This window comes from Engystomops pustulosus, chromosome 7, assembly GCF_040894005.1.
Source record: "Engystomops pustulosus chromosome 7, aEngPut4.maternal, whole genome shotgun sequence".
NCBI classification, from domain to species: Eukaryota; Metazoa; Chordata; class Amphibia; order Anura; family Leptodactylidae; genus Engystomops; species Engystomops pustulosus.
This window is the reverse complement of record NC_092417.1, coordinates 76,380,358-76,451,859: the sequence shown is the minus strand read 5'-3', so window position 1 is coordinate 76,451,859 and position 71,502 is coordinate 76,380,358. Positions and strand designations below refer to the sequence as shown.

Sequence of the window (71,502 nt, the reverse complement as noted above, 5' to 3'; positions counted from 1 at the left end):
AACAGGATATGAAGCTACTAATGCATGGGTGGAATGGATGAAGTATAGTGCAGCCAGTCAGAACATGAGCAATTGTTTGGTCTGTGGCATGGCTAGATCTTCTCTCCTTGCTGTCCCTTTTCCAGCTGCCCCTGACAGCGCTCCCACTTCTCTTTTTGGTTGTCTTATGACTCTTTTTCAAAACAAAACTTCCGCAGATAACAAGTGTGAACCAGTGACTAAGGAGTACCATGCTGTAAAACCATACAAGCCTCCCTCTGGTGCCCTGGTGAATGCTAACACGGATCTCCTCTGCATCTACAGAGCCGACCAAAATGCTCCTAAAGTTGGTAACTTCACTTACGGTTGGTGCAACAAGACCTATTCTGGTATAACCAACACAGGATCCCATAAAGTGGCAGTGTCAGATGTGTATTGGTTTTGTGGGGATAAGAAGGTTAGGGCTTACCTTCCCCAGGGGTGGGAGGGCGAGTGTGCAGTGATCAAGTTCATACAACCTTTCCTAGTGGTCCCCTGGGAAACCTCCCCCGGGTGCATGAAGAAAAAGTAGAGAACTATGAGGGGTTCTGGAAACCTACAAGAGCAAAAAGAGAAGCACCCAAGGGGTCCTTAGATAACCGGGTGTACTTAGATGCAACAGGAGTCCCAAGGGGGGTCCCAGATGAGTTTAAAGCTAGAAACCAGATATGGGCAGGCCTAGAGTCCATAATTCCCCAGATAACTGTTAATAAAAATGTTGATTGGATTAATTATATCTATTGTAACCAACAGAGATTTGTGAACTATACCCGGGATGCTTTCAAAGGTGTTGCTGAGCAGTTGGACGCCTCATCCATCATGGCGTTCCAGAACAGGATGGCCCTGGATATGATTCTTGCTGAGAAGGGAGGAGTTTGCAAGATGGTGGGGGCTGCCTGCTGCACGTACATACCTAACAACACTTCTCCGGGGGGGTCAATAACACGCGCCCTTCACAAAATTGAGGCCTTATCTGCAGAGTTAAAGGAGAATTCTGGAGTGGACACCTCATTCTTTACTTGGTTGGGGGACTGGAAGAGGATTGTGATTTTGCTCTTGTCACTTATTGCGTGCTGTGTGGTCCCCCTCATCAAATCCACCATGTCCCAGATGGCTGTCCGGGCAGTAAGAACCACCAGAGGAGAAGTGCTCGGAATGGAGAATGATTCCCATTTGAAGAACCAGCCTGATAATGAACCTGTGAACTATGAGAACTCAGTGATGTGATTTGAGTGTGCAGACCTTTAACCCTTTTAGTGACTGGCCTCTGGGGGATCTGGTGAAGAGTTAACAAGTCCAGCAGGTAAGGGCTTAGCCTACCTGTGGGTACCTAGAGCTTGAGGAGGTCGCTTTAAGAGGTTGTAGGTCTGCAGTCTCAAACAAGGGGGGAATTGTTAAGGAGGTCGCACTGGTTTCAGACGCCATCTTGACTACTGTCCGCCATCTTAGATACAGCGGCCACCTTGGGGGGGGGGGGGTATGCTTCCCTTTTAGAAGCTATAGAGTTAAATGTTTTAATTCAGCTATTTTTCTCATTTAAACTGTTGTTTGCCTTTTCACAATATCCTTGGCATTTCTTAGCGTCCTTCGGGCCTCTGTATTCTTGTTAGTTATTTTGGTTATGAAGAAGCTTCTAGGAGCCATTGTGTAGATAAGCATGGCTGTAAACAAGGCCTAGTCATTTTTCCCAGAATGTGCTGGTACAAAAACATAATGGCCAATAGAATCTAAGTGTCTTATCAACACCCCAAATGCTGATCTCTATGGGGCACATTTACTAAGTTCGAATTTGAATGCATAAAAAGTGCGTCCCTCCGACTAGAACGGGATATGCGCCCATTCACTAATTGTGTCGCACGCGTGATAAATGTGGCGCATGAGTTGCGCCACAAAATTTAAGCATAAATAGTGCACAGCGAGGCTAATAGCACAGCTGGTATCTATCATGGCTGGGCGTCCAGAACAGTCCACAGCAGCACCAGATGCTCCCAGTGCCATTTTTATGGAGCTACTCCGGCAGCAGTGTCCCCAGGTGTACGAGTATGCCATCCGCGGAGCACGGGAGATGGAGGCGGAGAATCGTCAAGCCCCCCCAACATCTGTGGCCCCAGCATCCGCTGCTCCGGCTGCTGGTCCGTCCGCTGCTCCGTCCTCTGCTCCGTCCGCTGCTCCTGGGGATCACAGACCACCAGCTGCCGGGGATATGGATACTGGGGGCTCTGGTGCTGAAGATGAGGAGGAGCCTGGCCGGGCAAAGAAGGCACGTTTCACGGAACGTGAAACGGAAATATTGGTTGAGGAGGTATTGTTACATTTTTTTAACTTATTTATACTGTTGGTGTCCTGTTCGACTCTTTACCCACCGTTGCAGAGGGCGCGTTCACACGTTGCGTTTTGACCTGCGTTTTCATTGCATTTGAAACGCATATACAACAGCTGAGGAGAGGTGATTTGCCTAATTTCATCACTGTTAACGCATGCGTTAACAAAACGCATCGTAAACGCGATGTTAACGCATGCATTAACAAAGCGTTAACGCATGCGTTTTGTTAACGCATGCGTTAACATTGCGTTTACAAACGTAAACGGTAATGTAATTAGGCAAATTACCTCACATCAGCTGTTGTATATGCGTTCCAAACGCAATGAAAACGCAACCAAAATGCAACGTGTGAACGCGCCCAGAGTGTTTTTAATGAATGTTTTTTTTTTTTGGTGGCTTTTGTCTTTTCCAGGTGACACAAAATTATGATCATCTTTTTGGCCGGCTGGCCGACTCAATTCCCCTGTCAGCCAAACACCACATTTGGCAGGGGATCACAGTGCGGATCAATGGCCTAGGTAAAAATTGCACTTTGAATAGTATTTGAAATGTTTTATGCTCACTTGGATTTTAAATCTTGAAGGTGAGTGGCCTTTGTATAATGTTTTTTTTTTTTTTTCGTTTGTTTTCAACTTTGCAGGAGTGGAATATCGTTCCGTTCCTGAGGTCCGCAAGAAGTGGTATGACTGCAGGAGGAGGCTGAAGGCCAAGCTGGCGAAGCACAAACAGTCAGCTCGGAGGACGGGTGGTGGCCCTAGTGTGGCCATGCGGATGTCGTGGGTGGAGCAGAAGATTAGCAAAACTATACACCCCGATCAAACTGAAGGGATCGGGGATTTTGACACCGATAATCTTGATTTTGGTATGTACGTTTTTATTTTATGTCTCTAATACTAATGTTTTGTTTCACTTTCAATAAATATTTTGCAATCCTTTTTGTAAGCGGCTACTGGGGCGTGGAGTAGCCAGACATGAGGCTACACATTGCGGCTACTCCACGCCCCAGTAGCCTCTTGACTCCTCCTAACCTGACATCATTGGCACGTAGCTCCTCGTAGCTGCGCGCTCTTGTCCGAGAAGCCGGAGTACTCCGCATGCGCAGTAGCTTTGGCTTTGTTCCCAAGATTGCACAGCCACGTGCCTGCGCTCTGCATAGTCTACCTATGCAGATTGCATTCATTCTCATATCTGAAGGTTCGTGGCACGGGACAGGTGTGTCTGCTCTGCTCACCAACTAATACCAACAACGATGCCACTGCCACCAATGTATTTTATGGGATTAGGCATATATGTTTGCCTGCTGGGCCCCCCCCCCTGGGCAACGAGCAGGGCCCCCCTGCCCCCCCCCTTTCTTTCCCCCCCCCCCCTTCTCTGTGTCTTACAGGACCGGGCCTGCTGTGGACTACTTTGGATTTGGTGGACTCCAGCGAGGACCTGTAAATAAATATTGATTTAAATGGCTGACGAGGGTGTGTCTGGTTTTCTTTCTATAAAATATATTTTTACAATGATGTGTTTGTGTCATTCTGTATAATTAGCCATAGTAGTGGTGCTGTTTAGTTGACAGTGCTCATTACTAAGGCCTGAACTTATTGTAAAATGTTCATTTTTGTTTGGGCCAAATTTACAGTAACGCAGATTAAATTACCCCGGTACCCACCGCCACCAGGGGTGCTGGGAAGAGCCAGGTACAAACCAGCACCTGACCATCTAAAGATGGTCAGGTGCTGGGGCGGCTGCAGGCGGTTATTGTTGCACTGGAATAGCCCCCTAACAGTGTGCTTTCCAAGCTCATTAATGGCAGCCTGCTGCCGCTGCTTTTTGTATCTTGCTGGTTTTAAAAATTGGGGGGAATCCACGTCATTTTTTTTGTCATGAAAATTTACACAAAATTTAATATATTGATGTGGGGCTCACCTGATTTTTAACATCAGCCAGATAAAAAAAAGCAGCAGCAGCCTGCCATTACTGATCTGGGATATCCCTCTGTTAGGGGGCTATTCCAGCGCAACAATAACAGCCTGCAGCAGCACCAGAACCTGACCAACTTTAGATGGCCAGGTGCTGGTTTGTACCCGGCTCTTCCCGGCACCCCTGGTGGCGGTGGGTACCGGGGTAATTTAATCTGTGTTACTGTAAATTTGGCCAAAACAAAAATGGCCATTTTAAAGTAAGGACAGTGCTCATGACTAAGGCATGAAAACTAAACAGCACCACTACTATGGCTAATTATACAGAATGACACAAACACATCATTGTATAAATATATTTTATTAAAAGAAAGCCAGACACACCCTCGTCAGCCATTTTAATCAATATTTATTTACAGGTCCTCGTCGGAGTCCACTGAATCCAAAGTAGTCCACAGCAGGCCCGGTCCTTGAAGACAACAAAAAACACAAAAAAAAAAAAGGGGGTAGGGGGCCATGCTTGTGCACTAGGGGGCTGTTGGCCATGCTCGTTGCCTAAAGGGTTGTGGAACATATGTCTAATCATATAAAATAAATTGCCATCAGTGTAATTGTTCATAGTATAAGTTGGTGAGCATAGCTAGGTTGAAATTATAATTACTGTGCCTATAGGATACATTGTTGGCAGTGGGAATCGTGTTTGGTATTAGTTGAGCATAGCATACTCCCCTGTCCCGTGCCCCAAACCTTCACATAAGACAAGCTATGAGGAGCTGCGCACCGATGATGTCAGGTTAGGAGGAGCAGTGAGGCTACTGGGGCGTGGAGTATGCATGACATCTTGCCTCATGTCCGGCTACTCCACGCCCCAGTAGCCGCTTATCAAAAAATACAGAATAGGGCCATAAAGATTTTAATTTAAAAATGGTGGATGGGAGGATTAGCTCGAAAAAGTGCTTTCAACATGTACTATACATTCACCTCCCACCTGTTCTACCTTTCTCGGTAGATTCGTTGAGGTAGCTTCCATTTAAGTGTGGCTATCATTTTTAATTTAAGGTTACAGCACTCTATAGTTTTTGATTTGTAATTTACTTTGTTTTATCAACAGGGAGGGCTGCTCCACCCACGGCACCGCAGGCTGCACCACCACCAGCAAATGAGGCTGCACCCGGACCTCCATGTGCTTCGCCAGCCACTCCTCCTGCAGTCGTATCACTTGGTGGGTCCAGTGGGGATGAGGCTCCTGAAGCGGTTCCTGCTGAAGATAGGCCCATCCCACTTGGCATATTTTCCACCTATATGGATAAAAGCCTGGAAGCGATGGGCCTAATTCAGCAGGAACTCCGAAGGCATGGCCGGATGGTGGAGGAGGGGTTCCAGCTTATTAGTCGAGATTTCAGAGCTCTCATCAATATTCTGGAACTCCTCATCCACCAAGGAACTGCGGCTCAGGGGGGGAGTGTGAGTGTCCCTCCATTCTCCCCACCCCAGGTCCCCACTGGTGGGGATCCAGTGACACAGGCCAGCCCTGCCCCCGAATCCCCGATTCAGCTTCCAACTGATCAGGATTCGGGGTGCAGTTACGCACCATCGCTGGCAGGTGCACTGGATCCCTCTCCAGTGGTCCTGGGCCCTTCCCCTGAAGCCACGTTCCTACTTTCGGTCAAGGAGGAACTTAGCTCCTCGGCTTCAAATCCACCGGGCACATCTGGGAGTTCTGTGGTGACGCGGCGGCAGGCAAAAAGGGGGAAGGGGCCTGTCCGTCGTTCATCACGTTCTTCCAAACCGTAATTTTCTTTTTTTTTTTTGTTACTTTATTTATTTTTGTTTTCTTTATTTTGATCAAAAATGACAAATAAATTTTTGATCTACTTTGTCTTCCTCTGAGCTGAAATTATTGTACTAAAGAATGAAAAGCATGGATACAATTTGACATTGCATTTACTTTAATGCAATTCTAAATTTACAGACATTAAGGCATAACAAAAAAAAATGGTAACTGGCAGATCACTTTAAAAGTAAATCTCAGTGACTTGCATGCGCCTTAGTTGTCCCGCTCTATTGGTGGGTTGAGCAGACACATCCCCCTGATGCTCTATATGCTCAGTTAAATCTGTTGCAAGGTCAATTTCTAGCCTGTTGGCTGTCGCAATGTTGTGGAACATGCAACAGACTATAATGACCTTGCACACAATGGGGGGTTTGTAGAGCATAGCCCCCCCTGAAAAATCCAGGCAGCGGAACCGACTCTTGAGAATTCCAAAGGTCCTCTCAATGGCACTTCTGGTTCTTCGATGTGCTCGGTTGAATCTCCTCTCCTTAGGGGTACTTGGCCGCAAATATGGTGTCATCAACCATGGCAATAATTTGTAGCCATTATCACCTAAAAACAGGACAAAGTAAAGCTAATTAGCTTAATTTCAAAAATGAGGCAGCATTCACACAAACATCTGCCTGCCGGGCGTCCGTGTGCTCCGTGTAATGGAGAGGAGGAGGGGTGACCGCTCTCCATAGCAATGCATGGGGGCTGCCCGTAACACAGGGAAACATAGGACATGTGTTAGCTTCCCCCCCCCCCCCCATGTACGGTGTTGCATGTGTGCTGCACCATATTGCTCTGTGCGGCCATTGCCATCTATGGGGACATATGTATGGCCGTAAGTTTGCAGCTGTACATATGTCCCCCATACAGTAGTGTGAGTGGAGCCTTAGTCTGAGCTTAGACTGACATTTTTGGATTATCCTCACAATATCCGTTTTTTGCTTGGAATCTGCTTGGTTTATCAGTGACAATAATGCAAGTTATTTGCATTTGGGGATGTCTTCTTTTTCAACAATATTTTTCACAAAACATGATGGTAGTTAAAGGGGTTTTCCAACAAACGAAAGTTAAGCCGTATCCATGAGATATTGCCTAACTTCATGATCAGTGCTGAGACCCCCACAGACTGCAAAAATGACTAATGGAGCAGATGGCCGTGCATGCCCATTCAGCTCCATTAATCTCTATGGAGCTGACAGAGATTGGTGAGCGCTGTGCTCGGCAAGATCACTCACCTCCATAGAGATTAATTGAGCAAAACAGTCATGTTCAGCCATCTGCTCCATTAGTCTGACTGAGCGGCGAGGGCTACATTGTTTATGCAATATGTGGGGGTCTCAGCACTGATCATGGAGTTAGGTCCTATCCAGTGGATAGGGCTAAACTTTATTTTGTGGGAAAACCCCTTTAGATTGTGAGGTTTAGCAGTTCAGTCACATGTCCATGGACAAAGTAGGTGTTTGTAACTGATACCCCTCAGTATGTATTTGTAAATTAGGCTTAACCCCGCACTTTTTTTTCCTTTGTTCACTCTCTCTTAACGCCAGTTTCGTCCAATTAATTTCATATGCAGAGAATGTGTTTTGTTTAAATTTTTCTTGCCTTTTTTTTGTTGTTTTTTTCATTTGTGTGTGTTAACATTTTTGTTTACATTATGTAAAATTTTGATGAAAAAATGCAATACTGTAAACAAAACTCTTCACAGTTTATGAAAAGCATAATTAAAGACACACCTTATGGAGCATGACCACATTTTAAGTGTTTAGTAATTGAAAGAGCATTCACATTCACTTACCAAGCAGAAAGGCGTCCCTGTACAATTCACTCTGGAGCCGGCAATTGAGGGCACAGTTATCAAAGATAAAGGAATCGTGTGTCGAGCCAGGGTACTTTGCGACAACATTAGTGATGATGTTATTGGGGTCCACGGTGACCTGCACATTAATAGATCTAAACATTTTTCTATTGCGGTACTGATATTCATCGGCCGCAGGAGGCACCAACGCCACATGTGTGCAGTCGATTAGCCCGATCACTTTGGGCATCCCCGCTACTTGCTCAAACTCCGCTTGCGTCCTCCGGATGGCATCAGCAGTTTTGGGGAAGGAGATGTACTGGGTACAGAGCTTAAACAGCTCATCCACTACCTCGTGGAAAAAACGGCTGAAGGTTGGTTGCGAAAAACCAAAACGCTCAGCAATGCAGTGCTGGAAGGACGCGTTAGCCATATAATAGATGGCCGAGACCATCTTGGTGAGTCCAGGCACTGCATGTGACCGTCCGGTTTTTGCCCCGATGGCTACTTCAAGCTTCTCATAGAGGCTTAGGATTGAAGCTCTATCCAGCCGAAACTGCTGATACACCTCCGCGTCCGTAAAATCTGAAAAGGACACACGAGGACGGAACACTCGAGGACGCCTCCTCTGCCTCCGTCTGCGCTGTCTAGCCATGATGCGGTCATTTTGAATGGCCACGTAGACGATCGGAAGCATATCCATTGTCCTAGAAGAAAGAATATGGAATATTTATTTTTTTATGCTCATATTGTCAGATTGGTCAGATAAGGTCTGTTACTTTGTGAGTAATTTTAACTTACACTACAAATTTGTTTTATCCCAATTTGTGGTAAATACTAAACACATTTTTAGTTTTTCCTGGGCCTCTCTTCAAATTTGTTTAAATTATTTTCAAATTTGCATTTTAAAGTGTGACTTACCTTTGCAAAAGCTTTTTTGACGAGTGTTTGTCTTCTTATTACCACCAATCTCCACTCCTGTTTTACAAATTGGATTGTTATTTTTTCAAAAATCAAGCCTTTTTTGAAATTTAGAATTGAACATGTACTTACCTTTTAGCAAAATTTCAATGGATTTATTGTGCACGATCACCAGTCAAATTTTCCACTCTCCTTCAAAACCCTTGACTCCTAACTCTCTCCATTTTTTTTTTTTTTTTGGAAACCATTTTATATTTTTTCCCTAAATTGTGTCGCACACACCTTTACCTTGTTCCAACAAGCATAATAGCAATCAGTTTACTCATGCGACACTTTTTGTGTCGCGGTTTGAATAGTGTCGCACGGGGTTCCCCCCCCGTGTTTGCGCGCTTAATTATGCGCGTCCCCTTTGTGTCGCGCGCTATTCAAATTTAGGCGCACGGCACGTCAGATTGTGTCGCGCGCTTTCGCCATTTCCCTGGTTCTATCCTTGTATTTGTGGCGCATGCACGGCGGATTGTGGCGCGAATATATTGAAAATCTGACGCCAGCAGCAGCGTCATAAATAGAAGCCACACCTGCAACTACAGCAGATACCGTGCACAGCAGCCAGGGAACAATACTCAGAATTGTAAGTACCCACAACAACACAAAATACACCCAAAACAAGGCAAAAAGAGTGGAAAAAGGCCAAAAAGAGAGATAAGAAGGGTGGATATACAGGGCAATGTAAAGGACAGTGAAGAAACACAAGCTAATGGCACAGCACATGTTGCAGGGGGATCGCATCGTCAGAATTACATGAGTTTAACATCATAACTTCTAATCCCTTCACATAGATCTATATTGTCGTGAACGAGGAGGGAACAACCTTTCGAAAAGCAAGATGGCCACATCCTCAGGTAAAGCGCTCAATACATTTTATATAACTCCCAAATAAACCTAGAAATGCAATGTTCACACAGAGTTTTCAATTAGGGTGTTTTCTATTCCAAATCACAGTATTACATAAAAGAAAATGAAAAAATGATTTTTACAGCAAAAAAGGTTTTTATGTGTCATCACCAAAATATAAACATTTACATCAAAGTATAAGGTCATGGGCGCATGCGTCACTAGCTACGCTTTGAAGTGCAGTGCTAGGGCAATGGGGGCGCACCCTGGGCTGGACACATTTTCATATGCATTGAAAGGCATCTACTGGTTAAGCAATCACATGCGTTACACTGGACACACTAATGTTTTTTTTTTGTGAGGCCCAAAACCATGCACTTTTAAACGCAGGACTAGCGCTGTCCAACTGCACCGTGTGATTCCGTTTTTGGCTAATACACATGCATTTAGTTGAAGGCCTTAGCGCTCTGCACGGTAGCTGTACTGCACTGAGATGATGCCGGGTCAGCTCTGCACAGGAGCCAAACCGCCATCGGGGGTTGCGGGATGTCAGCGTTAATCTACCGCTGACATCCACAGCTAACACCCGCGGTCGGAGTGGGCTCCAATCGTGGTTGTTTATGCCGTTAAATGACGCGACCGCACCATTTAACATGCCTTCCGGGGTTCTTTACCCCACTATCGGCGCCCCAGCGATGTTTTGGGGTGCGCCAATCGCTGCTATGGCACCTCTGGGGTCCGATCGGGACCCCAGAGAAGCCTGAAGGCAGGGCCTTTAAGATGGCGTCTGTGACGTCATCTTAAAGGCAAAGTGTCAGCCTATGCATCTGCATAGGCAGACACTGCTAATACTCTGCAATACATGAGTATTGCAGGGTATTATCATGACCAAGCAATCAGATGATTGCTTGGTCATGTCCCGTGGTGGATCAAGAAAAAAAAAAGGAAAAGAAAATGTTTTTCATGAAAAAAAAAATTAACAAATCAATAAAAATGGCCATAAGGCCCAAAAAATATAAAGATACAAATTACGCACAAAAAAGTCAAAATCATAACACAAACCCCACATATATAGTATCACCGCGTCCGTAACAATCCATAGAATAAAACAAAATAACTATTGGACCCATATGATGAACGCCATAAATTAAAACATTACAAACCCAACAAATATTCAGATTTTACCGATTATATCCCACTAAAAATGCAATAAAAAGTGAACAACAAAACATATGTACTCCAGAATGATATTGTTGCAAAGTACAACATGTCCGGCAAAAAACAACCCATCAACCAGATGTGTATGCCACTTGGAAGACGGCGATACAAAAATGAGAGATTTTACAACACATTAGCATTTTTTTTACCAATTTTATTAAAACATAAGAAAAAATAGTCATGTCTGGTATCCCCGTAATCGTATCGACCCATAGAATAAAGATAACAGGATTATTAGGATATACGGTGAACACAAACAATTTTTTGTTAACTAATCCAGTACAGAATTGATTCTTTTCTACTCATGACCTCAAAACAAGTTTACAATTTACTACAATAGGAGATACCAACCCCAAAATGGTGACACTGGAAAAAGCATCTCATCTCGCCCAAAAAATGCCGTCACATGGCCCAAATAACGTAAAAGCAAAAATTTTATAGCCTTCAAAAGGGGGCAACGAGAAAACTAAAATCCTGGCAGCTGCAGGGTGGTCCTTCCCTTCTGCGCCTCGCTGTGCCCCCATAACACAAGTAATGTCCACATGTGGGGGGTCTCTGAACACATTTTACGGTGGGTTTTTTTTTTTTTTCTTTTTTAAATGTGTAAATTTTAGGCCTAAATGAACATATAAGCAACAAAAATTGACCATTCTAAATTTCACACCCATTTGGATTCAATTACTATGAAGATCTCAAGGGGTTCACAATCTTCGTAAATGCTGCTTCTGATATCATGAGGGGTGCAGATTTTAAAATGGGTTTGTTATATATGGGGTTTAGATGATAAAAATCTTACAATTCAGTGAAAACACTATTTATCCACAAAATTGCCAATTTAACCAAAAATATATATATTTGTAAGCTGCGCAACATCAAAAATAATTATCGAGTGTCAAAAGGTATAACCATATAAAGCAAACCATATCACAATCCAAAAAATCGGGCTGAGCCTTAGGCTAGATTCACACTGCTGTTGCCCGCCCGTACCGCACCGTAGCGGGCAACGGCAGTGCACGGGGAGAGGAGGAGGAGGTGAGCGTAGCTCCCCCCCGCCCCTCTATATAGGAAGTAATGGTGCACGGCGCCGGATTACGGAGAAAGATAGGACAGGTCCTATCTTTTTCTGTGGTACGAAGCGGTACGGTGCCGCACGTGTGCTGCACCGTACCGCTCCCGTAGTGCGCCATGCGCCCATTGCCGTCTATGGGGGACGGATATCGGCCGTATATACGTCCCCCATACAGTCGTGTGAATGTAGCCTTAAGCTGTAAAATGGCTTCGTCCTTAAGGGGTTAATACACAATGCAAAGACTATGAAAACACACCATGAGAAGAAGGCCAAAGTCTTTACCAAGGAGACGCCAGACATGTGATAGGCAACACAAATTCCGAGCACAACAAGATCAGGGTAAACCAAATGCAAATCTTTGAAAAAAATCTATCATAAATAATTTTGGAATTTCATATTGTTAAAAATATCAAATATCTTGCGTTCTTGTATTTTACAGATGAAAGCCAGGCAGGCACCAGCAGCGGCAAGAGGAAGCAGAAGAAGAGCGCCCCTTTTGATCGAGCAGAGCTCGTCGCTTTGATAACCATCTGCGACGAGCGGGGCTACGACCTGCTCCATGAGACTGGCAGCTATAAAGCTAAGACCAAGATCATGGAGCAGGTCCAAGCCCATCTGCTCGAGAAATACGGCCGGTACCATTCCGTCCGGCAGTTGCAGAAGCGGTTCTCGGACATAAAGGTCCGTGAGGAGCGTTTTTTGGAGCGGGTCCGAAGCCGGAACCGCTCTGCAAAAGGTTAGAAGATACAACTTTTTTCTCTAAGTAATGACATGTCTGTGCATTTTTTGATGATTTCTATTTTTCTTTCTAGCCGGACTTCTGCTTCTGTTGCTGCTGCTGTTGTGGTGGATGTTGGGGACGACTCTCCCCCTCCACCAAGCCCTGTGCCACCTGGCCAAGAGGTAAAGACTGGCATCCTTTTAGGAATCTAAGATGTTTTACATTTAATTTATACAAATTAATTTGTAATTATAATTAATTTATATATATATATATTTTTTTTAACAGGATCTTGCTGTGGCTCTGGAGGAGGAGATGGTTACCCTGGTGCTGGAACCTGTGGAAGACCCACAGGAAGAGGTCCAGCCACCAGAGGTAGCCACCACAGCAGTGGCCGAGGGTCTTCAGATGTCCATCGGTGAGCAGCTCCTCCATGAAATGGAGCTGCTCAACCGAAAGATGGACATTCTGATGGCCCATTTCGAAAGGTTGTTCCACCCTCCTCGTTCTTAATTTTGTTGTTAAACATGTTTTTGTTATTTAAAAATATTTTGTGGAAAAAACATTTAAAAAGTTTATAAAAATTTAAAAAAAAGAAAAAAAATATCAAAATGTTTAAAAAAAATAAAAAAAATAAAAACAAAAAAAAAAAAAAAAAGTTTGAAAAAAAAAAAAAAAATTACCTTTTTACCATGATTATCCCCCCAAACAGGCAACGGTGTTTGTAAAGTTGTCTTTTTACCATGATTATCCCCCAAAACAGGCAACGGTGTTTGTAAAGTTGTCTTTTTACCATGATTATCCCCTAAACAGGCAACAGTGTTTGTAAAGTTGTCTTTTTACCATGATTATCCCCCAAAACAGGCAACGGTGTTTGTAAAGTTGTCTTTTTACCATGATTATCCCCTAAACAGGCAACGGTGTTTGTAAAGTTGTCTTTTTACCATGATTATCCCCCAAAACAGGCAACGGTGTTTGTAAAGTTGTCTTTTTACCATGATTATCCCCTAAACAGGCAACGGTGTTTGTAAAGTTGTCTTTTCAACATGATTATCCCCCAAAACAGGCAACGGTGTTTGTAAAGTTGTCTTTTCAACATGATTATCCCCCAAAACAGGCAACGGTGTTTGTAAAGTTGTCTTTTTACCATGATTATCCCCTAAACAGGCAACGGTGTTTGTAAAGTTGTCTTTTCAACATGATTATCCCCCAAAACAGGCAACGGTGTTTGTAAAGTTGTCTTTTTTCCATGATTATCCCCCAAAACAGGCAACGGTGTTTGTAAAGTTGTCTTTTTTCCATGATTATCCCCCAAAACAGGCAACGGTGTTTGTAAAGTTGTCTTTTTACCATGATTATCCCCTAAACAGGCAACGGTGTTTGTAAAGTTGTCTTTTTACCATGATTATCCCCCAAAACAGGCAACGGTGTTTGTAAAGTTGTCTTTTTACCATGATTATCCCCTAAACAGGCAACGGTGTTTGTAAAGTTGTCTTTTTACCATGATTATCCCCCAAAACAGGCAACGGTGTTTGTAAAGTTGTCTTTTTACCATGATTATCCCCTAAACAGGCAACGGTGTTTGTAAAGTTGTCTTTTCAACATGATTATCCCCCAAAACAGGCAACGGTGTTTGTAAAGTTGTCTTTTCAACATGATTATCCCCCAAAACAGGCAACGGTGTTTGTAAAGTTGTCTTTTTACCATGATTATCCCCTAAACAGGCAACGGTGTTTGTAAAGTTGTCTTTTCAACATGATTATCCCCCAAAACAGGCAACGGTGTTTGTAAAGTTGTCTTTTTTCCATGATTATCCCCCAAAACAGGCAACGGTGTTTGTAAAGTTGTCTTTTCAACATGATTATCCCCCAAAACAGGCAACGGTGTTTGTAAAGTTGTCTTTTTTCCATGATTATCCCCCAAAACAGGCAACGGTGTTTGTAAAGTTGTCTTTTTACCATGATTATCCCCCCAAACAGGCAACGGTGTTTGTAAAGTTGTCTTTTCAACATGATTATCCCCCAAAACAGGCAACGGTGTTTGTAAAGTTGTCTTTTTACCATGATTATCCACCCAAACAGGCAACTGTGTTTGTAAAATTGCTGTAAATCAATAGCAGGAGATGTATTTATTAAGGTATCATTATTTTTCGTTGATGTCTGAATTGAAATAAATGTAATGTGATTTTAAAACAATGCTTGAATAAATTATTTTTTTGGACATAAAAAAGACTGTTTATTACGTTAACCTCAAGAATAAAACAGGGGCAGCAACACACTGGTGGAGGTGGGGGGTATTGTGACATAAACACTGGTGGGGGGGGTATGGTGACATAAACACTGGTGGGGGGGGGATGGTGACATAAACACTGGTGGGGGGGGGATGGTGACATAAACACTGGTGGGGGGGAGTACAGGGACACAGACACTTTGGCTAAAGATAACTTACATGATGTGGGCAGCTTGGTGTATTTTGCTGGGTTCACACCATATTCTTGGTCTAGGCTCAGCGTATATGTCACTAAAGCCCCTGACGTGTGACCTTTGTGTATACATTGGCACATAGTTGCAGACGGCGGCCGGCCTTTTGGCTCCATCTGATGCTCAAACTTTAAATCAAGGAGTAAACTCTGGCAACAGTTACCAAGATAAGAATTTTTATTTATATTGGGTCTGTAAATTACATAAAGCTTTACAAATAAATATACATCTTTCCACTATGCAGCCTCCACAAGAGCAATGTATGCTGGGTGGCATGGGGGCTCATTAGTTAGCATTACAGCCCTGCAGCACTGGGGACCTCGGTTCAAGTCCCATCCAGCTCAACATCTGCACAGAGTTTGCAGTTCTCTCCATGTTTGTGTTGTTTTCCTCCAGGTCCTCCGGTTTCATCCCACGCTCAAAAACATACTTGCAGGTTTTTTGATTGGGAGCCCCATTGGGGACAGGGAACATTCTGATAAGTAATGATTATTAATTCTTATGTGCTCATCGGAGGCAAGTGATGCCTATGTTAAGCAAAAGCAGTGTTTTGCATCCTTATTCACTTTCGACAAGCACTTATATCACTCATCAGGAGATAGGAGCAGGGTGTAATGCACATACATCACACAAAACCCCTTTAAATGGGCCAGGAGGAGAGAGCATAGCTGCAGACCTATCCCTTTAATTTGGGCTTGTGTATGGAACATAGCTGCAGACCTATCCCTTTAAGTTGGGCTTGTGTATGGAACATAGCTGCAGACCTATCCCTTTAAGTGGGGCTTGTGTATGGAACATAGCTGCAGACCTATCCCTTTAAGTGGGGCTTGTGGATAGAACATAGCTGCAGACCTATCCCTTTAATTTGGGCTTGTGTATGGAACATAGCTGCAGACCTATCCCTTTAAGTTGGGCTTGTGTATGGAACATAGCTGCAGACCTATCCCTTTAAGTGGGGCTTGTGTATGGAACATAGCTGCAGACCCATCCCTTTAAGTGGGGCTTGTGTATGGAACATAGCTGCAGACCTATCCCTTTAAGTGGGGCTTGTGGATAGAACATAGCTGCAGAACTATCCCTTTAAGTGGGGCTTGTGTATGGAACATAGCTGCAGACCCATCCCTTTAACTGGGGCTTGTGTATGGAACATAGCTGCAGACCTATCCCTTTAAGTTGGGCTTGTGTATGGAACATAGCTGCAGACCTATCCCTTTAAGTGGGGCTTGTGTATGGAACATAGCTGCAGACCCATCCCTTTAAGTGGGGCTTGTGTATGGAACATAGCTGCAGACCTATCCCTTTAAGTGGGGCTTGTGGATAGAACATAGCTGCAGACCTATCCCTTTAAGTGGGGCTTGTGTATGGAACATAGCTGCAGACCTATCCCTTTAAGTTGGGCTTGTGTATGGAACATAGCTGCAGACCTATCCCTTTAAGTGGGGCTTGTGTATGGAACATAGCTGCAGACCCATCCCTTTAAGTGGGGCTTGTGTATGGAACATAGCTGCAGACCTATCCCTTTAAGTGGGGCTTGTGGATAGAACATAGCTGCAGAACTATCCCTTTAAGTGGGGCTTGTGTATGGAACATAGCTGCAGACCCATCCCTTTAAGTGGGGCTTGTGTATGGAACATAGCTGCAGACCCATCCCTTTAAGTGGGGCTTGTGTATGGAACATAGCTGCAGACCTATCCCTTTAAGTGGGGCTTGTGGATAGAACATAGCTGCAGACCTATCCCTTTAAGTGGGGCTTGTGTATGGAACATAGCTGCAGACCCATCCCTTTAACTGGGGCTTGTGAATGGAACATACCTGCAGACCTATCCCTTTAAGTGGGGCTTCTTGCTTTTCAAAAGCTACATTCTCCAAGTAGTATCCTAAGCAAAAGAAAAATGCCCTGACTTTCACCGCCCTCAGCCCGGTGTATCTGAGTGCACGTCTTGCGACACAATTCGGTTTTTAAATTCAGGGGCTTGTCCGAATAATTCGGGTTGCTCGAAAACCACACCCCCTAATTGTGGCGCACGGAAGCTGGTGCACGCGCGACAAAATTCAAACCCGTGCGCCACAATCCCGGGGCAATTCAGGGAAAATCGGCGCAAATCGGAAATATTCGGGTAACACATCGGAAAAACGCGAATCGGGCCCTTAGTAAATGTGCCCCTATGTGTTAAAATATAGCTGTATCTGTTGGAAATAAACAGTGTGATTTGAGTGCATCGGAAGACCGACTGTGTCTTTCATTAACTCTGTCAGCTCGCTGCCGGCAGCTATCTCATCCTCCCTCAAAGGGTTAATTAGGACTCACCTTACAAAAGTCAAGAGGGCTGTTGGGGCCCTGCATAAAAATCCCTAACAGTGGCACGTATGAATACAGGAATACGTGCTCTTGTGCATTGATTTCTTTTCAGGTTGGTCAGATTCCAATTGCGGAACCCACTTCACTGGACAGGTAATGACTGAAACCCTGTCCCTCCTGGGTGTAAAGCAAGCCCTACACACCCCTTACCATCTCCAAGCCAGCGGTAAGGTTGGAAGACTAAACGGCACTGTCAGGTCCGCTAGGGAAAATGCTGGGACTTCTGGTTCTTCTGGTGGTGCCAGCAGCGTTCTCCGAACCCCAGCGCATATCCGCGCAAACTCCACCTCTCGTCCCGGGCAGCGGCTGCTAAGATCTCGCGCTGTCTAGAAGTTGTGTTCGGAACTGCTGGGACTTGTGCTACCTATGCTTGGTGCCTGGTTGTTCTGCACCATGAGGTGTTAATTCCCAGAAGCTGTCCAGCTCCTATCAGGTTCTGGAGGTGGAGTTCTGGCTGCATAAATTGCAGCTTCACTAGTCACCTGTGCCAGTGTTTGAAATCCCTTCTCCACTCGCTCTCAGCATTAGGTTTGACTTGCTCTGTATCTGTATCTGTATCATTGTGACCTCGGCTCATTTTTTTGACATTGACTCTTTGCCTACTGATTTTGCTATTGACGTACCCTCTCGTTGTGAATCCGGCTAGTTTACTATTCTTTTGTGTTTTATGTTTGTCAGTCTGTTTGTATTTCCCTTCCACACTTATCAGTGTATTTCGAGTCTTCAAGTAGTCGCCCCACGGTTTAGCGTGGGGGGGCTATAGGAAGGGACAGAGGTTGGGGCAAGCTCAGGGCACACTATCCCCTGTCTTTTGTGTTACCCAATCTTAACAGAAACACTGGCCACACATAGGTCTGCATCCTGTATCCGACCTGCTACATTCTCTCCTCCCATGGAGCCTTTGTCAGCTGTGGTCGCTCAGGTCCAGACCCTAACTCAGCTTGTTCAGGATCTTGCTTCCCGTCTCCAAATTCAGGAATCTATGCAGGTTCCACGGCGGACACCACCGCAGGATCCACTGCCACCCATGCCTGAACCTAAGGTTCCTCTCCCTGACTTGTTTTTTGGTGACCGTAAGAAATTTTTTTCATTTCGGGAGGGCTGTAAACTTTATTTTTCTTTACGTCCTCGTTCATCGGGCACAGAGACTCAAAGGGTGGGCGTGGTAATTTCCCTGTTGCGTGGGGATCCGCAAAATTGGGCCTTTTCTCTCCCACCTGACTCTCCATCCCGTTCTTCTCTAGACGCTTTTTTTTCTGCTTTAGGCCAGATATATGACGAACCTGACCACCGAGCACTGGCAGTTTCCCGCCTTACATCTCTGTGTCAGGGAAAACGGACAGCAGAAGATTATTGTGCCCAGTTCAGACAGTATGTGACTGACTCGCAATGGAATGACTGCGCCCTAAAAGACCAATTTATGTCCGGACTGTCAGACCGAGTACAGGACTTAGTCTTAGCTTATGCCGAGCCTCAGACATTAGATGATGCTATGACTCTGGTCATCCGAGTTGATCGTCGCCTAAGATCCAGGCATTCACCTCGGGTGTCCCCTGACTGTCAGCCAGCGGCCAGTCTGTCTCCAGGTAGTCCAGAATTGGAATCCATGGAGCTGGATAGCATCTCTCCTGCACAGCGGAAGCAACATCGACTGAGACGTCATCTTTGTTTCTACTGTGGAAGTCCTGATCATCAAATCAACACCTGTTCCAAAAGGCAGCAGCAGGAAAACTTCCGCTCCTAAGCAGTAGTCGGGGGGACTGCTTAGGAGCTCAGGTACTCCCAATCGTGTCTAGAATGTATTTACCTTGTACGGTTAAGTTTCAATCTGGTTCCTGCACTGGTCGCGCCTTTTTGGATTCAGGTGCTGCATCTAATTTTATTGATTATAATTTTGTCTCTCAGTTTTGCATGTCATTGATTCTATTGTCCACTCCTATCCAGATGTCGGGTGCGGATTTGACCCCTCTACAGGCAGGGTTGATTAAATTCCGAACCCCGCAGATAAAGCTTATGGTAGGAGCTATGCATGAAGAATGGTGTTCTTTCCTAGTTATCGAAAACTTGTCTGAAAACGTCATTCTTGGTCTACCCTGGCTCCGGATCCATAATCCGGTAATTAATTGGGAAACTCTGGAGATGGTTCACTGGGGTCCTCACTGTAAGGCTACATTCACACGAACGTATGGGGGACGTATATACGGCCGACGTATATACGGCCGATATACGTCCCCCATACACTCCTATGAGCGCACGGCACCCTACGGGAGCGGTACGGTGCAGCACACGTGCGGCACCGTACCGTTCCGTACCCGGGAAAAAGATAGGACATGTCCTATCTTTTCCCGTAATACGGGGCCGTGCGCTATAGGTTGCTATGGAGAGGGGCGGGGGTGAGCTGCGCTCACCTCCTCCTCCTCTCCCCGTACACTGCCGTTGCCCGCTACGGTACGGTACGGGCGGGCAACGGCAGTGTGAATGTAGCCTAAGGATCACCTGACCAGAGTTTCATTATGTACAGCGGTGGCGGAAGATCAGAGTCTTCCAGGTTTTCTCTCTGATTACTCGGATGTGTTTTCAAAACCCTTGTCCCAAGTCCTTCCTCCTCACAGGGAGTTTGATTGTAAAATTGACCTTCTTCCCGAAGCTAAATTACCAAAGGGTCGTATATATAACCTGTCAGTACCAGAACGGGAGGCACTGAAGAGTTATATTGATGAGAGTTTGACAATCGGACATATCCGTCCCTCTGAGTCGCCCACTGGGGCCGGGTTCTTTTTTGTTGAGAAAAAAGATGGTGGTTTACGGCCGTGTATTGATTATCGAGAATTAAATAAGATAACGGTAAAAAACTCAGGTCCTCTCCCCTTGATCCCGGATCTCTTAAATCAGGTTTCTGGGGCCCAAGTTTTCTCTAAATTGGATCTCAGGGGGGCTTATAACCTGATTCAGATCCGAGAAGGGGATGAGTGGAAAACCGCATTTAATACACCTTTGAGACACTTTGAATACCTGGGTATGCCCTTTGGTTTGAGTAATGCCCCAGCGGTTTTTCAAGGGTTTATGAACTCCATCTTTCATGATTACATCGGTGTGTTTATGGTGGTGTATCTAGACGATATCTTGATTTTCTCTCCTGATATGGTTTCTCACCAGCAACATCTCCGCCAAGTACTTACCAGGTTGCGCAAAAACCACCTCTACGCTAAGCTGTAAAAGTGTGTTTTTTGCGTCCAGAAGGTTTCCTTCTTAGGTTATGTTGTGACTCCCTCTGATGTACAGATGGATCCGAGTAAGGTTCAGGCGCTCACGGACTGGGTTCGGCCTACCAATCTTAAGGCCCTACAACGTTTTTTAGGTTTCGCTAACTATTATCGAAACTTTATAAAGAACTTTTCCGTGATCGACAAACCCCTCACGGATCTAACCCGTAAGGGTGCTGATCCAAACAATTGGTCCCCTGCCGCTTGCTCTGCGTTTGAAACTTTAAAAGCGGCATTCTCGTCAGCCCCAGTTTTGATTCAACCTGACCTCTCTCTACCGTTTTTGTTGTGGAGGTTGATGCCTCCGAGGTAGGAGTAGGTGCAGTGTTGTCTCAGTTGTCCTCCACTCTCACCAGACTTAGGCCCTGTGCATATTTCTCTAGAAAGTTTTCTTCTTGTGAGAGGAATTATGAGATTGGTAATCGAGAGCTCCTTGCCATTAAGTGGGCATTTGAAGTCTGGCGGCACTTTTTGGAGGGAGCTCTTCATCCGATAACTGTGCTCACGGATCATAAGAACTTAGTATATCTGGATACTGCTAAGCGCTTGAACTCACGTCAGGCTAGGTGGGCCTTGTTTTTCTCTCGTTTTAATTTTGTGGTCACCTACCCTCCAGGGGTTGTGCTGGCAGCTGTCTCCTCCCACCTCTCCTCTCAAATTTTAGCAGGACAAAGATCTGCACCTAAAGACCTTCCGGAAGGCAAATTATTTGTTCCTCTTTTTTGTCGTTTGAGAGTGTTGGAGGAGACGCATTGCTCGGTATTGGCAGGTCATCCGGGAATGCGGAGTACCTTGGATCTCTTAAAGAGAAGTTACTGGTGGCCTCACATGACTAAGGATGTGCACGCATTTGTCCAAGCCTGTCAGGTCTGTGCGCGAGGAAAGACTCCCAGGAGACGTCCTGAGGGGCCTCTTCTTCCGCTTCCAGTTCCCACCAGGCCGTGGTCTAAAGTGTCTATGGATTTTGTCACTGATCTGCCAGCATCTCAAGGCTGTACAGTGATTTGGGTGGTAGTGGACCATTTCTCTAAAATGGGACACTTTGTCCCATTAAAAAAGTTACCTTCAGCTGAAGAATTGGCTGAATTGTTTATACAGAATATTGTACGCCTCCATGGTATACCAGATGATATTGTGTCAGATAGGGGCGTACAATTTGTTTCCAAATTTTGGCGAGCATTTTGTTCTAGACTGGAAGTTAATTTGTCGTTCTCGTCGGCGTTTCACCCTGAGTCTAATGGTCAGTCCGAGAGAATGAATCAGGAGATGATCCAATATCTGCGACTCTTTGTCTCGGACAGTCAGGACCAGTGGGTGAAATTCCTTCCGTTGGCAGAATTTGCTATTAATAACCACTGTAGTTCGTCCACACAGGTATCTCCGTTTTTCTGCAATTATGGTTTTCATCCTCGTTTCTCCTTTTCATCTGTGCCTGTCTCTAATATTCCTTGAGCGGAAGCTATTACATCCAAGTTGCGCTCGCTCTGGTCACAAGTTCGGGAGAATATTCAGAGGGCACAAAATTCTATGGTCCAACAGACTGAAAGAAGGCGCACTAACTCCGATACGTTTGTGGTGGGGGATAAAGTGTGGTTATCCACGAAAAACCTTAAATTGAAGGTCCCCTCTTTGAAGTTTGCGCCCAGGTTTGTAGGTCCGTTTGTTGTTACTCATATTGTTAACCCGGTTTCCTTCAAGATTACTCTTCCAGCAGGGTGGCGGGTTCATAACACCTTCCATAAGAGTCTTCTGAAGCGGTATGTTGAGCCTGTTTTGCCTCTTCCTGACCCTCTTCCTCCATCTATTGTGGAGGGGAATCTGGAATTTGAGGTGGAAAAAGTTATGAATTCCAACTGGGTAGGTAACTCCCTGCAGTACCTGGTCCATTGAGGATAGGTCTTGGGTTCCGACTAGAGATGTTCATGCTCCGCGGTTACTCAGGTTATTCCATCAGGCCTTCCCTCAGAAGCCATCTTTAAGATCTAGGGGTCCGAAGGCCCCCCCGTCAGGGGGGGGGGTACTGTCAGGTCCGCTAGGGAAAATGCTGGGACTTCTGGTTCTTCTGGTGGTGCCAGCAGCGTTCTCCGAACCCCAGCGCGTATCTGCGCAAACTCCACCTCTCGTCCCGGGCAGCGGCTGCTAAGACCTCGCGCTGTCTAGAAGTTGTGTTCGGAACTGCTGGGACTTGTGCTACCTATGCTTGGTGCCTGGTTGTTCTGCACCATGAGGTGTTAATTCCCAGAAGCTGTCCAGCTCCTATCAGGTTCTGGAGGTGGAGTTCTGGCTGCATAAATTGCAGCTTCACTAGTCACCTGTGCCAGTGTTTGAAATCCCTTCTCCACTCGCTCTCAGCATTAGGTTTGACTTGCTCTGTATCTGTATCTGTATCGTTGTGACCTCGGCTCGTGTTTTTGACATTGACTCTTTGCCTACTGATTTTGCTATTGACGTACCCTCTCGTTGTGAATCCGGCTAGTTTACTATTCTTTTGTGTTTTATGTTTGTCAGTCTGTTTGTGTTTCCCTTCCACACTTATCAGTGTATTTCGAGTCTTCAAGTAGTCACCCCACGGTTTAGCGTGGGGGGGCTATAGGAAGGGACAGAGGTTGGGGCAAGCTCAGGGCACACTATCCCCTGTCTTTTGTGTTACCCAATCTTAACAGGCACTCTTAAGTTAAAGATCCAGAAGGCCATGGAGGAAACAGGGAAAGCCTGGCCCGAGTGCTTTCCCGCTGCCCTTTTCTCAGCTAGGACCATCCCGAACAGAAAGACAAGATTGTCCCCCTTTCAGGTACATTTTGACTGTGTACCTTGACTAGTCCTCTACTTTCCACAGACCCTACGGCTGTTGGCAGGAACCCAGGTGAATTATGCCATACAGTTGAGCCTGGCCTTGGAAAAGGTCTACAAAATTGAAGCCTGGAGACTACGTGGGGGTAAAGAGACCAGGAAGAGTCTTCAGCCTCACTACGACGGCCCTTTTAATGCCCTGCTGACCAACGCCACGTCTGTGAAGCTAGAAGGGAAACCAGCATGGTCCCACGCTTCCCATTACAAACTTACTTACTCTTCAACAAGAATTTATTTAACATTGACAAGAATTTTAACCATTAGCAGTGTTTGATGTGTACTGGATTTGTGGGGATAGAAGAATCAGGTTAAGCCTGCCTAGAGGCTGGGAAGGTGAGTGTACTGTGATAAAATTTGTGCATCCCTTCCTCGTCATCCCCAAGGATAAGTTTGATCAGCACACAAAGAAAAGGTAGATAGTCCCAAGAGATCCTAGAAGTCTAAGAGACAGGCACCCAAGGGGTCGTTAGATGACAACATTTATATAGATGCAGTAGTAGTACTATGGGGGGAGTCTCAGATGAGTTCAAGGCCAATCAGATATGGGCAAGTCTAGAGTCCAAAAAAGATTGAAGGACTGTCCAAGGAACTCAAGAGAAACTCTGGAGTGGACACTTCAGTCTTCACTTTGTGGTTGGAGGATTGGAAGGGTTTCTTGACTCAAGTGGGGTTGATATTGGGGATTGTGATTCTGCTCGTCACTTATTGCATTTTGTGTTGTGCCTCTTAACATGTCATATCAAGTTATAACTCTATAACTCTGCTCTTCATCGGACTAAACAGGTCTATTTTAATAATCTAATATTTAAGGGCGTGGCCTGACGCGCGATGTGAGCGGCCGCATGTAAGAGCGCTCCCGACTCACCATCCTGAATATATCCTGCCCGGCTCATATACTGCAGTCCCGTATGTACCGGAGGGTCGGAAGAACATCCCAGGACCGGCAGGCAGGCGTTTATTATCATGCCGAGCCGGCCAAAGAATAAGGGAGGTGAGGAGCGGGACAGCGCGCCAGCTACACCAGCAAAGCAACATGGAGCCGCCGCGGATCAGCTACATGCGGTAGCAGCGTGCCTACAAAAGTATGCCAGGACGGTGCACACTCCATCTAGCACGTCCTCGGCCTCCTCTACTGGAGCTCAGCCGCAGATGACCACCAGAGCGGCAGGAGCAGGAACATCCTCCACAGCCAGCACTACAGGAACAGGTATGAAGGGAAGAGAAGCTGCAGCAGCCGCCATCTTGCCTGAGGGTCCCTCATTGCAGGACATATTTGAGGTAGTCACACAGAGTGGGGCTGCTATAAGTGCCTTGGTCACCCAGATTGGTGGACTATCTGAAGATGTGAGCCATATTAGGCATGATTTACGGAAAGTAAATGAAAGAGTGCGTGAGGTGGAGGGCCGAGTAGGAGTCCTGGAAGATAAGATACCGCCAATGCATCGTGATATGAGCAGAGCGGTGAATAAGCTCTCTAATTTGAGGGGGCATGGCCAGCCAATGGAGGAGTAGGACGCACATCTCCAGAGCTCCCGGCTGACCGCGCTGTAACATCGCCCGCGGGCATCCACAACCATCCCCTCCTGGCATGGATAGCAAGAGGAGAGCCAGAAAAGCCCCTGCAGTCCCCGAGCAGCCTCCTGGAGGTATCCAGCGCTTCCTCCGCTCCACCGAGGGTCTGGACACCCCGGACCGCATGGCGTCCAAGATGGCGCCGGCCGCCTCATCTTCCGCAGCGGCTGCCACCGACACAGGGCAGGACCGGGCTTCAGCTGTAAGTCCCCCCAACTCATCAGAGGGGCCCCCGCTAACCAATATAACGGGGCCATTCCCCCCCTTACCTTCCAGGGGCTCCGATATAGGCCCTGGCTCTTCCTCCACGTGCTCCCCCACCTCGTGGCCTCCCTCCACACACAGAGCACCATCTCGCTCCCCACAAGCCTCCAGAGATGTCCCTTCTCCCATGTGTGCAGCACCAGACGATGATTGGGACTGGAAAGCTCATATCAGAGCTATTCCCACCAAGCTTGAAATGGATGGGCTTTTAATGAGGCTGGAAGAATCACATAAGAGGGATATTGCTGGCTTAAAGCAAGACATTCTACATATTGGCCACAGGGTGGCAGAGTCTGAAACAGTCCAGGAGAAAATACTGGAACAGCTAGATTCTCACTCACAAGTTCTACAAGAACACGCTGCTCATATTACTGACATTCTATCTCACTTAGAAGATATTGAGAACCGGCACCGCCGAAACAATCTGAGAATAAGAGGAGTAAGCGAATCGGTCGAACCTTCTCAACTGGAAGAGTGGGCTCAAGCGTTCTTCTCAGAACTAACAGGCAATCCGTCCTCATCTCCACTCGAAATTGACCGCATTCACCGTACCCTCGGGCCCAAACCATCCGACCCGAGTCGCTCCCGTGATATTATCTGCCGAATCCACTTCTACAAGGAGAAAGAAACTATTCTTCGCAGAGCGAGGGACTTAAACGAGATTTCTTTCCGGGGCTCTAAGGTGATTGTACTCCCAGATCTGGCTAGAAGAACTCTCCAACTTCGTAAGGCACTGCGTCCTCTCTTGGCTGAACTGAAAGCAAAGGACATCCCTTATCGTTGGGGTTACCCCTTCCAGCTCATAGCTAAGAAAAATGGTAAATCAGCCGTATTCAGATCTCTGGGCGACCTGCCCAAATTCCTGGGTACCTTTGAGCTCCCACTAATATCACTTCTGGACTGGCCAACAGTCAACTCGGCCCCGGTACCCTCTCCAAGAGAGAAATGGGTGACCCCCACCAGGAAAAGTCCTAACAAGCCTGCCGACCAATCCTCCGAAACCTGACTGCCGGACCACTAGATGGACTGCCATGTCTACTATAAGTATCTTGTAATATGCCTCATTGTTCTTTGTTTTACAAATGCTAGTTATCCTCTAGCTAAATCTTTCCGTGTTGGATGCACTACAATTAAGACCTATTCTAGGTCACCATGTTGTTAGCGAGGCCGGGGGCTCTGTCATCCCACTTACCGCGTTCCCCCCCTGCTAGGGCGGTGGTGCTAGTTGCCACATAAGGCTCATATAGCCACTACTTAGTCTGACTGGGTACCGTATGGCACCCGGGTTGTATATGTATATGTCTATGTTTATGCTTATGTTTTATTTTGTATACCTCTTCCTCCCCCCCTTCTCCTTCCCCCCCCCTTCTTCCCTACCCATGCCTCCCCTCCCCTCCTGGCTCTCTCAGGTTTGCGGGTCACTAATCGGACTTTGCTTCACACTTAACTCCTCATGACAGTCCTAACATTTTGTACATATAACACTAGAGGCCTCAATAAACCCGAGAAGAGAAGTCAGATTCTCTATAGACTCCACAAGAAGAGAATCATGGTGGCCATGTTCCCAGAGACTCATTTTAAAGCCGACAAGATCCCGAGATGTGTTAGTAAATTTTATCCATCTTGGTACCATGGCCCCCACCCTTCACAAAAAATATGTGGAGTATCTATAGCCTTCCACAAGTCCTTTCAGCCCAAGGTGCTAAGTACAGAGGTAGACCCAGAGGGCAGATTTATTTTCCTCAAAATTGATTTCCTTGGTAATATTCTCACCTTTGCTAATGTTTATTTTCCAAACCAGGGTCAGGTCCACTTTGGCTTACGAATTCTGAAGAGGTTAACCGACTTCGCTGAAGGATCAGCAATAATCTTGGGTGGTGACTTCAATATCCCGTTTGAACCCTCGCTCGACTCATCCACAGGTAGGTCCTCGGTATCACACACTGCAATTCGTAGGTTAAGACACACCATGCTTCAACTAAAACTGATAGATCTGTGGAGGGCTCTGCATCCTGGTGTTAGGGACTGCAGCCACCACTCCTATGCCCACAATAGCTATGGTCGGCTGGACTACCTATTTGTCTCCCACTCTTTATTAGACAGAGGCCCTAAGAGCTCCATCGACAACATCCTATGGTCCGACCACTCCCCTGTATACGGATGGTTGGGTAACATAGGCAGACGTTCGAAAGAATTCTCGTGGCGAATTAACGACAATCTCCTGAATGACGCTCTTTGTACAACGGAGGTCAGAGATACGGTAGCTAAGTTCATGTCTGACCATGCCTCTTCTCAGTTGCCTCCTCCATTCTTATGGGAGACACTGAAGGGAAATATTAGGGGCACCTTTATGTCTCACGGAGCCCGTCTCAAGAGGGAAAATTCTGCCAAACTGCTCTCCTTGTTCTCAGAGTTATGTTCGAAAGAATCCTCGAACAAGATCTCCCCTCTAGATGTCACCCGAGCTGAAATTTCCGCTATTCGCCACCAGATTCTCCAGATTCTAGATCAAAAAAGTCTCTGTTTCAGAGACAAAATAAAGAAGGATTATTATGAATATGGTGACAAATGCGGAAAGCTTCTTGCCAAAGCGCTCCACCCACGATCCTCCCAACCCCCAATCATCTCTCTCAACTCCCCTCAGGGAGACACTATTAATTCCCCAGCCGGGATCCTACAGGAGTTTAGGAACTATTACGCATCTCTCTACAATCTAAACCCAACCTCAGACCCAGAATCTCAGACCTCGATAAATAGGGAGATTTCTTCCTACCTAGACAAACACCCACATAAGAAGATCCCCTCGAACTCGGCTTCCTCATTAGATAGTGATTTCACCGAGGAGGAGACCATGTCCGCAATAAAAAACCTTAAAATAGGTAAGAGCCCGGGACCAGACGGGTTCACCCCCAGGTTTTATAAAGTTTTCGGCGAGGTCTTGGCTCCGACCCTAACCAAGTTCTTCAACTCTATCTCGTGCGGCTGTCCCTTCTCACCCCAAACTCTAATAGCTCATATCTCGGTAATTCCGAAACCCGGTAAGGATCACAAAATCTGTAGCAACTACAGGCCTATTTCGTTAATTAATATCGACGTCAAAATGTACGCCAAAATTATAGCAACTCGTCTCTCCCCTCTCATCCCCGACCTTATACACCCAGATCAAGTTGGTTTTATCCCGGGACGTGAGGCGAGAGACAACACGATAAAAACTTTAGCTATTTCCTCCTGGGCGAGGCGTTTGGGGATTCCTCTATTTTTATTGACAGTAGATGCCGAAAAGGCCTTTGACAGGGTCCACTGGGGGTTTCTCGAGGCCTCGCTCAGAGAAGTAGGCCTAGGCTGTCGCATGAGAGAGAGGATCATGGCTCTATATAGAGGCCCATCTGGCAGCGTCAGAGTCAATGGCTCCATGTCAGCTCCTTTCCCTACTCGTAATGGCACCCGCCAGGGCTGTCCTCTCTCACCCTTTCTATATACCCTAGTTATGGAACCTCTGGCGCACGCTCTGAGGAAAAACCCGGCGATTGGGGGGGTCAGGATAGGGGGTAGAAATCACAAACTATCGCTCTTCGCCGATGACCTACTTATGTATGTCACAGACCCTGTCAACAGTTTCCCCAACATTTTGAAAGAATTCGAGATATATAGCAAGGTCAGTAACTTTAAGGTCAATATACAAAAATCCGACATCCTTAACATCTCCCTACCCGAATTGATGGTCCCTTCACTACGCTCTTCCCTTCCCTTCTCCTGGGCTAATGGTCATATAAAATACTTAGGAGTCCGGATCCCGTCAGATATTGGACGACTATTTGACCTCAACTACGCCCCTCTTCTTAGATCTCTAGAGACAGACCTCAAATCCTGGAGCTCCCTCTCGCTCTCGTGGTTTGGCAGAATAAACTCTCTTAAAATGGACTCGCTACCTAAAATCCTTTACTTCTTTCAGACGCTCCCACTAGACCTACCGAGATCTTTTCTTCAAAGCTTACGTAAACTTGCCACTAAATTCATCTGGAAGGACTCTTCCCCCAGAATAAAATACAGCCTCCTGGCTAGACATAAAGAGGACGGGGGGGCAGGATTACCGGACTTTACCCGCTACTACAGAGCATCCATATGCAAAGTAGTCCTTGACATCGCTTCACAGAACAAAGACAAACTATGGGTTGGTATTGAGAGTGCTTTCCCCAAACCTAGTAACCTACCTGGCCTATTTTGGTTACCCCCCAAAACCAACTGGGAGCTCTTGAGAGTCTCTCCCCTAATGTCAGGAGTATTGAAAGCCTGGAGCAAGTTTGCATCTACTTCTAAAGTAACCAACATCCCTGGCCCACTTTCTCCTGCCAGGGAATTCCCAGGCCTCCCCCAAGTGCTCACATCCTCCCCACTCCTGGAGCCTATTGACGGGAAACCCCAAAAAATTGTCGACCTTATATCTGATACAGGAATACGCCCCCTCACTGATATTTTAGGTGAAAAGAGAAGTTACCCAGGGGCTTGGCTCCACTACCTCCAATTGAGGAGGTTTTTAGCTTCCCTGAACCCCACAGAGTGTTTTTTCAAGGACCTAACCACGTTCGAGAACCTATGTTCTAAACAAATCGTAACTTCGCATGGTGTGTCTTTCCTATATAGGCTTTTATCTGATACCGAGGACCATCTCCTGCCATACATGTCGGCCTGGGAAAAGGAGCTAGGGCAGAACTTTACCAAGGAATCATGGGAGAAATCCCTAATTCTCACCCACAAAATGTCAGTTTCTGGTAAAATACAAAAAACGAACTACAAGATCCTTACTCGCTGGTATAGGACCCCAGTTCGCCTCCACAACATGTATCCATCTGCTTCGCCAACTTGCTGGCGCTGCCTCTCCGCTCTGGGAACTATGCGTCACGTTTGGTGGGATTGTAAGGTTGTGGCCTCCATCTGGTCTGCCGTTTGGGACCTCTATAAGGATATTTGTGGAGCTTCTGGGGATCTCTCACCCGCAATGGCGCTACTCTCAATGCTACCAGGTCGCCTTCGCGACATTAAGAAAGGTATCTTAAGACATTTCTTGGTGGCCTTCAGGTTGGGGATCCCCAGACTATGGAAATCTACGACCCCCCCTACCCGCTTGATGTGGGTCGAGGAAGTAGATCGTATCTGCCGCATGGAACAACTCCGCGCGTCGGACGGCAATCGGATGGAGACCTACTTCTCCACCTGGTCGAAATGGACACAGTGGCTTACGGGTGACCCTTGATAACTGAGGTATTTTCCATATCTCCATTTTCCTGTTACACTTATATATTTTTCAAAGACCCCGCAGAGCCAGGGGGGCCTCCCTATCCCCCCTCCCCCTACCTTCCCTTCCTTCCCCCTACATCCTCCCCCTTAACCCCCTTTCCTCCAGTTTGTTCTTATCACTTGTTTTTGCAAAAAGGTGCCTTGAGTGTCTGCATTTGCGTTATTTGCCATTACTCATGACTACATTATGGGGCTCCGTCCCGAATATTTGGACCGCTATGTAGGTCTCTGGGTACTTGCACTTTGTTTTTACTGTTCATACTACTGTCATTTTTTCACAACTCTGTTTTTACTCAATAAACTCTTATTGAACCATAAGCTCGCTAATTTACAGTCCAAAGCAGATGATTTGGAAAATCGTTTACAGAGAAATGATCTGCGTTTGATTGGAATACCTGAAAAAGTGGAGGGGCAGCGAACTGCTGAGTTCTTAGAGGAGTGGTTTATTACCCAGTTTGGCAAAGATACCCTGACCCTTCTATTCGCTATTAAGAGAGCTCATCGGGTCCCGGCTCGTGACCTCCTGTTGGCGCCCCTCCGCGGCCGCTTCTTCTCCGGCTCCTCCATTATCGTGATAGAGATATAATTCTGCGGGAAGCTAGAGATAATCCTAATCTTAAGATTGGAGGACGACGTGTGTCAATAGTTCCGGACTTTTAAGCAGAGGTCCAGAAGAAAAGGGCACAGTATTTAGATATCAAGAAGCGGTTGAGAGGCTTGCAGCTACCCTATGCTATGTTGTATCTGGCACATCTGAGGGTTGTGGCTTTTGAAGAAACGCATGTGTTTACTACACCAGAGGATGCGCTGAATTGGCTGGATAATAATGAGAACAGATTGAGGCGTAGAGATCCTGAGTAAAAACTCTGGTGTCACCTGCTGGCCAATGCGGGTATAACCCTCCTTTTTCTCTTTGCTATGGAAAATTAAAGGAAAAGATCAAGAGGGTGTTGAAACAAGTTGACTTACGTTCTTTGTTCACTACGGGACTTGCTGTTGAATACCCGGGGGCTATGATCTGTTCGGGAGAAGAGATTACTTGTGGATGTGACAATTGAAGACCCCTTGATTCTGGTTGCGGAGCTGAGATTCTGCTTCAGGTTTTTTGGGCACAATCAATACCCCATTCCCTCTTACGGGGGAAATGTCTAGAATGTGTATGTGTATCTATGTTTAGATGTTTTTTTGTTACAAGTTTAGTTGTGGGGAAAATGTTTAAAGCAGACAGAGGGACTACAAGTCCGTATAAGATTTATATACCTAGGGATCAGCTATTTACTTGTGCTAGAGAGTGGGATGCTTCAATGTTATTTTTACATTTTGGAAAATGACGTATGTACTTAATGTGCTATTTTGTAATGTGCGGGGATTAGGAGACGCTGCTAAGAGATGTGCAGTATTTTCCACAATGCAACAATACCAACCTGCAATTTGGTGTTTAGCAGAGACTCATCTAGTAAAAGATAATGCGGCAGATTTATCAAGCTGTCTGAAAGTCAGAATATTTCTGGTTGCCCATGGCAACCAATCACAGCTCCCCTTTAAAATATTCATGAGCACTGGTAAAATGAAAGCTGAGCTGTGATTGGTTGCCATGGGCAACTAGAAATATTCTGACTTTCAGACAGCTTGATAAATCTGCCCCAATGTGTCCACTGTTCATAAAGCGTGGATGTCTCACGAATTTCATTCTACATATACCACCCACTCTCGAGGAGTCAGTATATTGATACATCCCTCCATTCCATTCACTTGTTTGGAAAAATTAATTGACTCAAAAGGCCGCTTTGTGTGCCTTAAGTGAAAGCTGTATGGAACACTGATGTTCCTAACTGCAATATACATCCCTCCTCCTTTCTCCAGTGTTATCTTGAAAAGGGTACTATCTTTTATGGCGGCGTCTCCTGATCTCCCGGTTCTAATAGTGGGGATTTTAATAATTATCTGAATCCTTATTTGGATAAACATCATACAGGGTCAATACCGCCGGATGCTCCCCCCACAATGTTAGCAAGATTGTTGCAAGAATGTGATATTTGGAGGATTCGCAATCCCTCAACAAAACAATACTCGTGTTATTCGAGTTCATATAGATCGTTATCAAGAATAGATCTGGCAGTTGGATCTGACCATTTGTTTAATATTCAGGGAATGGTGGAGTATCTCCCACGTAGTGTTTCCGACCACAGTCCATTAAAAGTGAGCCTACGAATGGGGGAGAGGGAAACAAGGCACAGTCTACTTTGGCAGTTGAATCCCTTTTGGTTACAACTGGTGGAGGGAGCTGCGGGTACGGCAAAACTTATAGAAGAGTTTCTATGTCTTAATACTAATTCGGCATTGCAAAAAGCGGTGTGGGAGTGTTTAAAGGGGATGCTGCGAGACCACTACTTCCATAAGGTCTGCGCACATAAGGCGGCTAGTGCCGCTATCACTAAATCCCTATCACAGGCAGTTACGTTAGCAGAGTCAACATATGTAACAAATCCAACTACAGATAATGAGAAAAGGTGGGTTGATGCTCAAGAGCATTACACGGAGCATGGCAGAAATGGCAGATGGCAGAAAATAAACGGTTTTTATCCAAACAAAAATTTTTCGTGGAAGGGGAGAGTGCAGGTCATTTACTGGCAACGATTATACGGTCCCAGCAGGGTACATCTCATATAGCGGGGTTGAGAGATAGAGATGGTACTACTCTGACTTCAGACGTTGACATAGTAAATAGATTTTATGAGTACTATAAAGGAATTTACCAATCTCAATTGACAGTGTCCGGAGAGGAGTTGAGGGCGTATGTTTCAGGTGTATCCTTACCAAGGCTCACTTCAGAGGTTAGAGATCAACTAGAGGGTCAGGTCACGTTATAGGAGCTGGAAGAGGCTTTGGCAGACTTAGCTAATGAGAAGGCACCGGGGTGTGATGGACTGCCGGTAGACCTATACAAGCTACATAAGAACCTCCTGCTGCCACCATTGGTTGAGGTCTTTAAAGAGGCGTTTAACATGGGCTGTTTACCAAGATCAATGAGAGAGGCCATGATTGTTTTGATATTGAAGCCAGGGAAGGAGAGTACAGACCTTGATTCTTATAGACTTATATCTTTATTGATAGTTAATGTTAAACTATTGGCAAAGGTGCTAGCTAGGCGCCTACTGCCGGTGATCTCGGCCTTGATCCATGAAGACCAGCCAGGCTTCATGCCGGAAAGATCTACAGCAATTAATCTTAGACGCCTATATTTGAATATTCAGAGAGGGGTCGAGTGTCGGGGTGTTCCTGTGGTGGTCTCACTCGACGCTGCCAAGGCTTTTGACAGCGTTGAGTGGGAATATCTATGGGTGGTGATGAAGAGAATGGGCTTTGGACCACAATTTATGACATGGGTGCGTCTCTTATATTCACAACCAAGTGCAAGGGTTAGGGCGAATGGATGTCTCTCGGATGCATTCCAGTTAGGAAGAGGCTCAAGGCAGGGCTGCCCCCTTTCCCCCCTCCTTTTTGCGATAGCTATAGAGCCCCTGGCTAGTTTAATAAGGAATTCGCCTAATATACAGGGCTTTCCTATAGGCTCTAGAGAGGAGCGCATCTCACTATACGCTGATGATGCCCTGTTATATTTGGGAGATGTGGACAACTCTATCAGCCCAGCTATGGAGGTGATCAAACAGTTCGGGGATAGGTCGGGCTTAAGAATTAATTGGGATAAGTCCTCCATCCTCCCACTGGCGGCACTTTCGCCGGATTCTCCGGTCCACGCACTGCCCCTTCGGGGAGTTAAAAAATTCAAAAACCGTGGGGTTATGGTATCCCCAAACCCCAGGGATTATATTGAGGATAATCTAGCGTCCTTAACCCCATAGCGCAATAAGACGTACACTTACGTCTTACTGCGCATGGGGGAGTATGAAGAGGGCTCACAGGCTGAGCCCTCTTCATACTCACCGGGCATTAGCTTCATAATGAAGTAAACGCCCGTCGCTAACACCCGCGATCGGTGCTTGCACCGATCGCGGGTGTTAACCCTTTGATTGCCGCCGGCAGAGCTGCCGGCGGCATTAAAGAGCTGGCGGCGCATGGGCGCCGCCATCTTGGCTCCGATCGCCGGGGAGCGGCGATCCGTTGCCATGACAACCTGGGATCACACAAAGATCCCAGGCTGTCATGATCGAGGCTATCTATTATAATGTGCGATCTGCACATTATAATAGATGGTATGCAAAATCCCCATATACTGCCATACTGTAGTATGGCAGTATATGGTAGGATCAATCAGACAACCTAGGGTTAAAGTACCCTAGGGAGTCTGTAAAATAGTAAAATAAATAAATAAAAAAAAGTAAAAAAAAAAAAATTATATTAAAAAAACATAAAAATTCAAATCACCCCCCTTTCCCTAGAACTGATATAAATATAAATAAACAGTAAAAATCATAAACACAATAGGTATCGCCGTGTCCGAAAATGCCTGATCTATCAAAATATAATAACCGTTTTTCACTGCGTTAAACCCCGTAGAGGAAAATAGCGCCCGAAGTCGCAAATGGCATTTTTTTGCCATTTTGAAAAATAGAAAAAATTCTATAAAAAGTGATCAAAATGTTGAACAGTCCTAAAAATAGAAGCATTGAAAACGTCATCAGAAGTCGCAAAAAATGACACCACCCACAGCTCCATACACTAAAGTATGAAAAAGTTATTAGCGCAAGAACACGGCAAAATGAAAATTTTTTTTTTCTGTACAGGAGGTTTTAATTTTTGTAAATGTATGAAAACATTATAAAACCTATACAAATTTGGTATCCCCGTGATCGTATTGACCCAATGAATGAAATAGACATGTCATTTGGGGTGCACAGTGAAAGCTGTAAAAACCAAGCCCACAAGAAATGGCGCAAATGTGTTTTTTCATCATTTTCACTGCATTTAGAATGTTTTTCCCGCTTCCCAGTACACGGCATGGAATATTTAATACCATCACTACGAAGTGCAATTTGTTAAGCAGAAAATAAGCCATCACACAGCTCTGTACATGGAAAAATAAAAAAGTTATAGATTTTTGAAGGTGGGGAGTGAAAAATAAAAACGCAAAAACGAAAAAGGGCCTGGTCCTTAAGGGGTTAATGAATAGGTGTAGGGATAAGGTCAACATGTGGTGTAAACTCCCTTTATCCATGATAGGTAGGGGCAATTTAATAAAAATGGTGCTTATGCCCCAGCTGCTTTATATCCTTCATAATACGCCCGTATGGATACCATTTAGGGTATTTTATAATATACAAAGTATATTCCGCGAATTGCTCTGGAGAAAGGGACATCCTAGGATTAAAATTGAAACCCTGCAGAGAGCCAAGGATAGTGGAGGTCTGGCTATTCCAAACCCATGGGTTTATTTTTTAGCAGCACAGGCACAACATTTAAGAGGTTGGGAACAGGGTGGGGATGGTTCGGGACCCAGCGGGAGATTAGTGGCATCTATAACTGGCATGATACCGCCAATAGCGGCAGTAGAAGTAGGAAGTACAGGAACAAATGGAGGATTGAGATGCCCGACTCTGGTTCTAATGTCAAAGACATGGTCCAAGATTAAGGAAATGGTGGGGGTTCAGGGTCATAGTGAGTACCTCCCTATATGGCATAATCCCCGGCTCCCTGAGATGTTCAAATTAGAGGGTTTCTCGCCATGGGAGGGTAAAGGAATATGGTTTGTACAGCAGTTATTAGATGGAGATAATCTCAAATCCTTTGAACAACTGAGGGAAACCTTTAATCTGCCTCACATGCAATTTTATAAATTTCTGCAATTGAGGCATGCATATGAGAAAATGGTCAAAGATGGTATGCTTCAACTATTGAGTCACAGTACACTGAAGTTGATAGTGGGAAGGGGCCCGAATAGGGGAATTATATCTAATATTTATTCTAGTCTCCTGGGAGAATACCTGAAAGGACATCCCCTCACGATAAAAGAGAAGTGGGAAGCAGAGGTAGGGGAAATCTCAGATTCCCAATGGGAACAAATCTTAGAGGGGACACCATTATTATCTCCATCTGAGGCCCAAAGATTGTCCCAAATTTATCTCCTGCATAGGGTGTACAAGACACCAAGCCTACTTCACAGGATAGGGATACGACCTGACTCTTGCTGTCCCAGATGTTCGTCCCCAGATGCCAAACTATTGCATATGCTATGGGAATGTAAGGAGCTGGAAACAAGTTTTGCATTTAATTCGGAAGGTTCTATCAGTGGACCTAGAGCCGGATCCAAGGATCTGCTTGTTGGGATTGATCGAAAATGATAATATAGAAGGGATCACTATGCTGTGTATACAAAAGTTATTATATATGGCACGCAAGTCCATAGCGGCTCGATGGATCCAGACTTCGGCACCCACAATACAGGAATTCATAAATAAGGTTAACAGTATAATTAGATTGGAATGGGTGGTATACTTGAAAAGAAAATGCCCAGAAAAATTTGATAAACTATGGGGAAGATGGTTGAACACGACTGGACTTCCGAATAGGGCCCTGATAGATTTACGAAATAGCTCTCACTAGCCGTTGATGACTGTATGAAGATATCTACTTCTTAGGGAAATATTACTGTCGTAGGTACTTGTCTGTGGGATGAAGGGATAACTGCTCTCTAGGTATGACCTGCGTGGAGTGCTCATTTGGTCCTTAGGCATAGTTAATAAATTTGGTCTTTATCTGTCTGCTGTAGGGAATGTGGGTGGGGGAGGGGGTTGTTTTTATTGTTTTGGTGCTTTGTGCTACAGTGTGTTTGTAAAGTGTTGTAAAAAACAAAAATTACAATAAAAATGTTTTGATAAAAAAAAAAATCTAATATCTTCTCTTTATAATAACCCCAAAAGGCTCTTCAATATTCTTTATTCCTTACCAATACCAAAGGTGCAGCAACCTGTCACAGACCTTGGGGCTGAAGATCTGGCCACCTACTTTATAGATAAAATCGACTGCATTTGCCAGGAAATAAATTCTCATTTCACTAACTCCATTAATCCCCTTCCCTCTGGTACCTTACACTGTTCACTCTCTTCCTTTGAGACAGTCAGAGGAGGAATAAGTGTCCAGGCTCCTCTCCTCTACTCGCCCCACCACCTGCATCATAGACCCCATCCCCTCACATATTGTACAGTCCCACTCCCCAGCAGTCACTTCTCACCTCACTAAAATCTTCAATCTCTCTCTCTTCGGGTGTCTTTCCCTCATCTTTCAAGCATGCTGTTGTTACCTCACCACTATAGAAACCTTCTAGTTTCTAATCTCCCTTTAATCTCCAAACTCCTGGAACGGGGCATGGTGAGGTGATTAAGGGCAAATTCAGTGAGCTATGGGCTCAGTGAAGAGAGCCATCTCCCATCGTTTTGCAAGCTACCCATCACTATAAAACAACAATATGATTACCCGTACTTGCAAGTAGAGACAATAAAGCAAAAAAGGGGGAACGGCGCAATGATTAAAAGATCCAAAAAACCACTGCGTTATCAATACATTTCAATCAATCCTCCGCCTCTACGTTCACCTACTCCAAAGAAAAAGAGGAAGATACGTGGTACCTTTCCGATCTAAGCGTTCGATACTCACGGAGACAGTCTTTAACTCGTGCTCAATGTACTCGATCTTCTATATGTAAAAAGGCCTTATGTATAAAAACACGCTCGGTACATATGCCCATATGCACCAAGCGTGTTTTTATACATAAGGCCTTTTTTATTCTTTATTCTTGTGAGTATTTCCAATAAAACTGCTTTTAACAAACTGGGAAAATACTGCACCATCGTTTGCCCTTTCTTCTCACTTTGAGCAGCAATCAAGAGAAGAGGCGAGGAGAACGGAACAAAAGTGGTGGAACAAGCTCCCCGGCGGAAGGAATTGGTAGTAGCACAGAAGCTACGGGTTACCTCCGAGACGCCTAGGAGAGACGCCTCGCCGAAGTATCTAACTACACAAGAGGACTTTAATGTCCTACATATAGAAGATCGAGGACATTGAGCACGAGTTAAAGACTGTCTCCGTGAGTACCGAACGCTTAGATCGGAAAGGTACCACGTTTCTTCCTCTTTTTTTCTTTGGAGTAGGTGAACGTAGAGGCAGAGGATTGACTGAAATGTATTGATACCCATCACTATAGTCTACCCTCAGTCAATCTAACAATACCATCAGGTTCTTCTTAGTGAGATGGGGAATTAGGCTCCGCTCACTAAGAAGAGCCGGCTCTTCTGGTTCCTGAACAGCTCCCTATTAAATATATAATAGGGAGCCTCAGGCCAACCAGTTCCCACTCCTTACCACTTTTAACCCGATTTTAACCCCTTAACGCTCTGCGCCGTAGCTCTACGGCACAGAGAATGTATGAAGAGGGCTCACGGGCAGAGTCCTCTTCATACAAAGGTGGGGGTTGTTGCATATTGCAGCAAACCCCCACCGCTTATAACCACGGTCGGTGCTTGCACCGATCGTGGCTATTAACCCTTTGATTGCCGCCGGCTTGACCCGAGGCTTAATGGCTTCTGCAGATTTGTTACAATGAGCCAGTATTGCAGTATATGGTAGGAACGATCTGACCATCTAGGGTTAATGTACCCTAGATGGTCTAAGAATTAGTGAAAAAAAAAAAGTTTAAAAAATAAATTTTTTTTATAAAATATAAAAAATTCAAATCACCCATTAAAATCAGACACATTAGGTATCGCTGCGTCCCAAAATGCCCGATCTATCAAAATATAAAAATGGTTACGGCCGGCGGTGACCTCCGAGATGGGAAATGGCGCCCAAATGTCCGAAATGCGACTTTTACACCTTTTTACATCACATAAAAAATGGAATAAAAAATGATCAAAATGTCACACAGATCTCAAAATGGTAGCAATGCAAAGGTCGGCTCATTTTGCAAAAAATGACACATCACACAGCTCCGTGCTCCAAAGTATGAAAAAGTTATTAGTGTCAGAAGATGGCAATTTTTTTTTCTTTTTTGTACACATTCGTTTAATTTTTGAAAATGTATTAAAACACAATAAAACCTAAATAAATTTGGTATCACCGCGATCGCACCGAACCAAAGAATAAAGCTGAGGTGTTATTTTGAGTGCACAGTCAAAGTCGTAAAAACTGAGCCCACAAGAACGTGACCACGTGCGTTTTTTAAAAATGTTTTCCACAATTGGAATTGTTTTTTCAGCTTCGCAGTACACGGCATGTTAAAATAAATAAAATTACGGGAAAGTAAAATTTGTTACGCACAAAATAAGCCCTCACACAGGTCTGTACACGTAAAAATGAAAAAGTTATGGATTTTTGAAGGTGGAGAGCGAGAAATGAGCGAAAAAACCCTGCGTCCTTAAGGGGTTAAGAGGAAAAGGGGGCATGCTGAGCCGTTTTGTGGCGGGGCTAAGTGAGATATCGCCTTACTGAAGGGAGCCGACTCCAGTCTTCAAGTGAAAGAGCCGGCTCTTTGTGCCGGCTTGTTCGCGGAGGACCATTACTACTTGAGACATAAACCAAAGTAGTCTGGCAGCACAATGCATCCAGTGCTTGCTGAGTGTTCAGTATGTTTCAAGGATAACTACACCTAAACTGACCTCACAAATCAGATGAGTTACAGTTTTTCTTTTCCCTGTGAGGTAAATTTCCAAAATTTAGAGAACATCAGTTGAAAAACCACTTTGAAGATTAAGGATGTGACCCTCTAGTAACCCCACGAAAATCAGAGGCAAGTCTTGGGGGCGCGAATGTTTCCTATGAGGCATGCGCACTGCACGCACTTGGCAGCCTGAGAACACTGAGGAAGAAACAATGGAGGAAGGCTGCGTTCGGGCATGCGCAGTGACATGCCGCGGCCATCTTTAGCACTCGTCTAACTGCGCTTGCGTTGGTGTTCTAGCGTCACGTCCGGTCTGGACCCCTTTACCCGGCCTTGTTAGATCACCGATAGTGGTGCGATGTTCCCGGGCTGGCCTCCCCGTTACGGTGGCTCGGCCGGCCCTCCGGCTCCTGCAGGGCCTCCACCGGGCCCGGCCTTCCAGAGCCTCCGCGACCAGCACCTAGCCCAGCTAGAGCAGCTCCAGCGGATGCACCAGCGACAGTTAGAGTCCGTCCTGCCCGCCGGTACACCGGTGGCTTCCACACCACCTCCCCGACACTTCTTCACTCCGCCGCGGCCGCCCGTTGCGTACCCGTACCCCCCTCCCCCACCCTATGGGCATACTGTACCGCCGCCCGACTACCAGCAACCTACGGCGCCCCCGCCCCCTCCAGAGCCCGAACAGCCCCCTCCTCCCCCTGCCCCAGAGCAGCCTCCGCCGCCCCCACCCCCGCCCTCTGCTGATGGAGCTGTGGATAAGGAGAGCACGTCCCTGGAGGTAAAGGATTGGATTGGTATATGCCTTGTATGTGTGGGAATCCTATATGGCAGTACTAAGGGGGCTCAGAATGGGGTTCTGTGCCTATGTATGTATATATGGGGGAGGATGCTTCCTATTTGGGACATTGTTGTACTATTGCCTATTGGGACAAAAAGTCATGTGTAGGCACTTGCCTATTGGGGGGGGGGGGGGGGGTATATATAGTATATTACCGTAACAGAGGGGATAAGGATTTGCAGCATCATACGTTAGGGCATGTCTAAAGGTGGGAAATGTCATAGGTGGCTATGTGCCCATTTCAAGAGGCAATGTGAAACTGAGTGGGGTTGAAATGTGCTTATACGGGGAAGAAGAACTGTATAAGAGTAATTGCCTCTTTTGTCATGATGTGCCATGCATGGGGAGTCTGCCTATTTTTGGAGGGAGCCTTGTATGGGGTGGGGGTAGGTCTCTGCAGTAGGGGTTTGTGCCAATGTGGGACAAGCGGGCTGTGTGGGTGAGTTCGTTGGCGAACTACCCATCACTATGGTCTACCATAAGTCAATCTAACAATGCCCTTGGGATTAGTGGTCGGAAGTCGGGTTCTTCTTAGTGAGCTGGGGCATTTAGGCTCTGCTCACAAAGAAGGGCCAAATCTTCTGGCTCCTGGAGGTTCATGTACTGATTGGATTGAGTGGGGAGTCCCCCAGAAATCATGCCAATTCTGTCGGGGCTTGCTGACAGAAGATACTTGCTTATTTTCCTGAAATGTAGGGTAAGTAGTATATGTACCTGTTTGGGTGTCAACAACGAATGGGGAGGGGCAGCTTTGACTTGGTTGGGGTGACTTAGAAATTGTTTGCAGGAGCGGCTGTTTAGAGGAGAAATGTGGGTATAATATTTATTTCTGGCCAATCATGTTGCCATTGCTGGTGTTGATGCTGTATTTCCCCATGGGCCTTGGGCTATAATCGTCATTCTTGTGGGTTTTCATGTTGCAGGAACAGCAGCAGTATTATTATAAGCAGCATCTGCTGAGTCTTCAGCAGAAATCCAAGAAAGTTGTGAAAGAGGAGAGTTCTCCAGCATCAGATACTCCGCAGATCGTTCCACACACGTCTGCAGGATATGCACCACCCCCACCTAGCCTTGAGCTCCCCCCAGTGGATAAGGCCCCGCCTCCTGTGCAGGATGCCACGGTAAATTCCCCATGTTTTTTTACAGTGACAGGGAGGCCAACTCGTAACACTGATGTTGATTAACTTTGCGATCAGTGATAGTAGTTCCCATGTTCTGTATTATCATTACAGGACTGGTTGATTGCGGCTGCAGAGAAGTCTCGAAGTCTTCACTAGCAATGTATTAAAGTTATGCTCATTACCTTTTAATTGTTCCTTTAGCCAAACATAAACCTGACAGAAGATCCAGAGCAGGCACAGAGGCTGAAGACCCTGCAAGAAGCAGCAGCACACTGGCAGCAGCATGCACAGCATCGCTTGGGTTTCCAGTACCAGGGAATCATCCAGAAACACACAGCATTACAGCAGCTGCTCCAGCGATACCAGTCATTATTAGTTGATCCCCCGCACATTGCGGTAAGTATGATCCTACAAGGAAATATTTGGATCCCTGCATTCGAATTATTGCTGTCATTTAATGACATTGTTACAATGAAAATGTTTGGCCCAAATCTGCAGATGTGTTGTCCATCGGCATTGGTGTTAGCTTGCAAGGCAAGAATATCAGAACTTGCCCAATGTCTGGAGGATGACCTTGTTCATGAATTATCATAGAGCCTTTATCTGCAAAGCTGTGGTTAGAGTTAAGGCAAAACTAATAACTGCATCCCAGTGATTCCATATGTACCTTGGACCTTCAGGGTTACGCCTCTGCTGTACTGCCCAGTGTGTGATTGTATCCTCCACACCGAATGTCACCTTGTTTTATATATGACTATTCTTGTGCACTCATCCCATATTACATCCTTTATTGGGGGGAGGCTACAGTATGTGATATATTTGTGTAGATCTGAAAGTTATAACATAAAAGAATGATAGTACATGTCCAGGGGTTGTGGCCTGGACTGAAATGGTTTGATTTTTTTTTTCTAGTGGGAACTAGAGGTCTACATCATCCCTATGTTTGTGTGCCGTTAGTAAATTCAATTATTTAAGCTCTTCAACTGATGCATGTATTTTATTACAGGCAATGTGTGTGGAAGTCCAACTGCAGCACTATGAGATGCAGCAGAAACAGTTCAATCCTCTTCACCAAGAGTGGGAGAGTCAGTTTAAAAAGTGGCAGGAGTTATTGCAGACCTATCCACACAAGGACCAGCTGCAGAACTACCATGTCCAGTGGACATCATGGCAGGCACAATTGAAAGCCACAAAATCGCAGCTCAAAGAGAAAATAACCTCTCTTAAAAGTTTGAAGCAGCAGTATGGGGGCAACCATTACATTGCCGTTGTTCCACAGTACCCGTCATATTCTCAAGTTATGCCTCCTACTGTGCCCCCTTCTGTACCCCCTGGAATAAATATACCCCCTCCATTTCCTGGACCTCCATTGTATAGCTCAGTTCCCCCACCTCCATTGCCTACTCCTGCAGCAGCAACTTATCCTGAGACTGCTCCTCCTCTGCCCCCTGTATCTGCACCTCCTTTGCCTCCTGTAACAAGTTCCCCTCCACCTCCTCCACCAGCTAACACAGTTACTGAGGAAGCGGTGCAGCCTCCTTTACCACCGGAAAATATGGCCAGCACTGAGGCAGCTGAACCACCGCCTGCACTTGTAAGCAGTGTTGAAACACCTGAGTTGACAGATTCCACTACCCAGCTACTACCAACTTCTAGAGATAACTCTTCTGCACCTACTCCCTCGTCTGTCGAACCAGACACTTTTGTGAATGATGCTCTGGCTTCTGGTCTTTCCTATCAAGCACAGCAAGCTCTGAAGAATGCTAAATCATCTTCATATGCTCCTTTATCAAAGACTTCTCCATCTTTATCATCCCTTAAACATTCAACAGAATTGCCAACCACAGACCTTTGCAGTTCGCAGTCCTTGGATAAATCATATGAATCAAAAAATTTTGACTCCAAACACTTAATGTCTTCTGATCAATCAGACCTAACTGAAAAGGAAACTGCACCTCCTGTTCAACCGACAACTAATCCGATGATCCCAGCAGGTCCAAGGTAGGGTTGTTGGGTCTTCCCTCTGAAAATATTTATTTTATCCCCTCTTAACAAAAATATGGACTATTCCTGTGTAAACTCTATTAGTCCTTGTGAGTCAGTGATGAATAGATCACTTTTATAAATGTGTCAATCTGACTTTTTTTTTTTTTTCTCTCTATCTCACAATAGGTTTCCTAGTCATGGGTCTCAATCTTCAGGATTTCATGCTCCTCGAGGAGGACAGTTTGATGGAACCAGAGGGTTATTTGGTTTTCGTGGTCCTCGACCAATTCTTGATGGAAAGCAATTCCAAGGCTCTAGTTTCAATTCTACTTTTCATTCTTTTCAAGGTCAGAGCCAGCCTTTCACAAAACAGCCTGCTGAATCCACACAAGACCCTGGAGACAGTGACCGATCTATGTACAGTTCAGGCCATGGCGTCCAGAAACAAACTTGGGAACAAAGTGAAGGGAATAAGGATGTTGGAAAATGGGGGAAAGTACAAGGAGAGCTGCCTGGAAGAAAATGGGATGAGCAGCCTAATGTACCTCCAAACAGATGGGACCAGCCCGAAGAACCTAAGCATCAAAAATGGGACAGACCTATGGTTTCTACAGAACACAGTTGGGAAAAGTGTGGTACAGACAAAGGCAACTATTTTTCTAGTAGTACTGGCAGATCTGAAGTGAATTCTCAAGAAAATGTAGATGTTTTGGAAACTCACAAGTTCACTACTGACAAACAGCAGATTTTAGACAGAAGTGAGGCTATCCCGAGGGACATCAGAAACAAACATGAAAGTTCTCTGTTTGATCTAGATAATCAGAGAAAACGAATGGCTGATAAATGGGGAGAGCCTCCTGATAACTGGAGTGCTTCAGATCCTCAGCATAATAAATGGAGTTGCCCTGAGAGAATGCCTCAAGATAGGTGGGGAATTGATGAAAATCCTCCAGACCACTTGGATGCTGGTGCTCCTGGCCCTGAAAGGGCTAAAAATCATGATGGGCCCCCACCAGATAATTTTAATGTTCATGAAGTTCCATTTCATGGACCTAATAGGTTCAGGTTTAGTGCTCCAGAGATGCCTGCCCGTGGAAGAGCTAGATTTCCTTTTGGACCTCCACATGGTAGGTTTGTAAGTCCAGGGGGCTTCAACCGAGGGAGGTTTGACCACCCTGAGGGACTTGCCAGGCACAGGTTTAGTGGTCCTGAGGGTGGACATCAAGATCGTTTTGGCTGTCCAGAGGATCATCCCAGAAATCTTTATGAAGGTCCTGATTTTCCACCGCCAAAGATCCGCTTTGGTGGACCCAAGTTTCCTCCAGACAGATATAGGGCTTCTGAACCCACCTTGGATCAGTTTGGGCATGATGACGTATCCCCTGATAATAAGAGCTTTTCTGAAGAGCAAGACAGGTTTGATACAAATACCTCACAGGAGGGTTGGGTAGGTAAGAGGGCCCCGTTTAATATAAGCAGTGGCAGACCAGAGTGGCAACCCAAAGGTAGTGTGATGGAGAGCAGACCTTCCTTGCCCATAGATTCTCCTCTAAACAAAGATTTACATGTGGATGAAAGGTGGAATAGGAACACTGCTCGTGATGGTACAGGCTCAGTGCAATGGGGAAAGTATGGCTATGTCCCTGACGATCAAAAGAGCAGTCACAGTTTACCTCATGACAGCAGGGTTGACAAAGCAATGCCTCCTACTGATGTAAATGACCCCAAGCCTCTACCTGGTAAATTTCATGAGCCCTGTCTAACTGGCAACCAGATGTTTAAGGGTCCTAGTGCGGAGACAGAAAGTTCTGAAGGTGATGTTGATATGAAAAATGCTGGAAAGATTTCAAGTGACCACTTAATTAATAAAGATGTCACTACCGTTCAAGGACCAACTGAAATAGCCAGAAGAGCTTCTCCTTCAGTTCAGAAAGTAGCTGAAACTATAGATTCCAGTCTCCCTAAACATGAGGCCTCTGTTCAGTCCGATAAAAAAGAGCTACCTGCTCCTAACGAAAGAGCAAATTCTTTAGTGGAGGTGAATGCTTCTATTAGTAATAATGCCACGTTGAGTACACTCGAAGCTTCTTCTTCCACTAGTTCTTCCAGAGGAGGTGTTTCTGTAAACAATTCAAGGATTCTACCCCCAGAGGCTACAAAACCTGATCTCCCACATGTTCCTATCTCTAATACTACTGCACAGACAGCTATTCAGCCAGGGAAAATCCCACTGTCCTCAGATAACTCCTCTAACTTCCAGATTCCTTCTGACTCAACAAAATTATCTTCTCAGTCTGGTGGAGAACAGGCTCCTGCCATCAGACCTAGTGAACCCAATATGTTCTCTACTGCCATGTTTGGAACATCTCAAGCCCCTCTTGCGAAACCTGGAACCCCTCACCTGGCTTCTATCAGGCCAGCAGGTCATCAGGCCCCTGTTCCTTTCAGGGCTGGTGCACCTCGGGGACCTACTCCAATTAGGCCTGGTGTTCCTCGAGCATCACCCCCTGTCAGACCTGGAGCTCCTCGGCCGCCGGTTAGGCCAGGTGCTCCTTGGGCTTCTCCCTCCATTAGACAAAACATTCCTCGTGCTCCTCCTGCAATAATGCCAGGGTCAGTTAGAGCAGCTCGGCCTATTAGGCCAGGTGCACCAAGAATGCCTCCTGCTCGGCCAGGTGACTTTCACACTACGGTTTCTGATGACTTCAATCTCAAAGCTCCTCAAAATGAAGACCATGTGTATGAGCAGTTCATAGATCCTGAACCTAGAGCACAGCCTTTTTATAAAGGGAGTGATGAGTCAGTGAATGAGCCTCAAATTCAATCAGGTCGTGACCCAATTATGGAAAGAAAGCGATTTTCCAGAATGTCTGATACTGAAGGTCCTCACGGACATGCAAGGCAAGATTTTCCTAATGAAGACATGGACAATGCTGAAAGTCATCTACATCATGAAACACAGAGAATAGGAAATTTTAGAAACTATGAGATGTCTGATGAACCAGAATATTATGCAGAAGATTTCCCCAGTCAAGGTCCAAGGAGAGGAAACTTTGATCCAAGATTTAATCAACTACCCAGAGATGGTTCAAGGGGATTTGTTCGTGATAGGTTGCCACCTAGACCTGGAAATCGAGATATTATGGATATTCCTATTGACAGACGTTTTGAACCTAGGGATCCATTTTTAGAAAGACTACCATTTAGAGAGCGCCCAGATGACTTGCCACCATTTGATCGTGAGACATTCCGTGAAGAGCCACGTTATCTTGATAGGGAAAGGTTTATAGATCCAATTTTAGATGAGCGGAGTAGAGATCTTCCTGTTGAAGGGCCAAGAAGTGAGAATTGGGATAGGGATCGTTATTTTCGTGAACGTGATCCAGAGTTTGGAAGAGACCCATACTTTAGAGACGATAGACTCCCATTGCCTGTTCCACCTCTACCTCATGATTTGGATGTTAGACGTGACCACTGGCTTCGGGAGAGAAATTTGGACAGAGAAGGATATTTTGACAGAGCTGAAAGACGCTACTTTGATGCAGATGTTGGCAGAGATTTGCCCAGAATTCCTGATGATCTTGAGGTTCGTCTCGGGGAGAGAGACTGGTTGCCTTCACGAAGGTCTTTGTCACCACATCGTCCTTATTCTCCTGTTCAGACACGATCCTCTTTGCCACCTCTTCCACCTCTTGAAAGTTACCTAGAAAATAGATGGAGGATGGATAGAGATCTTTCAGACAGAGAATTTCATGAACGCATGGAGTTGAGGATTCGGGATTTCCCTGATGTTTCTTCATGGCATGAGGATCGAAAACGTGATGAATTTCTAGAAAATCCATCTCGGGAACCCAGAGGCGAACAATGGTATCCCTCTGACAGAAGGGAGGAAGGCTTGAATCGACTTCCACCTCAGCCTTTAGCAGCCCCAGAATCGCTTCATGGACATTCCACAGTTCCTGACTCTGAGCCTCCTGCCCATGGTGTGGTTGCACTGAGCCAGAGACAACATGAGATCATACTAAAGGCGGCTCAGGAACTGAAAATGCTTCGGTGAGTTAATTCTAGTCTTGCAAAATAACTGATATGCACCGTTAGCATGTGCAGATATCCAGCTTATTCTTTTTCTCTAGTAGGCTAAACTCAAACACTTAAAGGGGTATTCCCACGAAGGCAAGTTTCCTATATGTACTCAGGATAACAAAATAACAGATTCTCTAATTCACTGTTTTATATCTGTGAAATGCTGTATTTTTATTAATAAGTCCAACCTCTCTCTATCAGTCCTGCTGTACACAATTTCAGATTCCCCTAGACACGACCCTGTTTGGCTAACTCCGTCAGCTCCATGGAGATTAATGGAACAAAACGGTCATGCGCGTCATTATGCTCCATTAATTTGACGGAGCGCCGAGGGGTCTGTCGGACCCCTTGTTTTGGCGATCTGTAGGGGTCTCGGCACTGAGACCCCTGCTGATTAGCAAGTTTGGCCCTATCCCGCAGATAGGGCCTAACATGTCTCTGTGGGAAACCCCTTTTTTATTTAATTTTTTTGAGATTTATATTTTTTTTCTAGATTAGGTCAGGGCTGTTAAATTTTACTTTTGCATAATATAAAATCCTTGGCTCCATCTTGCAAGTGAAGTGTTGTGGCACTTCTAGGATTTATTTTGGCTACAGGTGAAGGGATAGATGCATTTAGAGACATATGACCGGAGTCAGCAATATAAATCAATGTGCTACAACATTATGGACAATTGACACTGTTTGCCGAAGATATGGTGATGTACTGGTGTTTTATGTCTCTTCACATTTGGATATAAAGAAAAATTGATTTATATTGCTGACTCCGGTCATATGTCTCTAAACGCTTGGTAAATGGGTTATGAGAGCCCTTATTTGTAGACCGGTGTACACACTAGGAGTCACACGCTATAGAGCTTTTTTGTTTTTTGTTGATGGGATAGATGCAAGCTTGATTTTAGTCTCTTGAGAATGTTTCCTTTATAATCCACAGGGAGCAAAAGGAACAATTGGACAATCTGAAGAATTTTTTCAGTGATTCTAAACCACCTGATCCCATGAAACCCATTACAGATTTGCCGTCGGAGGTTTTACCGGTATGTCTGTGCATTGATTGGTTGGGTAGTTCCTAGAGCAATGACTGGTAAACGTTTTGTGGCTTGTTACTTGACTTTTTGGTATTCTTGGGTAATTGCTTTCAACAAAATGGATGCGACTTCACTTCTATTGTTCCATAAACTGTACTTTGTAGTGTATTATTTCATTTGTATATGTCCCCTTTGACTTGTAAAGCACTATGGAATATGATAACGCTATATAAATTAAGATTATTTATTATTGCATTTAGATGCCTCCAGACACATTGGAAAAGAGGGTGGAGTCTGCCAGCTCCACTATGAACTCATCCATTATTGGTCGAGGAGCTACAGAGCACTGGGATGAAGACTCTTTCAGTGGGCTTTGGGATGATGAACGACAATCGGGTCAATCGGCAAATCTTCCTGTTGGGTCCAAACTGTCAGGAATTCCAAAGACTGTTGACTATGCTCATGGTAGAGGTGTGACAACTCCCCAAATGTTATTTGTCTTATTGTTGTAAATTGTCTTCTTGCTCATTAGTTTTTATTTTCTCTGTCCCAGACCTCACAGTGGGAAAGGTGGAGCAGACTCCTTATGGGGAGAGGGTGGTTTTGTTACCAGAGCCCGCACTGGACAGGGGAATTTCTTCATTTCCAAAAGGTATGAGGGAGAAAAGGCAGAGAAGATGACAAGGCCTGTTGTGTTGGGTGCAACTCTTTAATTAGGTGTTAGGTACAGAGTGTGTTCTGCTGCATATTGGGGAAACGCAAACTAATATCTAATTTTTATTGCACAAAGTTCAGTCCCCAGCAGAGTGATCAGTCCGTGGCACGAAACTTCTCACCTCCGTGATCACGGACTAATATGAAACTGGCCTTGGGGGTGCGGTCACGTTTAACGCAAGTGTTTAAAAACGCATTCCAACAGCTGAAGAGATTTGCCTAATTAAACAGCTGTTAACACTTGTGTTTAAAAAAAACTGAAATGTTAACGCTTGTGTTAACACACGCATTAACGCGATGTTAACACATCCGCTAACAATGCTTTAACAGTTGCGTTTTGTAAACACAAGTGTTTACAGCGGTTTAGTAAAGCAAATCTTTAAAGCTGTTGCAATGCAGTTTTAAACGCAATGTGTGACTGCACCCTAAGTCTGTATGCTGTATGAAATAAAATTAAGAGCAATTTACCGTATTTTTTTTTAACTATAAGACGCACTTTTTTGCAAGAAAAAATCTTCCTAAATAGTGCCTGCGTCTTTTATAGACCGAAGGTCAGCAGGATCCAGTACTGCCAGTCCCTCTTGACCGCTGTAATGGAGATCGGGTGATGCCATGATCTACCTCCCAGAGAGGAGAGCCTCTGCACTGCTCTCTCCTCTGAGTGTCCTACAGGTACAGGATCTGCGGTGATGTCAGAATCATGTGAAAAATCATATGCTTCTTACATCACCACATACTGCTGAGAATGGGGACAAGCTGCTTTGGTTCAGGGTAAGAAAAAGGGGAAGGGGGGTGTGTGTGTGTGTACCTGCATGGATGGAGCAGAGCTGTGTGTGTGTGTACCTGCATGGATGGAGCAGAGCTGTGTGCGTGTGTGTGTGTGTGTACCTGCATGGATGGAGCAGAGCTGTGTGTGTGTACCTGCATGGATGGAGCAGAGCTGTGTGCGTGCGTGTGTGTGTACCTGCATGGATGGAGCAGAGCTGTGTGTGTGTGTGTGTGTGTGTGTACCTGCATGGATGGAGCAGAGCTGTGTGTGTGTGTGTGTGTGTGTGTACCTGCATGGATGGAGCAGAGCTGTGTGTGTGTGTGTGTGTGTGTGTGTACCTGCATGGATGGAGCAGAGCTGTGTGCGTGTGTGTACCTGCATGGATGGAGCAGAGCTGTGTGTGTACCTGCATGGATGGAGCAGAGCTGTGTGTGTACCTGCATGGATGGAGCAGAGCTGTGTGCGTGTGTGTACCTGCATGGATGGAGCAGAGCTGTGTGTGTACCTGCATGGATGGAGCAGAGCTGCGTGTGTACCTGCATGGATGGAGCAGAGCTGTGTGTGTACCTGCATGGATGGAGCAGAGCTGCGTGCGTGTGTGTACCTGCATGGATGGAGCAGAGCTGTGTGTGTACCTGCATGGATGGAGCAGAGCTGTGTGTGTGTGTGTGTACCTGCATGGATGGAGCAGAGCTGTGTGTGTGTGTGTGTGTGTGTGTACCTGCATGGATGGAGCAGAGCTGTGTGCGTGTGTGTACCTGCATGGATGGAGCAGAGCTGTGTGTGTACCTGCATGGATGGAGCAGAGCTGCGTGTGTGTGTGTACCTGCATGGATGGAGCAGAGCTGCGTGTGTGTGTGTACCTGCATGGATGGAGCAGAGCTGTGTGCGTGCGTGTGTGTGTGTACCTGCATGGATGGAGCAGAGCTGTGTGCGTGTGTGTACCTGCATGGATGGAGCAGAGCTGTGTGCGTGTGTGTACCTGCATGGATGGAGCAGAGCTGTGTGCGTGTGTGTGTGTGTGTGTGCCTGCATGGATGGAGCAGAGCTGTGTGTGTGTGCCTGCATGGATGGAGCAGAGCTGTGTGTGTGTGTGTGTGTACCTGCATGGATGGAGCAGAGCTGTGTGTGTGTGTGTGTGTGTGTGCGCGCGCGCGTGCCTGCATGGATGGAGCAGAGCTGTGTGTGTACCTGCATGGATGGAGCAGAGCTGTGTGCGTGTGTGTACCTGCATGGATGGAGCAGAGCTGTGTGCGTGTGTGTACCTGCATGGATGGAGCAGAGCTGTGTGTGTTGTGCTTTAGGGCGACCAACAGGGATATTTTAATTGGTGTCAAATATATTTTTCCTTTTTTGGAAGCCTAAATCTGGGGTGCGTCTTGTAGTCCGAAAAATACGGTACCTATGTATGTGAAAAGGCACTTAACTGTGACCCAGCTGCTCTCTGTGGAATACAGGTACAAGTTTGTGCCCCAATCATACAAGTGCATGTCATGTTCACCCTAATATCCACCTTGTAAACTGCCACAATTGCTCACCTGTTAAAGTAACCTACTCAGTAACTCCTCCTCTGTAAGATGCACCTTTCAAATCGGACTGCCTCTTCGTAGTGAAAGGTTTAGTTAATATAATTTTGGAGCATGAGAGTAAAGTCATCTGGTCCTGTAAATGATGACACTTACAAATATGTTGCAACTGATAATTTTTGTATTTCCACATTCCGACATCCATAACTTATCCTGACAAATAGTTAAGGGGCAGAAAAGATATCAGCAAAGTAACCAGCCGGTCATAGCATCTCTCATATAACTGCACTCTATCAAAAGAAGTGTCTCACTTCCTTTATCAGTGAAAGTGTTTTAACCGCTTAAGGACCGGACCCTTTCCTGTTTTTTCATTTCCATTTTTCACTCCCCACCTTCAAAAATCTATAATTTTTTTATTTTTACACGTAAAGAGCTGTGTGATGGCTTGTTTTCAGCGTAACAAATTGCACTTCATAGTGATGGTATTAAATATTCCATGCCATGTACTGGGAAGCGGGGAAAAAAAATCCAAATGCAGTGAAATGGTGAAAAAACACATTTGCGCCATTTTCTTGTGGGCTTGGATATTACAGCTTTCACTGAGCACCCCAAATGACATGTCTACTTTATTCTTTGGGTTGGTACGATTACGGGGATTTGTATAAAAAATTTGTATAGGTTTTATGTTTTCATACATTTACAAAAATTAAAACCTCCTGTACAATTTTTTTTTTTTTTCAAATTTTTGCCATCTTCTGGTGCTAATAACTTTTTTATACTTTGTTGTACGGAGCTGTGGGTGGTGTCATTTTTTTGCGACATTTGATAATATTTTCAATGATATTTTTTTTAGGACTGTACGACTTTTTGATCACTTTTTTATAGATTTTTTTAATTTTCTTTTCATATTTTTCAAAATAGCAAAAAAGTGCTATTTTCCGATACGGGGTTAAACGCATTGAAAAACCATTAATATATTTTGATTGGGTATTTTCGGACGCGTCGATACCAAATGTGTTTGATTTTTACTGTTTATTTATATTTATGTCAGTTCTAGGGTAAGGGGTGTGATTAGAATTTTTAGGGTTTTTTTTTATTATAATTTTTTACTTTTTTTTCTTTTTACTATTTTTGACTCCCTAGGGTACCTTAACCCTAGGTTGTCTGATCGATCCTATCATATACTGCCATACTACAGTATGACAGTATATGGGGATTTTCCTCCCCATTCATTACAATGTGCTATCAGCCCATGCGCCGCCATCTTTTTGAGGCTGCAGGCAGCGATCGCTGTGATAACACCTGCGATCGGTGCTAGCATATTGCAGCAAAGACTTACCGGCTATGGAGAGGGCTCAGCCCGTGAGCCCTCTCCATGCAGCGGGACCCGACTGCCGCCGTGAATACACGGCGGGTGGTCGCGAACCAGTTAAATGAAACTATAGAAAATAGCCAGTGATGATAATTTTGTTTATGTTGTTAAAGGTACATGGTCACAAGCATTTGACAGCACCCACTCAACAGCATCCTCAGATATGGTCACTTTTTGCTTAAGAAGTCTGAGCATGTGGACGGGGAAGGTCAATTTAGATGCCCCATATCTTGCACTCTATAGCTCCCAGAACCACGCTTTTGGTTACCATTTTAAAGTTTACAATCTTTGTGGTTATGTGCTAAATAACCAGAGATATAAAGTGAGGAATTGGGATGTTTATCTACAGATTACATTCACAAATATGCCTTCAATTTCCAAAATGAAATTTTAAAATTGTGGTAAAAGTAAGGTTCTGTTATGACACTGCTGCTAAGACACTCAACTTAGATACAAAGTGACTCTTTAAAACTGTTTTAAAATTTGCATATGACATTGAGGATATATATATTTTAAAATGGGGGGAATAAGAAGAGATATGAACTTTCCTGGGGGTTAATTTATTGGTAGAACGAGTAACATGTTCAATTGGGCCACAAACTGGGGGAAGTTTGAAGTCCGGTTGGATATCGGAGCGGGAAGTGCTTCTCAGCCTTCCCATCTCCATAGGGAGGCCGGCTCAGTCACTGTTAAGTGAGACAGTGTGATCACTGCACCGTGTATCATGTAAATTGGTAGAGGCCACAATATTCATGAGTCCTAAATTGGTATTGGGGAATAAAATAGGATATTTTAACTTTTAACACAATCTTTTTCTCTAGATTATTTGATTGATTGTTTTGATCGAGACCTCAGAGACCGGGATCCTTATTTTGAAAGGCAGAGTGGTAAACACCTCGACCGACGGGGCTATGAAAGAGATCGTGAACGTGATCGGTCTGATACTCACAGAGACAGAGTAGACTATGAACGAGATCGGTTTGAACGTGATCGTCATTCACGGGAAGAAAGGTAAATGGTGGTTTGTAAGATTGTTGGTTGGTTGTTGGATTATTGAATTCTCATATGTACGTCACTGCTACAGGCCATCATCCTCTTACCGTGAAAAAGAAAGCTCGAATCGCCGTGCCTCTGACAAGGCTGCCTTTGAGCGGAAGTCAGATCGGCCACCCTATGAAGTACCACAACCGGCTTTTGGAGGTTAGACTATTCAAGCTCCTCTAGAAACTTGTGCATGTGATGTGAATAAGACAGGCTGTTACAGAAAAATAATTTCCTTCTTACAGCTACTCGTAGGGTTTTTTCAGAGGAGAGGCCTGTTATTCCTCCTCCTGTGCCTGTTCCTCCTCCAGAGAAGAAACCAGAGACCAAAAATGTTGATGATCTTCTCAAAAAACCAGGCCGTGATAACAGACCTGACCGTGTAAGTGATAGATCAGGAGGTTCCAACTGTCCTTGCTATCTCCCTTAAGTACATCATTCTCCTTCAGATTGTCTTGATGTTTTCTCTTTTTGATGTTGTGTGTGGTTTTTTTTTTTTTAGATTGTTGTTATCATGAGAGGTTTACCTGGAAGTGGAAAAACACATGTTGCCAAGCTGATTAGGGTAAGATTATGTTCAGTAGCTGGATAATTTATTATGCTGGTTTTCTCAGTCACACTTGCCAGTTTCCCTGCTGTTTCTCGTCTTTCAGGATAAAGAGGTAGAATATGGTGGTTCTGCTCCTCGAGTCCTCAGCCTTGATGACTATTTCATGACTGAAGTGGAAAAGGTTGAGAAAGATCCAGAATCTGGCAAAAAAGTAATCAGAAAGGCAAGTAGAATTTGAAGCACTTGAATGTACAGGCGGTCCCCTACTTAAGAACACTCGACTTACATACGACCCATAGTTACAAACGGACCTCTGGATATTGGTTATTTATTGTACTTTAGTCCTAGGCTACAATGATCAGCTGTAACAGTTATCACATGTGTCTGTAATGAAGCTTTAGTGATAATATTGATTCTTATGACAACCCAACATTTTTAAAATCCAATTGTCACAGAGACCAAAAAAGTTCTGGCTGGGATTACAATTATAAAATATACAGTTCCGACTTACATACAAACTCAACTTAAGAACAAACCTACAGACCCTATCTTGTATGTAACCCGGGGACTGCCTGTACATATATTTCAGATCATGGGTGCAATGTATTTGATGCTGAGTTCTTTATATTCCTGAAGGTCATGGAGTACGAGTATGAACCAGAGATGGAGGATTCATACCGCAGCGGCATGTTGAAGACCTTCAAGAAGACCCTGGATGATGGGTTCTTCCCATTCATCATCCTGGATAGTATTCATGACCGTGTGCGACACTTTGAACAGTTCTGGAGTGCAGCCAAGACCAAGGGATTTGAGGTACAATACATTTCATAACCTCTAGGCGTTAGGTTGGCCCTATTAGTGTAACAACCGTCACCTTTTTGTCAGTGACTGAAGCTGTATGATAAGCTGGCAGCTGTCTTTATCTGCCACATGCATGTTCTTTTTCTCTATTTATGGGTCTATTTTAATACACCCTAAGAACCCCATTAATACACACTTTAAGAAAGCTGAAGTGACTGCCTTCACCACCCCACTCAAACACACATCGATTGACTGCTCTATTTTATTCCAGGTTTATGTGGCTGAAATATCTGCAGACATCCAGACATGTGCAAAGAGGAATGTGCACGGACGCAAACTTAAAGAAGTTAATAAGGTGTGTGAGAGTGGAGTTTAACATATCAGTGGTCATTACCTACTCTTCTGACATTTTGGGTGTGTGTGTACGAAGTATCACATGATGCTCTTAATCTCCATTCAGATGTCTGATAACTGGGAGCCAGCACCGCGACACATGATTCGACTGGATATCCGGTCTCTGCTTCAAGATGCTGCCATTGATGAGGTTTGTACTTCTGTCTAATCAGCTGTGTTAAATTCTCAATTTACAAAATATTCATAGTGCATTGTTCTTTTCTTTGATAATCTGCAAAATCTCTTCATTCTACTGCAGCTTAACCACTTATTGGTGCTAGATGAGCACGCATATCCTGCTTATCCTACTGATCGCATGGCTACTGCCAGTTTACTGGAATGATCAGTAGTGATCACTCACTGCTTGCAACTTGGCTCAGGCGGCCTCTGTTCTGGGCACTTCAACCATTTAACTGACATGGCCAAGGGTAACCACGGCAGCTAAGTAGTTAGATATATGGAAGGGGTCTATCCCACTCCCACAGCATGATTGCTCAATGCCGCTAGGTTGCGGTGGCAACTAGAAGTCTGATCGCAGTCACTGGTTCTTCAAAGTATGGAAGCATTTTGGGCTCAGTGTATTATGAAAGTGATTTACATGTTCAAGCCCCCTATTGGGGCACTAAAATATGTAACAAAAATACTCAAATATTAAAAAAAAAATCTAGTTTTTTCCTCATTTATTGGGGGGGGGGGATAAATATAACTCCCCACTAAACAGATACATTAATGTCTGTCAAACTACATAATAATTTTAGCATGTCAATTATACAGTACTAGCTGTAGCTCCCGGCGCTGCCTGGGATAGTAAGTAACTGCTCTTAGCTGTAACAAAATAGAACGGGTTAACAAAAAAATATTTTATTTGTATCTATCACTCTCTATGGGGGATGTATCAGAAGTGTCTGAGAGCAGAGCTGCTCTAGTTGGCCATGGCAACCAATCAGAGGTCAAGTTCCATTTTCCCACACCTGTTTATAAAATTGCAGCTGATCTCTGATTGGTTTTCATGGGCAACTGGAACAGTTTTACCTAGGACATTTCTGATAAATGTCCACCTATCTCTGTATCCCTATCATCTTACCTCACACATAAGCGTCTTATACTCATCACCTATAGTAAGCAATCAAAGCTCGGAGCTCATATTAATGACCTGTGGCAGAACAGCAACCAATCACAGCTCAGCTTCCAACTGCCACAGCAGCAGCAGACAATGGCTCCTGTATATGGTGGTTAATACATGGATTTTCGAAAACATGGGGGTTAATAATAATTCTTTATTTATATAGTGCACACAGATTACGCAGCGCTGCACAAAGCATGTCAAATTGGTTTGGCTCAAAACCTAGTCTATGACTTTGAGCGGCTGTGCAAAATTTTGTGATTGTAAATGCGACGGTACAGATTCCTTTAGCAGACACACACACACTCAGCTTTGTATAATAGATGGTAGGACTGGGATGATTCTCAATTTGATTCCCTTATCTTCCATAGCAATTGTAAATGTATTTGAAATTGCCTAAAATGGTCTGCACTGTGCCTCTCCCGCTGTAAGGGATTAAACCTTAGTTTTCACGTATTAGGGGGAAGACCACCCACTATTAGACAATTAAGTTAGCAAATTGGGACCTGGGACTAACACAATTGATTGCTTTGGATGTGATTTAAAAAAGCTGTTTAAGAATCAGAGGAGTGGCACCCATTAGGACACCAACACACGTCCCACATTACAATTGGATTTTCCATGCAGTATCTTGTGCACTGGCCTGTTAGTTGGCATGTAGACTGCTGCAGGAGCTGCTTCACAGCAGGAAATTGGCTTGGAAAGGGAGCAGAAGCCCCTCCTCTGTAGTAGAATCTGTATCCAGTGCTGGAATGGTTGGAATCATCACTGAGGTGGTCTCATGTAATACACTGAGGGGAAAAGCAGAGGAACATCATCTGGTAATTGGTATTAAAAAATATCCCAAGTTGTCTAGTATGAGTAGTAGGTTAATAAGAGATGTTTATTAGTTCTACTACTTACTGTTTTTTGGTTTGAATTGATTTGCAATTGTCTTTTACCTCAGGTTGAAATGGAAGATTCTGAGCCAAATACAGAGCCTGAGCAAGATGTGAAGAAGGAAGCTTCAGAGGAGGATGAGAGCGAGCGGGTATGGCAGACAGGACAATCTAATTGTATCACACGTTTACTGCTTGAACAGACAGATATATATATATATGCTAGAATCCTAGAGTACAATTATTATCCAAGACCATCCTCCATTCTTGATCTATATACCATCCTAGAGTTTTTTTTATTAGTTCTGTCTCTTCTGCTTCCATCTTCCAAGTCACCCTTGTAGTATTCCCTTGTATTTGTACTATTACATTGTACAGTTTTTTTTTGTTTTCTTTTCTGCATTTTCCCCCAACATGAAGCCCTACTCAGATGTGGCAATTGAATGTCTTGGTAGTGCAGGCTCTAACTTTTACCTTCCCATGACTTTATTGTTGTATTTGTTTCCTTTTAACACTTCAAATGTGTTTTCATCGTAATATAGGGGTATCTTCCGAAAAGCAAATGGGAGATGGACACTTCAGAAGCTAAACTTGGTGAGTGAGAGGTTGCCCCCTCAGATGTTTAGCACTTCCTTTAATTAGTTGACAGCGGTTACGATTGAAGTCCTAACAAGTGATTCTTATAGATGACTGCAGAATCCTTTTTATTATCCGCCTGAATCAGTGTGGCTTGCACTCAAAATGCCACACGTTGACATAAGCATTTGGATCTGTTGTCTGTCTATAAAGACACTAGGGGAGCTGATATTTTCCAGCAAGATTTCTTGATGGCTTGAAATATTAGACTTCTTCAGGAAACAGTTGGATTTTGTCTATTCCAGTGCCTTTTTTGTTTGGTTGTGTTGCTGGACAATCCCGTGTTGTAGTTGTCAGTCCTATCAAACTGCAACATTCTCCCCCACCTCTGCGCTGCCGGGCAAGGTTCTGCTGTCGTGGAATTGATATTAACAAATGAGTACAATGCTCTTAATTCCCAGGTGTGTCCTGTATTATGTATTGAGAGCCCACAACCATGGGAAAGCATGATGGGATGATGTAAAATCAATTGGTTTCTTTCTGCCTCTAGGGGCAGATAGAGAGGCAGAAAGAAACCAATCCCCGCCCCCTGCATCACTGCCTGAAGTCTGCATTGTGTGGAGGAAAAGTAAAATAGGTTGCAGGCAGAGGTCGCACTAACATATTTCTAGAAGGGTAATAATACTCCTCTTACTGTTTTTGAGGAGTATTTTTAGCTGGGAAGGAGTATGAAATTTTCAGTAATACAAGTATATAACTCATAGCTGTATATAATGTTAATAGATGCTATTTATATAATCATGTGTCAGTATCTTCTATGTTTAAATAGCAAATGGAGGCAGTTGTAGTGATGTTACATCATGCATTGCAAAGACTGGAGCTGACTCCCCCAACCACAGTCGCCGAAACCTCCCACCACGCGACTGTGGCTAACGCCGCTGACACCAAACGTCCAGACTGTGGCTAACACACAATGTATCCCTCTCCCCATGTGACCAGACTGTGGCTAACACACAATGTATCCCTCACCATATGACATGCAGTACCCCGTAACCTATACCTCATGCCACCTCTGCACCCGCCAGACACACAGTCCCACATAACCTATACCTCATGCCACCTCAGCACCCGCCAGACACACAGTCCCACATAACCTATACCTCATGCCACCTCAGCACCAGACATGCAGTCCCACGTAACACACACCTGCCACCTCAGCACCCGCCAGACACGCAGTCCCACATAACCTATAGCTCATGCCACCTCAGCACTCGCCAGACACGCAGTCCCACATAACCTATACCTCATGCCACCTCAGCTCCCGCCAGACACGCAGTCCCACATAACCTATACCTCATGCCACCTCAGCACCAGACATGCAGTCCCACGTAACATATACCTCATGCCACCTCAGCACCAGACACGCAGTCCCACATAACCTATACCTCATGCCACCTCTGCACCCGCCAGACACGCAGTCCCACATAACCTATACCTCATGCCACCTCAGCACCCGCCAGACACAGTCCCACATAACCTATACCTCATGCCACCTCAGCACCAGACATGCAGTCCCACGTAACACACACCTGCCACCTCAGCACCCGCCAGACACGCAGTCCCACATAACCTATAGCTCATGCCACCTCAGCACTCGCCAGACACGCAGTCCCACATAACCTATACCTCATGCCACCTCAGCACCAGACATGCAGTCCCACATAACCTATACCTCATGCCACCTCAGCTCCCGCCAGACACGCAGTCCCACAAAACCTATACCTCATGCCACCTCAGCACCAGACATGCAGTCCCACGTAACATATACCTCATGCCACCTCAGCACCAGACACGCAGTCCCATGTAACCTATACCTCATGCCACCTCAGCACCCGCCAGACACGCAGTCCCACATAACCTATACCTCATGCCACCTCAGCACCCGCCAGACACGCATTCCCACATAACCTATACCTCATGCCACCTCAGCACCAGACATGCAGTCCCACGTAACACACACCTGCCACCTCAGCACCCGCCAGACACGCAGTCCCACATAACCTATACCTCATGCCACCTCAGCACCAGACATGCAGTCCCACATAACCTATACCTCATGCCACCTCAGCACCCGCCAGACACGCAGTCCCACATAACCTATACCTCATGCCACCTCAGCACCAGACATGCAGTCCCACGTAACACACACCTGCCACCTCAGCACCCGCCAGACACGCAGTCCCACATAACCTATACCTCATGCCACCTCAGCACCCGCCAGACACGCAGTCCCACATAACCTATACCTCATGCCACCTCAGCACCAGACATGCAGTCCCACGTAACACACACCTGCCACCTCAGCACCCGCCAGACACGCAGTCCTACGTAACACACACCTGCCACCTCAGCACCCGCCAGACATGCAGACCTATGTAAAATACACCTCATGCCAACTCAGCACCTGCAAGACATGCAGTCCCATGTAACGTACAGGTCTTCCCTGACCTTATCACATCCACTCCTGTCAGGCCCCCTCACCTCCATACACATGTATGCACACAGTACCTGTACACCTTCTACTTGCAGCAGCCATTACAGCTCTACTTCCTGTGAGGAGACTGCGTAGTAAGCCACGCCCCTTTCCCGGAGGCTCCGCCCCTCCCGTGACATCACGACTACCCGGAGCAGCTCCATTCTACAGGCTACCAGCGCTGTAGTGTGTGCTGAGCAGTGCCGGCCCGCGCGCTGCCATTGTCATGTCCTGCACATGACAAAAGTACCGCCTCCGCGGTACTTTTACGCTTGGCAATTATTCTGGGGAGTAATGGCGCCTCATCATGCGTCTATGACGCTTGGTGAGGCGTTAATGCGATCTCTGGTTGCAGGCAAATTCTCACTTGTCACAATGGGGCAGATTTACTTACCCGGTCCTGTCGCGATCCTGCGGTGTGTTGTCCGACGAGGATTCGGGTCTGCCACGATTCACTAAGATCGTGTGCCTGAGTTCCTGCATCCGTCGCTTCTGCGCCGAGGTGCGCCGGAGTTCACCTGTTTCCTCCTGGTGCATGTGAGTGCTTGATCTTGCGACCATTCCGTTTTTAAATTCGGTTTGTCCGAGGCCAGGTCCCCCCATTTCTGTCGCATGCAAGCCGGAAACCCGGGGCTATACCGCGCAAAACAGAAATAATCGCAAAACCCGACGAAAGTGCGGCGTTCGGACCCTTAGTAAATGTGCCCCAATATGTCAAGTCCATTGTATGTTTTTACACTGTCTTTTTAAAAATGCTTTACAGACCTACCGGACATCAGCGCCCTTGGGTATTTCAAGGGAGGGTCAAGGGTTGTGGTTGGAATATTTATCTTTTTTGCAACTTTATAGGACCTTTAAAGGAAACTGAGTTTCTTACTCCTTCATGTGTCATATAAAATCCTATTAATGGAGGAATATGTGTAAAAAATTTTTATTACAATGCCATGTATATCACACTCTGTTAATGTAGAACTGGGTGTATTAATGCTGTTAATATAGATGATCTTTTAAAACCTTTTTACTAGGGAATCTAATATATAACACCCATTTGAAATAGAACTCTATTAATAAATATTTTCTACATACAATTTTTAAAACCAGACCAAATTTATAGTTTCTAAGCAAAACTCAACCAGGTGTATAAATTTACATCTAAACGAAACCATGTCTATAAAATCCTATGCATGGAGTACTTATTGTTTGAAATTTTGCCATTAAGGATCTGGGTTTTTCAAATCTTAATGCATTACTGAGATGCTATTATCACTGCTTGGTATAAAACTTTTATTAAAGCAAAATCATTATATAAAATCCTTATTCAACTGTGTATAAAACTTAAATTTAGAAACAATGTATAAAATGCTGTTAACCAACAATTGTGTAAAATAATGTTAAGAAGGTATTCGGTGCATATAATTTTATTGCTTGAAAATCAAGAGTATTAGATCTCTTTCCTGATGAATGCAAGCCTTCATTTGGCTCCAACCTCAAAAGCAGACAAACCTCCATGTTTGTCTTCAGCTTGAGCTGTTTTCCTATGTACCTATTTCCAAAAATCAATAAATCCATGGTTTAACATACAAAACTGCACCTAATTAAAAAATTTCTGCTTTTAATGCACCTCTTGAAAGCATAACCAAACTATTTAAATTTTCACCATGATTATACTGACACAAAGAATGTACATGAATACCCAAGTTTCCATGTATATTGCATAAAGCCTTAACTGATGCCACTAGGTAGTTCAACCCAACCCACATACTCATAAAAAAACACATGACTCTACAAATGGGGAAAAAAAATAGTTGGGCCTTTCATTTGGTATCCTTCATAGGTCATAATTGACCTTGAGTGCTGTTTTTTTTTTCCCCCCCCCACAATTTTCTTTTCCATTTTAACTGGGGTTGCAGCAAAGCCTCACTCACAGGGGACAAGTGTGCAGCTACTGTGATACTGGCATTTCGGTGATCACACTCTCAGTAGTTATGTGATTGCCTGCATACATAAGGGCAGTGGACCAGCCACTGTCTCTTTGGAAAGTGCTCTTTTGAGCGCCATGTATGAGAAAAGGGGAAATGACAATTGTTGTCTTCCCAAAAGGCCCCCGCAGCTGCCATAAATGTGCTATGGCTGTAAATGCAAAGAGTGCCAGTTCAGAGGTGTTGTGTGAGGCTTCATAGGAATTGTAGTCTCGGCATGTAAACCAACAGATGAAAATCCCTTGTGTGCAGGTATCGTGGTAACAAGTAAATAATCACTTTTAAAAACATTTCTTTCTGTCACAACACTTTCAAGAATCTTCCCAATGGTTTATCGTTTACACCCAGAATATTCAATTTCTTTTTTTATTTGTAATCTTTTTATTTTCTGTTCAATATACCACTGCTGTCAAATCAGATACAATCTAAGAACATGAACGTTTTACGACCGCACACCCTGATATAACTTTAAAATGATAACATTTAGGCTGTAGTTAACTTTTATTCCAAAATGCATTTTTCTTGTGATTGCTTCATGTTTTAGTAGATTAAATACTAAATAATTAATTGCACACTTACTATATTGGTAAACCACATTTCATTTTTGCTGTGATTTAGTTCCCATAAGTTCTAAATAGATCTCTTTCAGGGCCTATTAAGGATGTTTCTAAGAATATCCAATTTGTTTGAACATTTATTCTTTACATTTATTTATGTGAGAAGGTTTTTGATGCTGAAAATTGGCCTTTGTAAAGCTGCCGGTTTTTCTAGCAGTAAACTTAAGGATAAATGAAAAATAACACTATGGTATTAAGAAAAAACTTGTTTGGCCAGTAAGCCTCACCTCAGCGGCAAAATGTTTTATATGTTCATTCTCCTTATTATTCATAACTGTGTTTTATTTCACTAAGGACATCAGAAAAACTTTTTTTTTTTTTTAATTGCAGAAATATTGTAATATACTTCATTAAGTAAATCTGTTTTTCTGTGTGTTTTTTTTAATTTATCAAGAGCTTGTGCATTGTGTGCTAGTCTTGATCTAGACCATCCCCTGCCTGCACACAAGGTGCTAAATGTACTTTTGTATCTTGAGCATATGATGAATTTATACCCACACAAATTCTACGCCAGGTCCTGTCTGACGTAGAATTCTGCTAAAACCTTGCGGAGGCCATGGCATAAATGCCGGGCCTGTCCTATACCCATTCCCATCCTGCCCACTTGGTGGGAGGGTGGCGTAGGGGGTTAAAGAATTCTCTCAGTGGTGTATAGGACACAAAACAAATTTGCAAATATCAAATATCTTTGTTATATATGGTACTAAAGAAATATATTCTTCTGTCTTTCTACTGCTTTCTTCCTGAATCAATTGTGTATAAATCAGCTAAGTTTGACTACAGACACCTGGATCAGTCCTCTTGGAAGAACTTGGTTTATAAAATCCACTTTGTGCCAAACCGGGTGTATAATAAATATTGTTTAATATAGTCCTATTAATACATAATTCTATAAAGTTAATCATTTGTTATGGCTCTGATGTAAAAAAAAAAAAAGTCCCAGAAGGTCTTTTGCCCTTTTGAGGAACATAAAGTAAAAATAAAAGTTAAAACAAAAACACACCTCAAAAATTGTGTTCAGCCACAGTCATCTAAGTCACCCTCTTTGATACCCAGTTATCCTAAAACTGATCTAAAATGCTAAAAAACTATTGGTCTGACCGATTTATGACACTGGAGCTTGCTAAACACTATGTCTGTTGTAAGGTAATACTGTATTACGGTCAGAAAAAAAATTACCTTTTTGAAAAAAAAAAAATGAAAAAAATTGGAATCCATTGGTAGTCCAAAAATAAAAAGAAAGGCATTCAAAGAACAAAAACTGAAAATTAGTTATGGTCCTGAAGGAGCTAATTACTCTGTTCCTTAACTGGTGAATAGAATCTTATACCTCTGAGGGACTTCATGTTTTAAAAATGGAATACGGTAATAAATTAATACAAAATAAGATATTGAAAACTGAGATTTTTAGAAGTGTTATTTGTCAAATAAAATAAACACAATTAGTAATTCCAAAATTGTCAAATGCAAAATGTGAGTGTAATATAACTAATACGACATGTCAAACACCAGAAGAACTAAAAGAATTTTTTTTTTAAAATGTTGCTGCGCAAACAAAATGCCCCAAAACCGCCATTAGAGGTCTGCAGTGTGTTCAAAAAGTACATACGCCATGGTGTTAGCAATACAGCGTGTGGCCCCTTGCACATGAGTATATGGGGTCCGTTGCGATGGCTGCACAATTTGCAGCCACATCTCGGCCCCCATAGACGTCTATAGGACCCGATCACAGTGTGGTGAACTCGCTATCTTACTGCACAGTTGCTGGGCAGCGAAATATTGGACATACCCTGTACTTAGCCGTATTTATGGCGCCAGCCGCTCCCCTTTTTATTGGGGAGGAGTGGCCCAGGAGCATGCTTCGTATGCAAAGGGCCTAACGTTTATTCTCCAAAAAAAACAAGTTCTCAAATGGCTTTGTTGGTACAAATGTTGTAGGTTCTGTGACAACTCAAAATGCAAGAATCTCTTTTTATAAAATGATAGATGTGTACCCCAAAAATGGTAATACAGTGAACTAGGGCTTGGTCTAAAAATAAGTCTACCTATAATGCAGAAAAAAATTGATTCCTTAAAAAAAAGTTAAAAATTCTAAAACCTATAAAATGACAAGGGAATATAATTTATTTGTCTTTACTTTAAAAATAATAGAGTTAAAATTGGCCTCCTTCAGGGCTCCTGTACTTCATACGCACTACAGAAGAATTGAAGTATATTGTAATCAAGTGATCATTAGTGGGACAGAAAAAAGTGAAAGTAAAAATAAAAAGGTTATTGTACAATGGCAAAAAAAACATCTCTTTGTTATTAAGTAATTTTATATTTGTGGGGGGGAGGGGGGAGAAGCTGAAACGGAACAACCTTGGCTAATTTGTTATTACTGTGCTAAAATAGTAACAATTAACATTTTTGTTTAAAATAGTAGTAAAACATAACCAGTTTGACTGATGGCTCAGCCCCATTTTTCTTTGTCTGACATGCGTCTCTTTATATGTATATAAAACTTTAACTTGCCAAAGTAACTTGAAAAAAAAATTTCTGTGGAATGTTGTACAGGCAGTCCCCGGGTTACATACAAGATGGGGTCTGTAGGTTTGTTCTTAAGTTGAATTTGTATGTAAGTCAGAACTGTATATTTTATCATTGTAATCCCAGCCAGAACTTTTTTGGTCTCTGTGACAATTGGATTTTTAAAATGTTGGGTTGTCACAAGAATCATTACTAACACTAAAGCTTCATTACAGACACATTACAGCTGATCATTGTAGCCTAGGACTAAAGTACAATAAATTACCAATATCCAGAGGTCCGTTTGTAACTAGGAGTCGTATGTAAGTCGAGTGTTCTTTAGTAGGGGACCTCCTGTACTTTTATCTTGGTGGTAAATTTTCGGTTGTGATTTGGTGTTTTTTTGTTTTTATATTTTTTAGAAATTTGTAATTTGCTAAATGCTAAACTCCTTACCAGATAGTTTTACCATACTTATTAGTTGATAACATTTCTCCTATATCTGCTTTGTTTTAATCGATTTTTATGAAGTACTTTTATTTCACTACAGCCTTAGGGTACAATCATATGGCGGTATGTCCGCCAGGCAGACATACCGCCGTGCGCTGGAGAGGAGGTGAGCCCTCCATATAGAAGGGTTTACTACTCAAAGATTTTCCACTTTTTCAAGGAGATTTCAGAATTGACATTTTTGGAGATCATTTTTGCTTTTTATGAGCTTTAAAATATATATTAGAACCCCCATTTTCAAAACGGCACCCCACAAGCAATTAAAAACTGCTTTTAGGAAGCTTATTAACCCTTTAAGATATTCATAGTAATTAAAACAAAATGGAAATGAAATTTAGAATGGTCTAATTTGTATTATATTCATGTAGCTTTAGAATTACACATTTTTTTTTGCGGAATGAGATGAATTTTGGGGTGGCTATGCCTTATTGCTATAAATGTGTTGTGTGTTTTTTTTTTTTGGAGGGAGTGGAAAAAACATCGGTTTTCTAATTACTGTAACATTTTTTAAATTGTGTTCACTGTATAGTCTGATGAACATGTTCTATGGATCAGCACGATTACTTCGATACCATGTTTCCATTATTTATTTATTTATTTATTTATTTTGGGAATAAATTTGTAGAATAAAACCCTGTGTGGAAAGAAACAAAATTTTGTAGCACCATCTTCCAAGAGGCCTTTTTATTTTTTATTTTTTTCTAAGGAGCTGGTTGAGAGCACGTTCTCACTAGTAACATTTAGTAGTATTTCATGTTATGTGGGACATAAAAAATAATATATAATATATTAATGTAATTTTTTTAAATTGGTGGTCATCATGCGGGTTCAATATTATGTTTGTGGAAAGTTTTGCATGCATTGGACAGCTGTGGGGGCCTCATATCCGATCAAGTGGTTACAATGGCAATGATGGGCACCCCCTGAAACGTGTTTTATATGCTGTGCTTACTTTTTACATATCGATCAACTGCTTCTTTTGAGTATGTGTACTGAACATTGGAAAGGAACACCACATTGTGACCTCTATAGTCTATCCTTCGCTTTATTCCATTTATTGAGGTTGATAAATTCACAGCATTCAGATCTGCAGCTCGATGCATGGATTTTGCTGTATATACTACTTTGAGAATGTAAACATTAGGGCACATTTATCTGTTTACATCCAAATTTTGACATAATTTTCACCAAAAAAAACTGTGCTACCTCTTTATTAAGGGTTTTAGACTGTGTTTAGGCACTTTTAGGACTAGAACTTTTAAAGTGCGTGTGGCTCATGAAAAGGGCTTTGCTCCAAAATTAATGTTGGTGCCAAAATTCTGGTGCATTGTTTTGTGACCTACATAAAGCCAACTAATACTGCAAAGTACGACTAGACAGTCTTATACTACACCAGATTTATCATCCAAGATCAGGTACTGCGATAAACCTGGTGTACCATAAGACGATCTTACAACACTTTTGATAAATTTGCCGCAGTGGTATTGATGTCCTGCCCAGAGCCCTTTAGTACAACCACGTATGACTCATAATTTTGAATGTTCTACATGTGAAGGAGCTGTGGGTAATTAAGTGCTGTGGGTCCATTTTCTTTCATTGGTGGGCTGGAAATGCCTAAGCACTGTGCTCCTCTATATCTGGCAATCACATAGTCGGTGAATAGAGCAGCAGGGTGCATGCTTGTCAGGCCGCTCCACTAATTGGTGATAATGGAGTCTCATGATCGGTGGGACTACCAGCAGTCAGATGCACAATCCCTTTCTTATTCCCTATCCTTTAGATAACTTATACACTTGGGACAAACCCCTTAAAGGAAACCTACCACTGCTCGCATGATAAAATCATGCGAGCAGACCACCTGGTAGGCTATTTAATACTGATGCCGGCACATACTTTAGTTAGGCACGGCGATCGTTAGTTTAGATAAAAAAATGTTTTACTTACCTGTGAAAATATCCCTCCGGTGCTACCCCTACGTCATCTTCGGAAGGGAGATGCCTTCCGATCTTTAATTATTCCTCCTTCGGGTGCCGAGAGCCGTGACGTCACCAAGCTCTCGGCACCTATCGCTGTCCGGCTGTGTGAGAGCTAGTATCTGCGCATGCACGATAGGTGCCGAGAGCTTGGTGACGTCACGGCTCTCGGCACCCGAAGGAGGACGGCTACAATGAAGGAGGCGTGAATAATTAAAGATCGGAAGGCATTTCCCTTCCGAAGATGACGCAGGGGTAGCACCGGAGGGATATTTTCATAGGTAAGTAAAACATTTTTTTATCTAAACTAACGATCGCCGTGCCTAACTAAAGTATGTGCCGGCATCAGTATTAAATAGCCTACCAGGTGGTCTGCTCGCTTGATTTTATCATGCGAGCAGTGGTAGGTTTCCTTTAAAGGAAATCTACCTTCAAAATTAAACCTGATAAACTAGGAGTACCTACTCATAAATCCAGGCACTGTGGTAATCTTCTTATATTTGTTATCCATGGCCTCCTTCCTTCTAAAATCAACTTTAAAATTAAGCTAATGAGCCAGAAGTCCCGCCATGCTGTTGCATCAGACTGTTAAAGAGGTCTCGCTCTTCCTTTGCGTGTTGTAATTTCAAGGCAGCAGCATACAGTGTTTTTTGGGGGGGAGGGGTGAAACAATAGAACGGCCTTTGAAGCTACAACATGGAGGGTCTCTGGTAATGCACCTCCGGCATATAATTAGCATAATTATAAGTGATTTTAGAAGGAAAGAGGCCATGGATAAAGAAAAATGTGAAGATTACCACAGTCACGGTTTGTCTGGATCTATAAGCAAGTGTCCCTGGTTTAGCATGCTTGATTTTGATGGTAGCTTTCCGTTGAAGCTGTATAATGAAGTATACAGCCAACCAGTGTTTCATGGTGGGATCAGTAAAAGGTTGGCAAACCTGCTCTCCACAGCATGCTGGTCTGGAGGAAATAACATAAGATGATTCTTCTGGGCAGGTGTGTTTGTGGACGCTGGTTCCTTTTGTAATAGTGTAACATGGAGAGCTAGCCAGTAGTCCCAAATTATCTAATGACAAACCTGGATGGCCAGTCCTTGCCTCCTTACTACTCGACTATGTGATGTACATATGGAGGCCATCTGTCCTGGGTAGCAGAGTACTATGAATAATCCTGTATATTTGTTTCCCTAGATAAACTAGATGGCTTAAAGACTAGAAAGCGTGACTGGGAGTCAATGGCTGGCTGCATGGAAGATTACCTGCAACTTCCAGATGATTATGACTCCCGGGAGTCGGCACCTGGGAAGAAAAGGGTAAAGCATTTCAAAAATGCTGGAATAAGTGTTTTACAGCATTAACCTGTACACAACTGATCCATTAACTTGTCTTTCTCCTACCAGGTGAGATGGGCAGATCTGGAGGAGAAAAAGGATGCAGATCGGAAAAGGGCTATTGGGTTTATTGTTGGCCAGACAGACTGGGAGAAAATCACCGATAAAAGTGGACACCTGGCAGAGCGAGCACTGAACCGCACCAAGTATATATGAATGAATCCGTGCCGGTGAGTGGGGCTTGACGTGCGTACCTTTTACGTAAAAGCCCCTGAGTCCTATGGAATGTATTTCCATATTGGCCATTTTTAGTAATTCCACATTTTGGGTCTTGAATTTACTGAGAAGGATTTTCTGTTCTAGGTCAAGCTGCTGACACGAGGCTGTTGCTTACCTGAATTTAGGATGAATGCGGTCCCCATGGCCCCTGTAGTAGCTGCATGCTGCAGTAGTGATCTGTGCACATTGTCTGTTTTATATTCTTTGTTTTAGTTTCTTGTTCTCGGTGTAAAATAAATTGGATTTTGGACTGAGACTCTGCTTTGACTCTTTGTTTTAACGTTTCCGTATGGCGGTTTTTCTACATCGACGTTTGGAAGGACTTTATTTTTAAGCTGCACACAAGAAATCACTGAGGCTTCCAAGAACCCAGTAATGTGGAGCGACAGCAAGACAAAGGGGCATGTAGCAGAAAGATGTGGTGAAACAGCTTGTCTATAGCCTGAAGACCCATTGATTGTAGAACAGTCTGTACATATTTTGTCACAGCAAATAAACGTTTATCTTGTCTAAGCTCGACTCTTCACTTTTTTTTATCATATTCTACGTAGTGAACCGCAATATGTACACTATAGGATTCTGAG

The 71,502-nt window shown here is 44.3% G+C and overlaps 3 protein-coding genes and 1 long non-coding RNA gene across 5 annotated transcripts; 3 read left to right on the top strand and 1 right to left on the bottom strand.

Annotated features, from left to right (window-relative positions):
- The first annotated feature begins 1,963 nt into the window (after positions 1-1,963).
- LOC140070189 (uncharacterized) lies at positions 1,964-6,045 on the top strand. Its single transcript, XM_072116535.1, has 4 exons — positions 1,964-2,320; positions 2,754-2,859; positions 2,982-3,203; positions 5,363-6,045. The coding sequence occupies exons 1-4, from the start codon at positions 1,964-1,966 to the stop codon at positions 6,043-6,045; spliced, it is 1,368 nt and encodes a 455-aa protein (XP_071972636.1).
- A 137-nt stretch (positions 6,046-6,182) lies between these two features.
- LOC140068849 (putative nuclease HARBI1) lies at positions 6,183-8,993 on the bottom strand. Its single transcript, XM_072114228.1, has 3 exons — positions 8,793-8,993; positions 7,872-8,578; positions 6,183-6,637 (listed from the first exon to the last, which is right to left on the bottom strand). The coding sequence occupies exons 2-3, from the start codon at positions 8,572-8,574 to the stop codon at positions 6,267-6,269; spliced, it is 1,074 nt and encodes a 357-aa protein (XP_071970329.1). The 5' UTR covers positions 8,575-8,578; positions 8,793-8,993; the 3' UTR covers positions 6,183-6,266.
- A 31,639-nt stretch (positions 8,994-40,632) lies between these two features.
- On the top strand, positions 40,633-71,174 carry YLPM1 (YLP motif containing 1). 2 transcript variants are annotated; one of them, XM_072116848.1, is made up of 21 exons: positions 40,636-41,165; positions 42,149-42,346; positions 42,548-42,742; positions 43,353-44,347; positions 44,519-48,385; positions 49,350-49,452; positions 49,704-49,914; positions 49,997-50,095; positions 54,646-54,835; positions 54,909-55,024; positions 55,111-55,247; positions 55,368-55,430; positions 55,519-55,638; positions 56,052-56,228; positions 56,488-56,571; positions 56,677-56,760; positions 58,679-58,762; positions 59,153-59,204; positions 70,500-70,621; positions 70,709-70,869; positions 71,003-71,174. In XM_072116848.1, the coding sequence occupies exons 1-20, from the start codon at positions 40,746-40,748 to the stop codon at positions 70,853-70,855; spliced, it is 7,464 nt and encodes a 2,487-aa protein (XP_071972949.1). In that variant the 5' UTR covers positions 40,636-40,745; the 3' UTR covers positions 70,856-70,869; positions 71,003-71,174. The 2 variants fall into 2 exon arrangements, with proteins under 2 accessions (XP_071972950.1, XP_071972949.1); XM_072116849.1 differs by lacking the exon at positions 49,997-50,095 and having other exon boundaries at positions 40,633-41,165.
- Positions 59,211-68,561, top strand: LOC140070385 (uncharacterized). Its single transcript, XR_011848917.1, has 2 exons — positions 59,211-59,830; positions 62,075-68,561. It is a non-coding gene; the product is annotated as an uncharacterized lncRNA (long non-coding RNA).
- Positions 71,175-71,502: the final 328 nt, after the last annotated feature.

What these genes read in the sequence shown, in the direction of transcription:
- LOC140070189 (XM_072116535.1), top strand. Translation starts at nt 1,964, where the DNA reads ATGGCTGGGCGTCCAGAACAGTCCACAGCAGCACCAGATGCTCCCAGT. An exon ending in AGTGCGGATCAATGGCCTAG is followed by an intron (nt 2,860 to 2,981) that starts GTAAAAATTGCA and finishes TCAACTTTGCAG; the next exon opens with GAGTGGAATATCGTTCCGTT. An exon ending in CACCGATAATCTTGATTTTG is followed by an intron (nt 3,204 to 5,362) that starts GTATGTACGTTT and finishes TTTTATCAACAG; the next exon opens with GGAGGGCTGCTCCACCCACG.
- LOC140068849 (XM_072114228.1), bottom strand. Translation starts at nt 8,574, where the DNA reads ATGGATATGCTTCCGATCGTCTACGTGGCCATTCAAAATGACCGCATC. An exon ending in CAGGGACGCCTTTCTGCTTG is followed by an intron (nt 6,638 to 7,871) that starts GTAAGTGAATGT and finishes TCCTGTTTTTAG; the next exon opens with GTGATAATGGCTACAAATTA.
- YLPM1 (XM_072116848.1), top strand. Translation starts at nt 40,746, where the DNA reads ATGTTCCCGGGCTGGCCTCCCCGTTACGGTGGCTCGGCCGGCCCTCCG. An exon ending in CAGGAACTGAAAATGCTTCG is followed by an intron (nt 48,386 to 49,349) that starts GTGAGTTAATTC and finishes TATAATCCACAG; the next exon opens with GGAGCAAAAGGAACAATTGG. An exon ending in CCAAGACCAAGGGATTTGAG is followed by an intron (nt 56,229 to 56,487) that starts GTACAATACATT and finishes ATTTTATTCCAG; the next exon opens with GTTTATGTGGCTGAAATATC.